At 36.1% G+C, this 72,089-nt stretch overlaps 6 protein-coding genes across 8 annotated transcripts in view; 3 read left to right on the top strand and 3 right to left on the bottom strand.

Moving 5' to 3' along the window:
* Positions 1-33,996: 33,996 nt before the first annotated feature.
* LOC127090972 (uncharacterized) lies at positions 33,997-36,288 on the top strand. The gene has a single exon (XM_051029457.1). It carries the CDS (start codon positions 34,333-34,335, stop codon positions 35,914-35,916), a length of 1,584 nt encoding a protein of 527 aa, XP_050885414.1. The 5' UTR covers positions 33,997-34,332; the 3' UTR covers positions 35,917-36,288.
* Positions 36,289-43,747: 7,459 nt separating this feature from the next.
* Positions 43,748-47,040, bottom strand: LOC127093020 (uncharacterized). Of its 2 annotated transcripts, XM_051031917.1 has the most exons (11): positions 46,707-47,040; positions 46,454-46,608; positions 46,076-46,343; positions 45,614-45,989; positions 45,439-45,532; positions 45,187-45,303; positions 44,947-45,104; positions 44,741-44,861; positions 44,487-44,657; positions 44,320-44,379; positions 43,748-44,226 (listed from the first exon to the last, which is right to left on the bottom strand). In XM_051031917.1, exons 6-11 carry the CDS (start codon positions 45,196-45,198, stop codon positions 44,068-44,070), a joined length of 681 nt encoding a protein of 226 aa, XP_050887874.1. In that variant the 5' UTR covers positions 45,199-45,303; positions 45,439-45,532; positions 45,614-45,989; positions 46,076-46,343; positions 46,454-46,608; positions 46,707-47,040; the 3' UTR covers positions 43,748-44,067. The 2 variants fall into 2 exon arrangements, with proteins under 2 accessions (XP_050887874.1, XP_050887873.1); XM_051031916.1 differs by lacking the exons at positions 45,439-45,532; positions 45,614-45,989; positions 46,076-46,343; positions 46,454-46,608; positions 46,707-47,040 and having other exon boundaries at positions 45,187-45,430.
* Positions 45,336-46,594, bottom strand: LOC127096510 (uncharacterized). Its single transcript, XM_051035070.1, has 5 exons — positions 46,454-46,594; positions 46,076-46,343; positions 45,899-45,989; positions 45,614-45,741; positions 45,336-45,532 (listed from the first exon to the last, which is right to left on the bottom strand). Exons 1-5 carry the CDS (start codon positions 46,592-46,594, stop codon positions 45,336-45,338), a joined length of 825 nt encoding a protein of 274 aa, XP_050891027.1.
* A 5,049-nt stretch (positions 47,041-52,089) lies between the features above and the next one.
* On the top strand, positions 52,090-57,080 carry LOC127093363 (nuclear/nucleolar GTPase 2). Its single transcript, XM_051032283.1, has 11 exons — positions 52,090-52,394; positions 52,500-52,633; positions 52,732-52,861; positions 53,183-53,337; positions 53,767-53,868; positions 53,976-54,080; positions 54,292-54,420; positions 54,579-54,719; positions 55,498-55,598; positions 55,926-55,983; positions 56,327-57,080. The coding sequence occupies exons 1-11, from the start codon at positions 52,163-52,165 to the stop codon at positions 56,729-56,731; spliced, it is 1,692 nt and encodes a 563-aa protein (XP_050888240.1). The 5' UTR covers positions 52,090-52,162; the 3' UTR covers positions 56,732-57,080.
* Positions 57,081-57,461: 381 nt separating this feature from the next.
* LOC127093361 (probable plastid-lipid-associated protein 12, chloroplastic) lies at positions 57,462-60,822 on the top strand. Of its 2 annotated transcripts, XM_051032281.1 has the most exons (11): positions 57,462-57,807; positions 57,895-57,948; positions 58,128-58,202; positions 58,656-58,775; positions 59,216-59,407; positions 59,485-59,568; positions 59,658-59,750; positions 59,901-59,954; positions 60,046-60,125; positions 60,248-60,355; positions 60,463-60,822. In XM_051032281.1, exons 1-11 carry the CDS (start codon positions 57,601-57,603, stop codon positions 60,542-60,544), a joined length of 1,149 nt encoding a protein of 382 aa, XP_050888238.1. In that variant the 5' UTR covers positions 57,462-57,600; the 3' UTR covers positions 60,545-60,822. The 2 variants fall into 2 exon arrangements, with proteins under 2 accessions (XP_050888238.1, XP_050888239.1); XM_051032282.1 differs by lacking the exon at positions 58,656-58,775.
* Positions 60,823-71,203: 10,381 nt separating this feature from the next.
* Positions 71,204-72,089, bottom strand: part of LOC127093360 (uncharacterized) — an 8,699-nt gene continuing 7,813 nt past the window's right edge. The window contains exons 17-18 of the mRNA XM_051032280.1: positions 71,672-71,786; positions 71,204-71,587 (exon numbers count right to left, since the gene is read on the bottom strand). Of these exons, the coding sequence (XP_050888237.1) occupies positions 71,459-71,587; positions 71,672-71,786 (244 nt within the window). The 3' untranslated portion in view covers positions 71,204-71,458. The remainder of the gene's footprint in view (positions 71,588-71,671; positions 71,787-72,089) is intronic.

The raw sequence follows: 72,089 nt of genomic DNA, 5'->3' as shown, positions 1-72,089 counted from the left end.
CATATTTTTACCCTTTCATAAAAACTCACTTTTCCAAGTTTCTAATCAACTTTTCACTTTACTCTCCCCAACTTTAGATTCCAAAACCAAATTTATTCAAAAATGCTCCCTACTTAGAAATAAGCAAAAGGCAAAATTTGCAAACAACTCGATTTGGGGTTTCAATTGGCACGGAAGAAATTAGGACTCATTTATTCCACGATTTTCAATTGATTTTTCAATGATCAATAAAATGAATCCTAAAATAAGCTCAAAGGGGTTTAACTAAGGATTATTCCTCACAAGGTTAGTTGATTCAAACTTTTTGGTCAAGTGGTTTTTCTCACAAACAATGCCTCTATCATTTTCAAATTTTTCACACAAAAATAGATTGATGCATGATTTAGCATGATAAGAATGAGTTAAAATAATCCTTGGTTTCCCGCTTTTTAGTGTACAATGGAAAGCTTCCTCACAATCGGTTAAGTCCTATTTTGATTCAAAGGTGACATACATTTCAATGAGTTTATGATATGAAATTTGCACACACCATCAATTACTCATGTTAAGTCTAGAAAGCGATAAAGTGTACCTTGAAATGCCGACACTAATTCTTATCATCACCACTCGAAGTGTCCTATGCTTCTTTCTTTGCGATCATTTCTCGGTTGCTTTAAGCTTGACTTAAGATTAAGAACAATTAAACAAAAATGTTGATAAACCAGTTTGATTGTAACACACTTAATTCTCAAATAGTATTCATGCAATTATCAAAACAACTTAACACAAAACAGAGTTTTGGTGAACTAGAGCCACCCAAAAGTACATCAAAATTTTTCAAAAACAAAAATAATACAAGGAAACTCAAAATGACAACAACTCCTCAAATTCATCAACTCCTCAATCCTCCTCCTCTTGGCCACCACCTACATCACCAAGGACGTCCTCCATCTCATCATTAGGGTTTGCACCACCTCCTGCACCCCCCATAAAATTTGGCCTGCCCTCAGGCCTATTAGCATAAGCCACATATTCCGCCTGAGAAGGAAATGTGCGGGCTTCTGATGTAAGAAACGTGTTCTGGAACTGTTGTTGCATAGCATCGAAGATAAATGATTGAAACCTAATAGAGGCCTCAAAGCTCTCGCAACAGTAATTGGCAAACGCCATCTGGTCAAAGACTGGAGTAGTGTGGGGTTGGGGTCGGGGTCTGGCTCGGGGTCTGGATGACGAAGTCCCAGCTCCGTCAGTTCTATCCATTTGGCTTTGACAGAACCTATTCAGATAGGCATCGTTGATCACATTGGTGATAGAGAAGTGTACTTCCTCTGGAATGGTAACATTCGCCTGACGGCAAAGTCCCATGATCAGCCCTGGGTATGCAAGCACACCTGCTTTACCACCGAATTTGGTTCCACTTAAAACCATCTTCCTCATTTCTCCCGCGATGATGGATGCTACATCCACAGACTTCCCGATCATAATGTAGTAAAGCAAACACCCTACATCCAGAGGAATCGTGGTGGTGTGGCTCCTTGGCCGAATATTACTCAACAGCAGCACAAGAAAAGCCCTAGCTCCCAGATTTAAATTTTCTCTTTTCCAATATTTTGGATGTCCTTGATCATTAAGGTCAAAGGATTTTCCTTTAAGGCTCAGGGTAGCATTTACCGCTTCTAGATCCCACCTATTAACCAATTCCATGGTACGATACTCGCACCGTTCGTTCTCTCCAAGGGTTAGAGGATTACCAAGAAATGAGTTAATGGCATCCCTTCCAAAAGAAACAAGCCTGCCTCTTACCCTTGTTCGGTAGATGAAAGCTACCCCCTCTTCTTGATGCATGGAATTTGCATAGAACTCCCGAACGATATCATAGTTGATTGCCGCTTCTGGTTCACACAGTTTCATCCACCTTCGTCTCTCAAAAGTTGAAACCAAACTCTGATAAGTCCCACCGGTGCTAAACGGATGAACCTCTCTGGCAAGATTATTCTCTTGATTAAACTCTCGAATCGTTCTTCGTGTTCGTCGCTTGTGAACCTTCTCAAAGAACGAGGATGAGCGGGAGCCGTGGTTTTGGTTCTTTTCGACATCTGCATTCAACATCAGAGCAACCACAAAACAAATATGGAGAGGGTTAGCAATCAATCAACATAAAAACATGGCCCTGGAATTTCCCAATTCGCGGCGCGAACTCTGTGAACCAGGAAATCTCCAAGAGCTTCCTAGGGTTTCAAAAATGGGAGGTAAGCTACTTCTAACAGTCAAGGTCTCCAAATCTATCATATTCCTCATCTAAATAAGACATGCATCATGATTTCAAGAGTCAATCTTCAATTTTTCCAATCCCTAACCAAACCTAAATGTGAACCCAAAAGGAAATGGAGAAGAGGAATTGAAAAGCAACATACCTTACTAAATCACTTGTTCTTTGTTAGCAAATGAAGATTAGGGATTTGGGGAAGGAAAATTTTCAGTTTTTGGGAGGTTTTTGGGAGCGGGAGCAAAAGCGAGGCAAACTTGGTGTTTTGAAAATGAGTTGAAGTGAAAATGAAAATAACCTAACAGAACTTAAGTGGTTCTGTCACGCACTGTTCGCGGGGCGAACCGTGTTCGCAGCGTGACCTGAGACTTTGCATTCAGTTCGCGGGGCGAACTATGGTCGCGGGGCGAACTACAAAAAACAGAACCCAATTTCACAAAATTTAACACAGCAGAAAACCAACACAGCGGAAAAAATAAAATGCAGACTTACAATGTTGGGTTGCCTCCCAACAAACGCTTTGTTTAACGTCGTTTATAGCTCGACGGTCCACTTATTAGCCTGGTCCAGATAGAGACACAACACACACATCACGATTTTCATCACCACTATGGTAGAATTTGAGTCTTTGACCATTTACAGTCCAGCCCTCTTGTGACTTTGGATCCTCGATCACAATGGCTCCATAATTGCGCACCTCTTTGACAACGAACGGTCCTGACCACTTTGACTTCAACTTTCCAGGGAATAACTTCAACCTTGAGTTGAAAAGCAATACCATTTGTCCAACATGAAACTCCTTATGACGAACCTTTCCATCATGGTATGCCTTTACCTTTTCCTTATACAGCTTATTCGAATGGTAAGCATTATTCCTTAATTCCTCCAATTCATGGAGTTGTCCTTTTCTTCTTTCTCCAGCTAGAGTGGAGTCGAAATTCAAGAATTTAAGAGCCCATAATGCCCTATGCTCCATTTCCACTGGAAGATGACAAGTCTTCCCATACACCATTTGAAACGGAGTTAGCCCAATAGGTGCTTTGTAGGCGGTACGATACGCCCACAAAGCTTCATCCAGTTTTAAAGACCAATCTTTTCTTGAATTCGAGACTGTTTTCTCAAGAATCCGCTTGACTTCCCGGTTCGAAACCTCCGTTTGACCATTCTCTTGTGGGTGGTAGGGAGTGGTCACCTTGTGCTTTACACCATAATGTTGCAAAACTTTTTCTAAAGGTGTATTGCAAAAGTGTGAGCCTCCATCACTTATCAACACCCTAGGCACACCAAAACGTGAAAATATGTTTTTCTTTAAAAATTTAATCACTGTTTTGGCATTGGCCTTAGGTGAGGCAATTGCTTCTACCCACTTCGAGACATAGTCAACAGCCACTAGTATGTACTCATTTGAGAAAGAAGAGGGGAATGGGCCAACGAAATCAATACCCTAACAATCGAAAACTTGTACTTCTAGCATGTTGGTTAGAGGCATTTCATCCCGTTTTCCTATTCCTCCACTCCGTTGGCATGTATCGCAACTCTTCGCATGTTCATGCGCATCTTTAAATAAAGATGGCCAATAAAAGCCCGATTGGAGCACTTTAGTGGCTGTTCTCAAACCACTATAGTGACCTCCATACGGAGAGTTATGACAGTGCCAAAGAATGTCTCTTGACTCCTCAATTGTTACACACCTTCTCAAAATATTGTCTGCACCCACTTTAAACAGATAAGGATCATCCCAAACATAATATTTTGCATCCGCCAAGAATTTCCTTCTTTGATTGCAAGTGATGTCTTCCGGTGTTAAACCGGTTGCTTTGTAGTTAGCAAAATCAACAAACCAAGGCCTCACTTGAATCGCATACAATTTTTCATCTGGAAATTCTTCTCTCACCTCCTCTTCTTTGTTTGTAATGTCTACTATCACAAAATCTACCGGAAACAAGAATTTGTCCACCTTCACTAACATGTCTTGAGCAACTCCATATGGTGAAGTAGTAGACTTATCAGCTAATTGTAAAGTCATCCTTGTAGATTTGATCTCAACATTTCCAAATCTTTTGACAATGGATAGGGGAATTAAATTGATGCTAGATCCCAAGTCAATCAAGCCATTACCCATGTAGGTGTCTCCAATGGTTACCGGTAAAACGACTCGGCCTGGATCGGATTCCTTCCTTGGGAAAGTCTTTTGAATGATGGCACTACAACGTGCATCGAGAAAGATTGTCTCGTCTTCCACATATCTTTTTTTCTTTGTGAGAATATCCTTCATGAACTTTGCATACCGCGACATTTGCTCTAATGCATCGGCAAATGGAATATTGATTTTAAGTTGTTTGAATGTATCCATAAACCATGCATAGTGTCTAGCATTATCCTTCTTTGATGATGCGTGCGGATATGGTAGATGTTGAACTGGAATGACATTCACCTCTTTGTCTCCTTTTTTCTTCTTTCTTGGTTCGATTTCCTTATTCATTTCCGCTTCACACTTTTGTTCCTCCACCAATTGTTGGTTCTGCTGTTTTCGCGGCGCGAAGGGTGATCGCGGCGCGAACTGAGCAGTTTCTGCCACTTTCTCCTTTCCATAAACCACATCTTCATTTTCCCGTACAACATCCATATCATTCTCTACTGTAATTTCCTCACTTTTCCACTTTTCAACTCTCTGCCGCTTCTAGTAAATATTGCTTTACAATGCTTCTTTGGATTGGTTTGAGTGTTAGCGGAGAAAGAGGATCCCGCAGTTTGTTCCGACAATTGTTTTGCAAGTTGACCTATTTGGTTTTCCAAATTCTTGATTGCTGCCTCGTTGCTCTTCTGATTTGTCATAGAGGCTTGCATGAATTGTTGGAGAGTGTCTTCTAGCTTTGAATTTCCTCCTTGCGACTGATGTCCTTGAGAATTTGGATGTTGATAAGGACTTTGCTGCTGAAAATTTTGATTGTTGAACCTTGATGGTTGATAGTCTTGATTGTTTCTTGGTTGGTAACCTTGACTATTAGGAGGTTGTCTTTGATAGCTCTGATTTTGATTGTTCACATAACTCACTTCTTCTAGTGGGGGACAAAAACCAGTAGGGTGATCCCCTTGACATAATTCGCAACATGCTACTTGATGTCGAACTTGAGACCCTTGAATCTCTTTCATTTGCTGTGGAAGCTTGGCCATTTGTTGAGTGAGCAACTCCACTTGTTGAGAGAGTAGCTTGTTTTAGGCAAGAATGGCGTCATTGGTATTCAACTCAAGAACTCCCGATTTACGTTGTGAAGGGCTACGATCATGTTGACTCTGGCGATCATTGAGTGCCATCCGTTCAATAATGACTTTAGCTTCTTCCGCATTCTTTGACATAAGCGAGCCACCCGCGGTAGCATCCAGAAGTGTCTTGTGAGTTGATTGGAGCCCGTTTAGAAAAATATGGATTTGAGTGAGCTCATCAAAACCATGACCCTTGCATTTCTCAACATTGACTTGAATCTTTCCCAAGCTTCATTTAGAGACTCGTTGCTTCCTTGAGTGAATACCGCAATAGCCGTTTTGGCTTCCATGAATCGGGATTGAGGGAAATATCTTTCTAAGAACTTTTCTTCTAGCAAATTCCAATCCGTCATCACTCTTGGTGCTTGATCAAGGTACCACTCTTTTGCCTTTCCCACTAAGGAGTGTGGGAACATCCTCTTGAATAATGCTTCTTCACCCGCTTCGTCTATTCCCGTAGAACCCGCAATCTCATAGAATTTGATGAGATGGGTATATGGATCTTCATGGTCCATTCCGGTGAATGGATTTGCATAGAGAAGTTGGAGGATTCTGGTCTTCATCTCCGTATTCCTTCCTCCACGGGCAAATTGAGCATTCCTTCTTGGACTATTAGCGGACATTTCGGTACGATTGTCATCCGCCATGTTTCCGTTACAAGCTTCTACAACCACTTATTCGATTTGAATAAGTGAGGAAGTAAATGCTTCTTCTCTCCGGTTCCTCCCTTCGGCTAGTTTCCTTCTTCTTCGTGTTTTGCTATTGAGCTTCCGAAGTGTTCTTTCAATTTCGGGATCGAATTGAAATTGCTCCTCGGTAGCTTTTCCTCGCATGCACTAGAGTCTACAAAACTAACACACCAAGTGAAACAAAAAAAAGGATAGTAATACAAGTAACAAAACTTAAAACAATGAATTATTGCAATGCTTGTAATATCGAACATCAATCCCCGGCAACGACGCCAATTTATTGAAAAGTATATCTTCGGCAAATATTTTTATATCGTATCCACAGAGATTGGTTGTTATTATTGTCGTTCTATAATCCAAATTGTTATAAGTTTAGGAAGTAACAAAGTTGTTTTGTTTGGAAAATTATCTTGTGAGTAAATGTCACTTAAAACAGTAAAATGGTTTTTGAAATTCTAGTTATCAGACTTTCGATGTCACACGGGTTGTTATGACATCCAATTCTGCGCAGACAAGAATTATGCAGAACTTAAAAAGTAAGTGTAGTAAATAACACAAGGAATTGTTTACCCAGTTCGGTCCAACATGACCTACGTCTGGGGGCTACCAAGCCAGGGAGGAAATCCACTATTAGTAGTATTAATTCAGACCTTAAACCAACTGTTTAACCCTATCACTTAATACCTACCCAATGCAATTTCAATCTTACACTAAGATTAGAGTTCCTACTCACTCCCCCTCAATCACCTCAGTGATTACAACCTTTAATTAAGATTAAAGACAATTGTGAAGTCACACTTCAAACAACTCTTGATTGTGCTTAACAGCTTTAATCAAGATACACAACACTCACGCTTAAAAGCTTAGAGTGACACAACACTTACAACTCAATGAACACCCTATACCAATGCAATCATCTCAGTGATAATAGCTTGGCTCACAAGATACACCTAATACAAGACACACACAAATACAGCAGTGAAGTATGATGGACACACAAAATCTTCACGCCTAAAATCCCCGAGTTCTGAAAGAAGGATTGCCATCCTTTTATATTGCAGCACTTGGGCCTTGTACTTGTATTTCCTGAATTTAAGGTCAAGCGAGTTAACCCAAATTCCACAACTAGGTTACTAACAAATAGGCTATTTGTTAGGTTCATTTATTGTAGCTTAGTTGTTGGTTTCCTGGATTTTAGCTCAGCTGTTGACTTCCTGAAGAATAGCCTGAGAAAAATGCTGAAACAGAAAAACTGAACAACCTACAATTTAGCATATGTTGCCTGGAGTGAATGTCACAACATTTAGTTTTACATCCAAAGCATAGACCATATGCTAAGTCTGTTATCTTCCTGAAAACAGACTGTACAAATTTGTTGTACTGTACAGGACCAATCTGTCCATACTTCAGTAACAGCGTACATTCATAAATGTCAAAGCATCCAATTTGACATTTACACAATGAGCCTTACGTCAGGTCTGTTATCCTCTTGATAAGCAGGCTGAGAAATATACTGAACTGTAGCAGACAACTAACCTGCCTATTATTCAGTATATGCTGTCAATGATGAATGTCATAACTTCCAGTTTGACATTCAGACAGTAGGTTTTGTGTCAGGTCTATTATCCCCTTGATAAACAGACTGGAAACAAATACTGAGTTATTAAAGAACACCAGCTGTTCTATTCCTCAGTAACTGCTGACAGGGATGAATGTCATAACATATAGTTTGACATTCAGTAGATCCTGTATTAGCTAAATCTGCAGCATACAACTCAAGTATGTCATGACATCAGTCAAGACATCAGAGTACAATTAGATGTTCTAACATACAATGCAGTCAGCATGTCATAACATCAGTCAAGATATTAGAATCCATCTAGTGTTTTACCATACAATGCAGCCAATCAAACATCTACAGTTTTAATCAAATGTAAAAGCTTGGCAAGATTGGAGTTCACTATTCTAAATGCTTATGATTCCTTATGATAACTATATAGATTCAAGATTATTGATGATGTTCAAGTATCCTCTCAAAGTCATTTATGTCTAAATGATATTGTGATAATCACTATATTGATCCTTAGACGATCTCTCCACCTAACTATCAATATAGCAATCTTTAATGTTTGATACCAAAGAAGAGTAATGAATAAATCTATCTCTACAACTTATTCACTACTTGAAAATCTGTTTTATGTCAAGACTCAAATAATCTCTTTCAACAACTACTCAAATCTGGTTTTCAACTTAGGGCAAAAACAGTATTCAATACATCAACAATCTTTATCATATATAAAAATCAAATGGAATACATAAACAAATGAGAATAGCTACTACCTCCAATCTTGACAAAAGGGAGTTTAGCTTCTCATCATCATTTTACAAAGCAGAATGCAATGGAAGAAAAGCTCTGTTTTCTCTTACAAAATATCTCAATGTATCAATGTATGAATAATAATCATGAATGATCTGAATAATGTGTTTTTCTCTCCTAAAAGAGTTGACATTTCCTTAATTGATCATTTCCATCAAAAGCAGAAAAGCTATTCCAAGACAGACACCAAAATGGCAAGACAGCTGGTCATGAAGGACAACACTTTTGGCCCAAAATCAGCTTGCTGGATTCGCAGCCTTCGCAGCGCGAAGGAGGTTCGCGGCGCGAACTGAAGCTTATGCAGCTTCCTTGCTTTGCAAGCTTCATCCAAAATCTTCCAATTTGTGATGTTGCTTTCCAAAAGCTCTTTCATCTAAAAATTCTACAAAACTAACAAATATGTGAAATAACTATTCAAAACAAAATAAATTAAATCTAATTGCATTTATACCAATTAATAAGAATAAAAGTGTGTAATTACATCAAAGTTTGGTAAAAGGGACCAATAAAATGATATAAAAAGTAGTGCTAATTGGTCCCTAACACCCCCTAAGTTTGTTCAATACAGACATCTCCTTTGATAATAACAGCACCTGTAATAACAGCACCTGTAATAATCAGAGTCACCCTCTGACATCTGCTCCAACATCGCTTGTGCACCACATAACATCACCTGTGCACCACATCAGACATCTCCTCCAACATCTGTAAACAGAACATCATTCTGTCTTACATCAACCACATCTCCTCAATAATAGTTGTTCCTCTATTCAGCTACACCAGCACATACATCTCCACACAGCTCCACATATTTAACTGCTCCATCAGCACATACATCTCCACACAGCTCCACATATTTAACTGCTCCACATAATCACTTCTCCCCCTTTTTAGTCAAAATTGACCAAAGGTGACCAATTAGACAAAATAAATGTCAATCAGCCTAGCAGAGAATGTCACAACAAATGTCATAACATATAACATGTTAAAACATAATTGTTAGGAGATACAAACCATAATTATACACAGCTGTGATAGCTGAGATAATTAGAAATCCATGGAACACATTAAGAGCCCAAATATTACATAAAGGTATCAGTAAGGACTGCCACAAATTACACACATTTCAATAGAAAAAAACAAATTCTTCAGCATCAAAATAGCAGGGGGGCCAGTCTTCATAGCAGTACACACAACATCCAAACCAACCCAGTCTTCATCACAACACACACAATATTCATTTCAGGGGGAACCATTACCACTTAATCTGAGGAAGAAGCATCATCTTCACCTTCAGAATCAGAGCTGCCACTAGATTGAGCATTGGACCTCTCACTTGAGGTATTGGCATCTAAATCCTTGGTCTCACCAGCCTTCTCTATTTCTTCCTTCTTTAAGTTACTAATAAGAACCTCCAAAGCCTATTTCCTTGCCTTGGCAACCCTAATACCAGTGTCCAGCTCCTTACAAGTTTCCTTTAATTGATCAATCAAGCTACCTTGAGAGGCAGGCTCCTTTCTTACAGATGTCATGACAACATCATTGACATGACTTCCTTCAAATAACTTGTAGTGAATGGATAGTGAAGTCTTTCTTCTGCTGGGAATATCACTTGTGTTGAGAATGCCTGGTTGTTGGCTTAAGATAATCCCACAGGTGATAGATGGAAAGGCAATGGGAAGTTTCACTGCATTAGTAGATGCATGTCTAACAATTTGATCAACATAAATCTTCCAAAGTCAAAGTTTGTCATGGTTCCAATAGCATAAATGATTCTTCCAAGACCAATAGAGACGGTTGAGATATGATTAGTAGGCACCCAGTTGGCTGAACCAATCTTATGTAAGATGGCATATTTGACAGTTAGCTTGCCAGCTGATAGGTGCTTCTTACTAGGCCACTCCTTAACTTGGACAGTTGTAATAGTCCTACAGACTTCATTGTCTGTAGCCTCTAATCCACACCTCCTTCAGTTCCTCTCCCTAGGAACTTGTTGATTATGGTTGGGGAGAACCTCACACATCTGCCTCTTACAAAAACCTTGCAGAATTCCTTGCTGCTCTTTTCAGAAATATCCTCTGGGATATTTACAACAAACTCTTTCACTAACCCTTCAAAACATTGGGGCAAGGCAACAACAGTTTTCATAAGTCCAGCAGCCTTAATCAATTCTATGACTTCCTTCACCTCTACAGCCTCCTTTCCCAGCTCCCTTTCAACAGCAGCCCTCCTTTGAATGACAAACTTCCATTTTGCAGCACCATCTTCTAGATGAAAAGAGATATTGTCTAAGTGCACAACTGCCACTTTGGCTGGGGACTTTTTAACAGCCTGCCTTTTAGCAGGAGAAATGTCTGGGACATCATCTTCGACATCCTCTTCATAGTCAAAACTCTCTCTTACCTTCCTCTTCTTAACCTTAACTTTACTCCATGATTGGGAGGGTCCTACATCAGCAACCTTTTTCCCTCTTCTTGCTGTCCTCATTTCAGCCACAATCTTCCCTTTTCTGGTCCTCAGTTTCTTTGCTACACTTGGTTTCAAAAGATGCACCAAGGTGTCATCTTCTTCCTCAGAACTTTCTTCCTCCAGATCAATAACATTCTCAGCAGTTTCATGAGACACATCTGCTGGTTTCTTACTAGGCAAGGTTTTACCTAAAGAGCATAATCCCTCAGCAGCCACTTCTTTCTCTGATCTAGATGAATCATCATCTTTTTCAGTTTGGGTTTCCACCTCAGGTGAGGGGTCCCTTCTAGACAGAGGGGTAGAAACACCCTTGACTGCACGCCCTTCATTCAGAATCCTAGTAACTAGGTTCCTAATGGTACGATCAGTAAAGTGCATGTCATCCTTATGGGGAGGTTTATTAGGAATGTTACCTTGATTACTTCCAGCTATGGAAGAAGGGCTAGGGACGTCGCCTGGAATAACAAAAAGGGGAATAACCTCTAGAATATCTTCATCCAAAAACTCCATGGAGGGAGTCATTCCTTTGTGAGTGGGTTTTGATCCTGATGAAGAGGGATGTTGTGACATTTTGTTGGGCTTTTGGAAAAAATCTCTTTGCCCTAGCAGATGTTTTCTGAGAAGTTGGATAAAGATGGAATTGGTAGTGTTGAGGTAGCGTGTGGAAATGGCATAAATACTAGTTCCAATATTAGGTAATGATTTATCATTAATGTGGCTCTTTCTTTTAAGTGGGCAGACAATATTTTTATTATCTTTTCCACTCCACTTTAATTGCTATAACTTCACAAGAATCCAAATCCCCAATTTCCCTCTTAAATATTCAAACTGATTATCATCCAAAACCCTTGCAAATTTGTCAGCTAATTGCATTTCATGCTTTAGTGCTGTGATTTTGTCTTCCACAGATTCTCTAATGAAGTGATGACAAGAATCAAAGTGCTTAGTCCAGATGTGCTGAATAGGATTTTTGGACATAGTTGTAGCACTCAGGTTGTCATAGTACAATGTCATGACATCGTGTGTGACATTATATTCAGTCAGCATTAGATTCAACCAACCTTGTTGAGAGCAGCTACTTCCAGCTGCTATATATTCAGCTTGATATATAACACAAACACCATTTTCATCTTTCAAAGGAACAAGTGTCCTTTCACTCTCCCTTCCAATCTTCTTCACATTGTTCTTGGCACATTTGCTTTGAGATAAACACATAGACCCTTCCATCTGCTTGACTTGTAGCTCAAGTCCAACAAGGTTCTTTCCAACTTCAGACTGCGTATGACTAGCAACATGCTCAACCATCTGATCCAACCTCCTATCTATTTGAGCCACCATGACCTTTTCTCCTTTGGATGTGATGTCAAGTCTGAGTTTCTGGTGTGACATCCTTGTCTGGAATTTCTCACAGACTTGTCTTTCATTAATCTTCAATTTGGGAGTTCCTCTAGCATATATGATCATCTTCATCCCTTTTTCTTTGACTGAGGTACACTTTGAGGAATAACCAATTTGAGAGCTCCACATGTAACATTTGTCTTTGGTCCTGACTCATTTCATGATCACTTCACTTTCTTTATTAGTAATCAGACATTCAGTTTTAGTGAAGTTAACATTTAGACCTTGGTCACATAGTTGACTTATGCTTATTAGATTTGCAGTCAAGCCCTTAACAAGTAGGACATTGTCAAGTTCAGGAACTCCAGGGCAATCAAGCTTACCTATCCCCTTGATTTCACCATTGGCTCTATCACCAAAAGTCACATAGCTTATGTCATGAGGATGAAGGCCAGTTAGCAGGTCTTTGTTTCCAGTCATGTGTCTGGAGCACCCACTGTCAAAATACCAATCTTCTTTGGCTGAAACTCTGAAGGGAGTGTGAGCTATTAGACTTGTAGCATTAGTCTTAGGAACCCATTGCTTTTTGTTGACAGGCTTGTGATGTTTGGGTCTTGGTTGATAGTGAGTCTGATGATGAACATGAAGGAGAATTGCGGTCCAAAACGCAGCGGAAATTAAAATTTTCTCCTTTAGAGATCCTTACGAATGGTCATGATCAGTGATAGAATATTTACCTCTTGTGACGATTGAAACCTTTGGTGCAAATCTCTTGTGACAATCAAAACCTTTGATGCAAATCCACGGAGCGATCACGAACGTTGAACGATGACAACGTCTCTACTCAGTCCACACGAACGGATTCCTTCAATCTTAGTGCTAGCTGGTACGAATGAAGGCTTTGAGAGAGAGAGAGAGAGAGAGAGAGAGAGAGAGAGAGAGAGAGAGAGAGAGAGAGAGAGAGAGAGAGAGAGAGAGAGAGAGAGAAAACGAAAAATGCAACCGCCAAAAAATGCTTCTGCACAAGGGTTCTATTTATAGAACCACTTGTGTGGGCTTCAAGCTAAAAGGCCCACTTAAGTGTATTTTGGCCCATATCTTATAATATGCCCAAAATCACTTAAGCCCATGGTACCTTACCATATTTCATATTCTACTCAAGTACACCGCACCTTACGATGTTCTATAATTCACTTAAGGGCACCGTACCTTACGGTATTCCTTAGTTACTCTATCTCTCATCAATCCGTCCTTTGTGTGTGACCCTATAGGTTTCCGTGACGTTGGCAATTATATTAAATCACGCATTTAACATAATAAACAGTGAGCGGTATCTAGCAACAGATCACTGCTACCCAAGACACGAAAATGTCATGTGATCTGACAAAACCTTCTGTGATAATACTTATGTGTATAATTACCCTTTTGCCCTTATGTCTATATTGAACACAAGGCATAGACCGTGTCATCCTTGTCCAGTTCAATATTGGGCCCATAGACATTTATCCTGTTATGCAGGATGGGCAAATTCCATCTAGGTCACTCATGTCCCTCAGCATGCTTCGTGGAGTACCTATCAATTGTCTTTATGGTTATCCAGTTATGGACAACGTTGGATCAGCAATAAAGCACCCGACTCTAAATCTAGGGTCCATAGTGGTTTCAGGTCGAAAAGTGGTATACACCATTATCACCATGAGAATAACTTATGACACTTTGCATAACTTTCTATATAGTATTCTCATAGCGGGTCAATCTGGTATAAATATTACTCCCAATATTCATACCTATGTTTAAGACTTGATAACTCTTTATCCATGATCCATGAGATGTGATCATCAGTCTACAAACATAATAGTCTTAATGCTTTAATGTTATCCCACTTCACAATAAAGCTCGACTACGGATACTTTAAGAATAGTGTCCTTATGTTTAATGTGATCTCATGATTAAGTCATACTTGATACATTAAACAGACTAGCTATTCTAGGGACTTTATTAAACAAACGTAATAAAGAAAAAGCTTTTTATTATTAATAAATAATTCGATACAAGTACCAAAAGTATTGGCCTCTAGGGCTTACACCAACAGAACAGGGCTAGGATAACCATACAGCTTATAGCAAAAGGGCTTCAGGTGGCCAAATTTTCCACAGTAATGGCATCTCCATCTTTGGTGTTTCCCTTTCTGCTGTTTTCCCTTCTGATGTTGTGACTATGATGTGACATCTCAGGTTTGCTTTTAATATGGCTGCACTTAGGTTTGGATTTAGGTTTGCACCCAGTGTAACTGCACTCAACCTTAGATTCATTATACCCAATGCCAAATTTGTCTCCTATTATTTGTCTAGTTAGGAGAATCTTGTCTAAGGAGTCAGATCCATTGTTTAACATTCTAACATACTTGGTCATCTCTTATAGTTTAGAATTCAAGAACATAGCTTCAGTTTTTAACTTGGAGATGGTTTCCTCATGTTCTTCCTTCTCATTCTCCAGCTGTACTATCACTTTATTCTGGCTTTCAACTTGTTGACTTTCATCTAGCTTGGCATTCAGAACCACTGCTTTTGTTTTTAATTTGGAGATGGTTTCCAAGTGTTCTACCTTCTCATTCTCAAGTTGAGTTATTACCTTCTTCTGGCTTTCAACTTGTTAACACACCTCTGCACTTTTGTGACACAACTTTCTGTAGGTAGTGGTCAACTCTTCAAAGGTTACTTCCTCATCACTTGAGTCTTCATCATAACCCCATCTTTCAGTCAAGGCAGTCACCAGATTTGCAGACTCTTATGTTTCACTCTCATCAAACCAAGTGGCAACAAGACTCATCTTCAGCTTCTTAAGGTAGGTTCCACATTCAGTTCTAATGTGTCCATACCCATCACATTCATAGCACTGTACTTCTTTTCCTTCTTTGGGCTTATCATCGGACCTTGTTCTTCTTCCAGCATTGTTGGATTTACTGATGTCAGATGATATGTTCTTGACATTAGCCTTAGACCTTACATCCATCTTTTTCAACAGTCTGTTGAACTGTCTTCCCAACATTGCTACATCATTTGCCAGATCCTCATCAACATCCTGACTATTTTCCTCCTCTGTGTTTGACATGAAGGCTATGCTTTTGGTTTTCCTTTCAGATCCATCATTCATTCCCATCTCAAATGTTTGAAGAGAACCAATTAACTCATCAACTCTCATGTTGGAGATGTCTTGAGACTCTTCTATGGTTGTCACCTTCATAACAAATCTCTTAGGGAGTGACCTGAGTATCTTTCTTACTAATTTTTCATCTGACATCTTCTCTCCCAGGGCTCATGAGGCATTAGCAATTTCAAGGATACTCATATGAAATTCATGAATATTTTCATCTTCTTTCATCCTTAAATTTTCAAACTTGGAGGTAAGCAGTTGTAGTCTAGACATCTTTACTTTAGAGGTGCCTTCATGAGTGGTCTTGAGAATGTCCCAAGCATCTTTAGCCACTTCACAGTTGTTTACCAACCTGAAAATATTCTTGTCTACTCCATTGAATATTGCATTCAATGCTTTAGAATTTCCAAGGGCTAGATCATCCTCCTCATTTGACCATTGTTCTTCAGGTTTCTTATCAGTTGTGGCTTCTCCTTCCTTAGTAATTACAGGATGTACCCAGCCTGTTAACACAGCCTTCCAAGCCTTATTATCCAGAGATTTTAGGAAGGCTACCATTCTAGGTTTCCAATAGTCATAGTTAGATCCATCCAAAATTGGTGGTCTGTGAACAGATCCTCCATCTCTCTCCATAGTACCAGAAAGTATTGTCCCTAGATCTCACCCAGAACCAGAGCAGGATGCCTGCTCTGATACCAATTGAAATTCTGGTATCATATATGAGATGTCGAAGGTAATGTCACGACACTGATATCTGAGTAAAACAAGCAGGATAAAGATAAAGAATGGTAATGCAAAAGACACAAGCAATTGTTAACCCAGTTCAGTGCAACTCACCTACGTCTGGGGGCTACCAAGCCAGGAAGGAAATCCACTAAATAGAATCAGTTCAAAGACTCTCAGTACACTTCAACAAGTTATAGTTTTTCTTACCTAATTTTTACCCGTGCAATTTCTACCTAAGCACTCTTAGATATGAGAACCCACTCACTCCCCCTCAATCACACCAGTGATTTTAAACAACAATTACTTATGAAAAGAAGACACTTTTCAATAACACACACTTGATCTTACTTATCAGTTTCAATCAAGTAGATACACACTTGATCTTGCTTAACAGCTTTGATCAAGTAGACACACACTTGATCTTGCTTGACAACTTTGATCAAGTAGACACACACTCTTGCTTACAAGCTTAGAGTGATAAATTACAACCCACAAATCAAACCAATTCAATCATCTATGGATGAATTGAATGGCTTACAAGTCTCACGACTAAACAAGACACAAACCCTTGCTCTCTCTCAATATTTTGCTCTGTATTGGTTGTGTATCAAATCAGGTTTTCCATGTCTTATTTATAGAAGCATTCAGCTGGGCTTGGACATCTTGAAAACCCTAAAACTATTTTCCAATTAAATCTTCTCATAACAGCTGGTAAGATCTCTTTGGAAAATAAGTAAATCAGGTTGTAATCAATGATTGAATGCGCCTGCAAATCAGATCTTCAATCATACATAGATTGCCATTAAATGCACAATCACATAACACATAACATTCACCCTGAATGTTCTGTGTACAGGATGTCATGAGATCGGGTCTGACATCTTGGAACAATCCTGCATAATTCCATTTATAATTTCTAGCAGGTACATAATATCAGATGTCATGACATTGTGTATGACATCCTGAAACAATCCTGCATAATTATGTTTTTAAACTCCAGCAGGTACGAAGATATCTTATGTTAAGACATCACATGCAACATCTTGTGAACACTCTTTGTTTTACCAAAATTGTTGCCAACACTTAGAACCAACATAATTACTGGCACAATATTAGCCAACCATTCAACATACCTTGCAGTTTGTATAAACTTGCTTTTGAGGAGCCTTTCTATCTCTCCTTTTATCTTTGCTGTGATATCTGGTGTGAAACGCTTAGGCGTCTGCTTTACTGGCTTTCTTCCAGCTTTTATTGGCAGTTTTAGCTCTACCAAATCCCTACTTAAACTAGGCATTTCGTTATAATCCCAAGCAAAACAATCCTTAAATTCTTTAAGTAAAGATATTACCTCAGATTTTAACTCTTTGTCGATATTAGCGCTGATGTATGTTGGCCTTTTGTCGCTATTTTCGCCAAGGTCGACTTCTTCTAAGGGGTCGTGTGGTCGCATTTTTTCTTGTGCCTTTGGATCTTTTTCAAATCCTAAAGGTTCATCGTCATAAATGCAGTCCAAACATTGCATGTTGACGTTTCCTTTTGCCACAACTGGCTTATCTAGAGGTTCTGGCTCAATAGCCAAATTACCTTCTTTCTTTAAAACATAGGCTTCGACAACCATGTTTTCTTTAGCCTCTAGGGCCGATTTTATTTTGTTCTCGGCAACGTGTGCCAAAATCCTCTTTAGAGCTTCTAGCTCAGTCATCATCGGTGACATCCCCCAGCCTGTCGGTCGGATATCTGCATATGGTGGATCCTCTAAACGTTCCACATCCCAAATGAAGCCATGAGTCTCGTGCAAAGTTAGAGAAACAAAAGCTTCACTCAGATTAGCATACACGTCCTCAGCTGGTAAATAAGGAGAAATGTTAGCCAACTTTCTCTCGAATTCCTTTTTGCCGACATTGTTCACGTCAGCCATGAAGTAACCTTGATCAGCTTCAATATTTTCGACCACTCCATCTTCTCTCCAAATCACCAATCTCTGATATGCTGAAGATGGTACATCTCCGACACCATGGAGCCATTCTCTGCCGACTAGCAAATTGTAACTTGGCTTGACATCTATTACCATAAACAGTGTCGGCCTAGTTATTGAACCAATAGTGATGTTCACCATGATCACACCCATGGTGCTTTTTGTTTTGCCCCCGTAGTCAAACAATACCACGTTGTTGGATCTAACATCAGTATCATACTTGTCAATCTTCCTCAGAATATGGTGTGGCATGATGTTAACAGTAGCACCATAGTCTACCAACAATTTGTTGATAGTCACACCTTCCACTTTAGCCCTAATCAACAAAGGTTTTAGATGACTCTTCATAGTCATTGTGGGCCTCTCAAAAACTGCTTCTTGGCTCTCAGCAGAGCCATCATTCAGCACAAAGTAACATCTTGGCTTATGTAACGCCATTTCTTCAACGTCGACTCGTTTGCCGAATCCTTCACCTCAGTCACACAATTATACTCTTCTGGTAGAATTGACACCATGTTGACTAAGATGTCCAAACTTGCTTCAGATTCTGAATTGAAGTCATCAGTAACCTCATCATAACATTTTTCACTTGGTCGACGGACATACTCCCTGATCTGTTCTTTTGCTGCCGTGTCGACCTTCATAACAACTCTTTTTCCAGAATTCGCCCCACTAGCCATGCCTTTTCCAGCTATTCCCCTAGCAGCCTCTCTTTTAGCCTGCTTGCGACGCTGAAAATGTCTCCATTGAGTTCTAGACATGGGGTTCTTCCCCAAATAATTTTCAAAGACATGAGTCCTTTTCTCAGACTTGAACTCACGCCTGTAGTTAATTGCTAAACCCCCTCTGGCAGCAGCAGCACCTTGTGGGGTTTCTTGTTTTCCCTAAGGCTTGATCCAGGTGCCTCCAGGAGCACTTGCCGATGGTAGAAAGATCCTAGGCCTTGCTTGAGCATTCTCCACAACTTTCCTTGGGATTCTTTCATTCTGGCGTGCTCTGTTCAGCCCACCTCTTTTGCTTTTGCCCAATTGTAGCTTCTGGAAATTTTCAGCAACAACTTTGTCGGTGACAATACCACATCTAGAGCATAAGCAGACTTGTGAACCCTTATTCTTGCAGAGATACAGGAAATCTACCAAATCTTCATCAGCCCTTGGATAGACTTCAGCTATGTCAACATCTGGGCTTTCACTAGTTTCCTCTAGCATGTCGGTCTCATCATATTCAGTGATCTCGACCATGTTGATCTCGATTGGCTCAACGAATAAAGCTTCCTCCTGGTGGAAAGGGTCAGCGTCGATCTTCATTTTGCGGCCAACAAGTTTCAGCCTGCCTTCTTGAATTGCTTTCTGAACCAGATCCCTGAAAAGATAACAATTAGAGGTATTATGACCAAGATAATTATGATACTTACAAAATCCTCTTTTCTGTCTTTGTTCTAATGGTGGTATTTTAGTACTAGGTGGCACCACCATTTGACCATCTTTAACTAACAAATCAAAAATTTCTTCACACTTTGTCACATCAAATGTATAAGTTTTTGAAGGGAATTTTGGATTGTTCTCGACAGGATTTTTTCCTTGTGCAGGAAGTAATAACCGACACTCATAAGCAGATCCTGGCTTTAACTCAGCCACGTCAATTTCTAATTCGGTCGATGAGGCATAATCAACCTCATAGATTGGATCTGTCGCGTCATAGTCGACGAACGCTACTTTTTCTTTCTTAGCCTTACTGTGTCTAACCTTTTCTAATCTTAGTCGTTCGAGATGTCGAACTCTATCAGCCAATTGTGACATACTCTTTACAAAAGTTGGGTCTATTTTCTTCCTAATGGAATATTCTAACCCCCAGCAGCCATTTGAACAAGTTAATGTTCTGGTACTTGCGTGAAGCACCTGGCCTTTAATGATCTGAATCTATTCAGATAATCGTCAATACTCTCAGCAAACCTTCTCTTAATGCTAGACAATTCTGCCAAACTGATTTTGGAGTGTCCTTCGTAAAACTGTTCATGGAACTTCTTTTCTAACCTGGCCCACGAATCAATCGAACTTGGGGCCAAAGAAGTGAACCATGTGAAGGCAGCCTTAGTCAGAGAGGAAGGAAAGTTTTTTACTCTCAAACACCCATTATGAGCCAAATCTCCTGACTCTGTTAAATATCTGGCAATATGTTCTATTATCGACTCACCAGATTCTCCCCCAAACTTAGTGTATTTAGGCACTTCCATTCCTCTAGGTGCCTCAGTTTGGAGAAAAAATTCAGCCAATGGGGAAGCATATAATGGCCTTTGCAATGTGGCACTCATACCATTCCTAGCCATAATCCTTTCGACAATAGTTGTCAAATTATTTTCTACTGCTAAGTCTTCTTGTCGATGTTGATCGACAATTTGATCAGCATCCTGATGCCGGTTAACCAACACCATCTGGTTACGTCCTGCTACTCCTGATTCAACGCCTTGATTTTGTTGGGGTCTAAGGATTTGTCCCTCATGGACTGTCTCATCTTCTGTTGCCCCTATCTCTATTTGAACAGGAATGGTTTGTCTGACCACTTGTGCCATCTGTCGAGCCGGTGCCCCCAAGAAATTACACAAGCGTGTCAATTGATTAGCCACCTTCCTATTTGTTTCAGCAGATTCATGTATCACAGGATTAAAAACTGTACCCATCTGATTAGTTAACATATTAACCAATTCATGATTACTATCATCCATTTGCTGCCTCAACACCGCTATTGAAGTGTTCGACAACGGCATGGTTCTATTTTGAGTATTATTCCTATTCTGAGCATTGCCCCCTTGCGCTAATCCTTGTAAGGAGAGATTCGTATTTTGAGCGTGGTCTGAAAACAATGTTGCACTTGATGTCGACTGATATCCTGGCATTAAGGAATACAACATTCCATAAAGAGGATATGTGGTGCCAAAGCGAGGCACATAAGGTCTGAACGTCGTTATCGTTGATCCTGAACCTCCCGGTGGAGGTAAAGGAATTGATGCTCCAACCGCACCCGTAGTCGACATCGTTGAGGTTGCACTTGTCATCAGAGGCAAAGTTGCAACCTGTGAGATTACTGTTTCTGTAGTGGATAAAGTCCCTTGTGGCACTTCATCTGTATTAGAGTTTGACATTTTCACAGTTTCTTGTGGACTACTGTATAGTTTGCCACTTCTAAGTTTCATGCAATTGCGTAACTAACCTAGCACTAGTCCCACCGGGTGTGCCATTTTATTTACTTGTGGAAATTGGTAAACAACCGCTGGTCCTCCCTAAGCCTTAAAACTAAGGGTTACTTGCAGGATCGACCGGTTGATCCTAAGACATGTGCTAGTGTAACAGAGTGGCTTATTCAATTCGACAAACTATTAACTTTGTGAGAAACAGCTTCTGACAAAGTATTGAACAATCACACGTTTTTCCACACGAAATGATGATGTTATAGCCTATGGGTGACTCGTGACCGACAACACTCTAACAATCAAAAGACATACACAACGAACACGCTTTTGGTGAATTCTATTATCGTAATAGTATCAGTGTCGACAGCGTAGACGACAACGTAAAATGATAATTCAAACGTAAATGAAATTAAAATAAAGTGTTCAACGGGAACAATTGAAAAATAAGGAAGTTGTATTGAAATAAATGTGGTGATTCACGTACATATTGTAACACCCATCTAAAATACCCCAATAATTAATTAAAACAACAAAATATGAATCAGAGTAGATATGCAATTTCAGGGTGTCACACTTGACACTTCACACCATTCACCAAAATCACTTGTCATGCTCATTTATTAATCAAAATAAAACATTGCACAATTCGCAGCGGATAGAAATCTAACAACATGCAAACCATGTAACACATTACATGTAAAATTGTTCAACAACCAAAAATGAAAACAAAGTAAAACATCCCGTCCCGATGTTACATATACCAGAGCATGACCCACTAAGGAACTACACTAGACTCCAAGCACTAACTTCTACTCAATCACTGCTCGTTACCTGAAACATAGTTGTAAGGGTGAGTTCCTCAATCGATATAATAAGCATTATAAAATATCATGTAATGCTAAGTAAATTAACACATTCATCACCCTACTCATATCACACATTCAGCAACGACAACATCAACTCATAATCATACTCAACACAAACACAAAACACACGTATAATATTGGAATACATCCGTTCATATTATACGCCATACATACATTATGAAATGAGACTCCATGCATGCGGTACCGACTATTCGTGAACACATAGTTCAACCTCACCGATCAAACCCAGATACGGCTACCAAGCTCACTAGTCCCACTCATTTGAGACCTAGTGACTCACTCACTAATTCCTCACCATGGGAATTAGCTACCACCATAAAGGCTATGTTATGCACGCTAAATCACCTAGCATGCAAACATCAACAACAATCCACAATGAACATATGCTCACACTTTAAGCCATAAACAGTCCATCCACAATTGCATACATAATAGATATATTCACAGCATTATGCATACCATCATACATCATCAGCATATTTATCACAGAATCATATCATGTCATGCCAAATAATAAATCACAGTATTAGCACACTCTACTAATACCTGTACTGCTCAAAACAACGGGAAATGATCCCTATTATATCATACATCAGCTAAATTACATCACTCAGCTGAAACGACCAAAACTGCACAACAACAGCTCAGAAAAATCAAACTTCTGCCCGTACACGTATGCCTCATGCCCATACGCGTATGGCACATTTCCTAGCCAAGCCCATACGCGTATGGCCTGTCTCATACGCGTATGATACGCGTACCACTTCTCCCATACGCGTACCAACAGAGACAAAACCACGTTAGGACATCATCTTCTTCATTCATACGCGTATGGCCTCACCCCATACGCGTACCACTTACAGGCTACGCGTAAGTACATGCGTATGGCGCGTATCAGCACCAGTCTCCTCCCCTCCAGGCCATCTCATACGCGTATGGCCTAGTGTCATACGCGTATGACCAAAAACCAAAATTCCAGATCTGCTACGGGTTTTTCTCTGCTACGAGATTTCTCAAATCCAACCTCCCACAGTCCAATTTTTACACAACATTCGTTCATATCATCTAACACAGATCATACCCATTCAATTTCACAATTTCTAACCTTATTACATCTGATTCCTACGAATTTTCTTCAATTATAAACCCATATCTCATTCATTCATAAGTTCACAATTTGCAGCATTCATCATCCTGATTAGAGTCAATTCAATGGCTTATTACTACCCATTACATGTTAACCCATAATGCCCATTAAACGATGATAACCCCCCCTTACCTGAGTTAATCCGGCAAATCCTTTAACTTCAAGCTTTTCCCTTCTTCAACCCTTTTTCTCTTGCTCTTCCTTTTTGCCCTTTTTCCACTTTTTAGTCGCTTCTCCGTTTTCACGTGTAAAAACCTTTTTACTAAAATGGGACTCTTTACCGATTCCAAAAATCGTCCAATTCCAACTTTATTATTCCAATAATAATAATCCAATAATATTCCAATTATTTAATTAAATTAATAAATATACTAATAATAATATATATGAAGGGTTTATTTTTTATTTTGAAAAATAATACCCTCTCATTCATATTATCATCATAATATACTATTAAACTTAAATTAAATAATTATCATATTTTATCGGGGTGTTACAACTCTCCCCACTAAAAGAGTTTTCGTCCTCGAAAACATACCTCAAGCGAATAACTCTGGATAAGACTCCTTCATCTGACTCTCAAGTTCCCAAGTCACATTGCCACCTGCTGGTCCTCCCCAAGCTACCTTTACCAAAGCAATCTCTTTACCCCGCAACTGCTTCAACTCTCGATCCTCGATCCTCGATCCTCATAGGTGATGTTTCAACAGTCAGGTTATCTCTTACCTGTATTGTTGGAGAATAGCCATCAAGGCGCAGCGGAATTTAAAAATTTCTCCATTTAGTGATCCTTACGAATGGGCATGATCAGTGATAGAATCGTTACCTCTTGTGGCGATTCAAACCTTTGGTGCAGATCTCTGATAATGATCAAAACCTTTGATACAGATCCACGGGGCGATCACGAACGTTGAACGATGACAACGTCTCTACTCAGTCCACACGAACGGATTCCTTCAATCGCAGTGCTAGCTGTTATGAATGAAGGCTTTGAGTGAGAGAAAGAGGGAAACAAAATTCCAAGTCTCTACTTGAATTTCTGTCTGAGTGAATTAGAGTGACAATGCTTCTACCCAAGGGGTTCTATTTATAGAACCACTTGTGTGGGCTTCAAGCCAAAAAAGCCCACTTAAGTGCATTTTGGCTCATATCTCATAATATGCCAAAATCACTTAAGTATTTGGTACCTTACCATATTTCGTCTCCCACTTAAGTGCACCGTACCTTACGGTGTTCCTTAATTATTCTATCTCTCATCAATCCGTCCTTTGTGTGTGACCCTATAGGTTTTCGCGACGTTGGCAATTATATTAAATCACACATTTAACATAATAAACAGTGAGAGGTATCTAGCAACACATCACTGCTACCCAAGTCACGAAAATGTCATGTGATCTGACAAAACCTCCTGTGATAATAATTATGTGTATAATTACCCCTTTGCCCTTATGACTATATTGAACACAAGGTATAGACCGTGTCACCCTTGTCCAGTTCAATATTGGGCCCATAGACATTTATCCTGTTACGCAGGATTGGCAAATTCCATCTAGGACACTCATGTCCCTCAGCATGCTTCGTGGAGTACCCATCAACTGTCTTTATGGTCATCCAGTTACGGATAACGTTGGATCAGTAATAAAGCACTCAACTCTACATCTAGGATCCATAGTGGTTTCAGGTCGAAGAGTGGTATACACTATTATCACCATGAGAATAACTTATGACACTTTGCATAACTTTCTATATAGTATTCTCATAGCGGGTCAATCCGGTATAAATATTACTCCTAATATTCATACCTATGTTTAAGACTTGATAACTCTTTATCCATGATCCATGAGATGTGATCATCAGTCTACAAACATAATAGTCTTAATGCTTTAATGTTATCCCACTTCACATTAAAGCTCGACTACGGATACTTTAAGAATAGTGTCCTTATGTTTAATGTGTTCTCATGATTAAGTCACACTTAATACATTAAACGGACTATCTATTCTAGGGACTTTATTAATCAACCATAATAAAGAAAATGCCTTTTATTATTAATAAATAATTCGATACAAGTACCAAAAGTATTGGTCTCTAGGGCTTACACCAACATGTACATCATCTACTTGGACCACATGCGACGGATCAGGAATGTACCTCCTCAACTGAGACACATGAAAAACCTCATGCAAATTCGCAAGTGACGGCGGTAAAGCGATACGATAGGCTACCTCCCCTATCCTCTCCAAAATCTGATAAGGACCAATAAATCGAGGCGTCAACTTCTTCGACTTCAAAGCTCGACCAACCCCAGTTATCGGAGTAACACGAAGAAACACATGATCTCCCTCTTGAAACTCAAGTGACTTCCTCCTCTTTTCGTGATAACTCTTCTGACGACTCTGAGCAATCCTCATCTTCTCCTGAATCATCTTAATCTTTTCCGTAGTTTGTTGAACAATCTCCGGTCCAACCACAACACTTTCACCGGACTCATACCAACATAAAGGTGTCCGACATCTCCTACCATACAAAGCTTCAAACGGTGTCATACCAATGCTCGAATGAAAACTATTGTTGTAGGTAAACTCAGTCAAAGGTAAATAACAATCCCAAGCACCTCCCTTTTCCAAAACACAAGCCCTCAAAAGATCCTCCAGTGACTGAATCGTCCTCTCAGTCTGACCATCAGTCTGCGGATGATATGTAGAACTCAATCTCAGCTTAGTTCCCAAAGCCCTCTGCAAACCTTCCCAGAACTCCGATGTAAATCTAGGATCTCTGTCCGAAACAATACTCGACGGAATACCATGCAAACTTACAATTTTCTCAATATACAACTCATTTAATCTCTCTAACGGATAATCCATTCTGATCGGAATGAAATGAGCCGATTTTGTCAATCTGTCAACAATCACCCAAATAGCTTCAAAATTCTTAATTGTCCTCGGTAAACCAGAAACAAAATCCATACTGATACTATCCCACTTCCACTCTGGAATAGCCAACGGTTGCATTAGCCCAGACGGCTTCTGATGCTCAATCTTTGACTTCTGACAAGTCAAACAAGAATAAACAAAACTCGCAATTTCTCTTTCATTCCCGGCCACCAAAATAACTTTTTCAAATCATGATACATCTTCGTAGCCCCAGGATGAATACTCAGGCCACTACGATGTCCTTCCTCAAGAATACTCTTCTTAAGTTCGGTAACATCCGGAATACACACCCGATTACCAAATTTCAAAACACCATTCTCATCAACTCTGAATTCACCACCTTGACTCACTAGAGTCAACTTATCAACCAAAAGCACATCGGATTTCTGACCCTCTCTAATCTCATCCAGAATACCACTCGTTAACTTCAACATTCCCAATTTAACACTATTGTGAGTACTCTCACACACCAAACTCAAGTCTCTAAACTGCTCAATTAAATCCAATTCCTTAACCATTAACATAGACATATGCAATGATTTCCGACTCAATGCATCAGCCACTACGTTTGCTTTACCCGGATGGTAATTCAAACCAAAGTCATAATCCTTCAGAAACTCTAACCATCTCCTCTGTCTCATATTCAGCTCTTTCTGATCAAACAAATACTTTAAACTTTTATGGTCACTGAAAACCTCAAATCTTGACCCGTACAAGTAATGCCTCCATAACTTCAGAACAAATACCACAGCTGCTAACTCTAAATCGTGTGTCGGATAGTTCCTCTCATGAACCTTCAGTTGTCTCGAAGCATAAGCTACAACCTGCTTATTCTGCATCAAAACACCACCCAAACCCAACAAAGAAGCATCACAGTAAACCTCAAATGGTTCCGACGGACTTGGTAATATCAGAATAGGAGCAGTAGTTAACCTTCTCTTTAACTCTTGGAAACCTTCTTCACATTTTGAGTCCCAAACAAACGCTTGCCCCTTTCTAGTCAACATCGTCAACGGTAACGCCAACTTAGAAAATCCCTCAATGAATTTCCTATAATAACCTGCAAGTCCAAGAAAACTCCTTATCTCAGAAACTGACTTCGGAGCTTCCCACTTAGATACCGCTTCTATCTTAGAAGGATCAACAACAATACCACCTCTTGAAACCACATGACCAAGAAAACTAACCTCTTCTAACCAAAATTCACACTTGGACAGTTTAGCAAATAACTTCTTTTCTCGTAGAACTCTTAAAACCACTCTCAAATGTTCAGCATGCTCTTCTTCAGATTTCGAATACACCAAAATATCGTCCATAAACACCACAACAAACTTGTCTAGGTACGGATGGAAAATCCTATTCATATACTCCATAAATACCCCAGGCGCATTAGTCACACCAAAAGGCATTACAGAATAGTCATAATGTCCATACCTTGTTCTGAAAGCAGTCTTTTGAATATCCTCAGTTTTCACACGTATCTGATGATACCCCGATCTCAAATCTATTTTGCTGAACACACTCGCACCAACCAACTGATCCATCAAATCATCAATCCTCGGTAAAGGATACCGATTCTTGATCGTCACTTTATTCAGTTGCCTGTAGTCCACACACAACCTCATAGTACCTTTTTTCTTCTTAACCAATAACACTGGTGCGCCCCACGGTGACACACTCGGACGAATAAATTTCTTATCCAACAGATCTTCCATCTGACTCTTCAATTCAGTTAACTCAACAGCAGACATACGGTACAGAGCCATCGATATCGACCTAGTACCAGGTACCAAATCAATCGAGAACTCAACTTCACGCTCTGGCGGTAATTCATTCACTTCTTCAGGAAACACATCAGGAAAATCACACACCACGGCTAGATCGCAAATCACCAGTTTATCTTTAGCCTCCAAAGTCGCTAACAGCATAAACAACTCTGCCCCATATGCTACTGCCTCATTCACCTGCCTTGCTGATAGAAACAAACTCTTTCCTTCCTCAATCTCAGGAAAGATCACAGTCTTATCAAAACAGTTGATATAAACTCGGTTAAACACCAACCAGTTCATACCCAAGATAACATCAATCTGCACTAGTGGAAGGCACACGAGGTCCATCCCAAAGTCTCTACCAAAAATACTCAAAGGACAATTTAAACAAACTAAAGTAGTAGTCACTGAACCCTTCGCAGGAGTATCAATCACCATACTCCCATGCATCTCAGATATCTCTAATTTAAGTTTCACAGCACAATCCAAAGATATAAAGGAATGAGTCGCACCTGTGTCAATAATAGCTACAAGAGGAAAGCCATTAATATAACACGTACCTCGGATCAAACGATCATCTGCAGAAGTCTCAGAACCCGATAAAGCAAAGACCTTGCCTCCCGACTGGTTCTCTTTCCTCGGCTTAGTACACTGTGGACTGATATGACCCACCTCTCCACAGTTGAAACAAGTCATAGTCTTCAACCAGCACTCTGCAGCCAAGTGACCACCTTTGCCACACTTGAAACACTTCTTCTCAGTACTGGTACACTCATGGATACGATGTCCAGCCTGACCACATCTGTAACACTTAGCAGGGGCACTGGAGTCTCCCCCACTAGGTCTCTTCATCCCACTCTGTCTCTGGAAACCTTTGCTAGCTGCATACGGTTTCCCACGATCATTCTGATTCTTGCCTTTCCTATCAACCCTCTGCTGATAGCTCTCCGCTCTGGCCTTGGTATCCTGTTCAAAAATCCGGCAACAGTCAACCAAGTCAGAAAACACTCTAATCCGCTGATACCCAATAGCCTGCTTGATCTCGGGACGTAACCCGTTCTCAAACTTCACACATTTTGAAAATTCCCCAGTAGCCTCATCATAGGGAGTGTAATACTTCGACAGCTCTGTGAACTTAGCAGCATACTCAGTAACAGACCGGTTGCCCTGCTTCAATTCTAAGAACTCTATCTCTTTCTTTCCTCTGACATCCTCCGGAAAGTACTTCCTCAGGAATCTCTCTCTGAACACCGCCCAAGTGATCTCAGCACTCCCAGCAGCTTCCAACTCAGTGCGGACAGCAACCCACCAATCATCTGCTTCCTCTGACAGCATATGCGTACCGAACCTGACCTTCTGGTTATCGGCACACTCAGACACTCGGAAGATCCTCTCGATCTCCTTCAACCACTTCTGAGCACCATCTGGATCGTATGCTCCCTTGAACATTGGAGGATTGTTCTTCTGGAACTCACTCAATTGACGAGCAGCTCCCAATCCCACAACATTCGGATTCCCTCCAAGTACTCCAGCTAGCATACCCAGAGCCTCAGCAATCGCAGCATCGTCTCTACCTCTTCCAGCCATCTCTATTCTGAGTTAATCCAACAAGCTAAAACAATAAGTACTGATAGGGTTACACAACACCTATCACATACAGGGAAACAGAATAATTACGACTCGACTCGACCGACTATGCTCTGATACCACTAATGTAACACCCATCTAAAATACCCCAATAATTAATTAAAACAACAAAATATGAATCAGAGTAGATATGCAATTTCAGGGTGTCACACTTGACACTTTACACCATTCACCAAAATCACTTGTCATGCTCATTTATTAATCAAAATAAAACATTGCACAATTCGCAGCGGATAGAAATCTAACAACATGTAAACCATGTAACACATTACATGTAAAATTGTTCAACAACCAAAAATGAAAACAAAGTAAAACATCCCGTCCCGATGTTACATATACCAGAGCATGACCCACTAAGGAACTACACTAGACTCCAAGCACTAACTTCTACTCAATCACTGCTCGTTACCTGAAACATAGTTGTAAGGGTGAGTTCCTCAATCGATATAATAAGCATTATAAAATATCATGTAATGCTAAGTAAATTAACACATTCATCACCCTACTCATATCACACATTCAGCAACGACAACATCAACTCATAATCATACTCAACACAAACACAAAACACATGTATAATATTGGAATACATCCGTTCATATTATACGCCATACATACATTATGAAATGAGACTCCATGCATGCGGTACCGACTATTCGTGAACACATAGTTCAACCTCACCGATCAAACCCAGATACGGCTACCAAGCTCACTAGTCCCACTCATTTGAGACCTAGTGACTCACTCACTAATTCCTCACCATGGGAATTAGCTACCACCATAAAGGCTATGCTATGCACGCTAAATCACCTAGCATGCAAACATCAACAACAATCCACAATGAACATATGCTCACACTCTAAGCTATAAACAGTCCATCCACAATTGCATACATAATAGATATATTCACAGCATTATGCATACCATCATACATCATCAGCATATTTATCACAGAATCATATCATGTCATGCCAAATAATAAATCACAGTATTAGCACACTCTACTAATACCTGTACTGCTCAAAACAACGGGAAATGATCCCTACTATATCATACATCAGCTAAATTACATCACTCAGCTGAAACGACTAAAACTGCACAACAACAGCTCAGAAAAATCAAACTTCTGCCCATACATATATGCCTCATGCCCATACGCGTATGGCACATTTCCTAGCCAAGCCCATACGTGTATGATACGCGTACCACTTCTCCCATACGCGTACCAACAGAGACAAAACCACGTTAGGACATCATCTTCTTCATTCATACGCGTATGGCCTCACCCCATACGCGTACCACTCACAGGCTACGCGTAAGTACACGCGTATGGAGCATATCAGCACCAGTCTCCTCCCCTCCAGGCCATCTCATACGCGTATGGCCTAGTGTCATACGCGTATGACCAGAAACCAAAATTCCAGATCTGCTACGGGTTTTTCTCTGCTATGAGATTTCTCAAATCCAACCTCCCACAGTCCAATTTTTACACAACATTCGTTCATATTATCTAACACAGATCATACCCATTCAATTTCACAATTTCTAACCTTATTACATCTGATTCCTACGAATTTTCTTCAATTATAAACCCATATCTCATTCATCCATAAGTTCACAATTTGCAGCATTCATCATCCTGATTAGAGTCAATTCAATGGCTTATTACTATCCATTACATGTTAACCCATAATGCCCATTAAACGATGATAAACCCCCCTTACCTGAGTTAATCCGGCAAATCCTTTAACTTCAAGCTTTTCCCTTCTTCAACCCTTTTTCTCTTGCTCTTCCTTTTTGCCCTTTTTCCACTTTTTAGTCGCTTCTCCGTTTTCACGTGTAAAAACCTTTTTACTAAAATGGGACTCTTTACCGATTCCAAAAATCGTTCCAATTCCAACTTTATTATTCCAATAATAATAATCCAATAATATTCCAATTATTTAATTAAATTAATAAATATACTAATAATGATATATATGAAGGGTTTATCTTTTATTTTGAAAAATAATACCCTCTCATTCATATTATCATCATAATATACTATTAAACTTAAATTAAATAATTATCATATTTTATCTGGGTGTTACACATATCACTCTTAAAAAACTCTTGCTTCCTCGCGTTGGGAATGTGAAGTTTTTTTTACAAGTGATTTTGGTACAAAGTGAACACCCCGAATCCTCTATGGGATCCCCTATTTATACTAAACTAAAGAAACTGTCTACAAGCAAAACTACTCAAAAATAATAGACGTCGTGTCACACGATCTAACAACTGCTCCATATTTTGGCGCTTATTCTCCCTGTAACTGCAAGTCATTTTGAATTTCAGACTTATCCCGCTCAAGCATTTATGTCGACACCATCTCCTATGTGTTTGACACAACTAAGAATTTCTTAACTCCCAATTTTCAGTTCAGTCGACATAATGGATTTCGACCAAACATGACTCTTCTGTCGGTTTCATCTCCTGGTAACTTGTGGCTTTCCCCGTTCTTGCTTATCTTGGCCTCAGCTTTCTTTCAGACCTCCCCTTGATGGGATATAATCCTTAAATCCATAAGGCCCCTTCATTGATTACGCCTTCAACATGCCCTATCAATTTCTTGTGGTAACAACCTCCACTTAATAATTACAAGTCATTTAATTTTTGCAAAGTTTATCTTTCGTCTTTTCTTACTTTATCGTTTATCCTTTTTGTTTCAGTACTTTATCGTTCCTATTTTACATTTTTACCTTTATTACCTCCCTGACTCATCAAGAGTCTCGTTTACACCCTTTCAACCTGTCAAAAATATTGTTTACCAGAACATCATACACCCAAAACACTAAAGTCTAGGACTCCGTAGCCGGTCCTGCAAGTAACCCTCATATAGGAAGGTTAGAGATTGTTGCGCAAAACAACAAGAAGACACTTGCTTGAGTTCACTTGAGATGAGACTTGAGTTTATATTTCATTTGGTTGTCATTATCGGATAATTAAGTCCATTAAACCTTAATACTTAAGTTTGCATCTTTAACCGCTTAATCACTTATGCTCGACCTTTCCTTATCAATTGTCATTCATTATCAATTGTAATCATTTAGATAATATTTGTCATCATCAAAAGTAAAATAGTTGTCATTGTCAAAAACATATCACCTAAAAAACAAAGTTCCACAAAGCGTATTAGAGCTCTCTATGTGGCTCTAAATCTCAAGGCATATGTGATCTTTTTTAGAGTATTCAAGTATTGTGGGGATTGAGGCCACACTACTGACAATGAAGTGATGTGGTGGTTAGAATCTCAATTGCGTGATTATACTCACGACCGTTCTCTTTTGTCAGTTGATAGTGAAACATGAATGGATCGAAATGACTACCAGACCACCCGAGCGTTTGAAAATGACGACCAACCGTCATGGGTGGATCAAGAGACATTAGATATGATTTTTGCTTTCGTTGGTAAAAGAGTCTAAACAAAGTTGAGCTCCTCCTTTGACTTATGGGTGTTTTCCCATAAGAAGACAAGAGATTGTGCAACAAGTATAAATGATGCATTCTTCAATTTGTAAATTCGTTTTCAAACAATCTCAAAATGGGAAGTTAACTTCGGAGATTTCAAATCATAGAATTTTTTTTTGTCAAATCTAACAAATCTATCTCCATCGTTTCTCACTCGTCTAGACCAATCATATTTATCCATTTCAAAATAAAATATGACGCGTTAAACTCTATTAAAATTAAATAATAGCATTGATTAACCTTTTTAATCCATTTTATTATACAACAACAAAGATATTGTTTACTAAATATTCCTATTTTAAAATTAAATATCTACGTAATTTGGATAATAAAATAATTTTTGAAAACAAGATTAACAATTACAAATTTAATCAACTAAATTTGTACTAAACGTGTAAATTTTATTCATACTTTATTAAAGAATAAACAATTATTATTAATATTATAATAAAGTAAAATATATAGAGTATTTTTTTTTTCTTACAAAGATAAAAAATGGGAAGGTCCAATTAATTAATGTTAAAATAAAATAAATAAATGAGAAATCGCGAATCGACCTTTTAGGTACGAGTGACGTGTGTCGATAGCGCATCTGAAATCCAAGCCGTCAATTGGTTAGATAAAAATCGGGCCGCCCATTTTATTCTCAACCCGTTATATAAGTCTCTTCGGTTCGCAGGAGCACATCAAGAAACAGATCTTCAAACGCTAACCACTCTTTTCAGAATAGTAAATCACAAAAATAATAATCAAAATCGGGGTTTCTCAATCTCCCCTTTCGTGAAATCTCGATTCTTCATCACGATTTCACCCTTTCCTTAATTTCTTGAAAATTTTAATCGATTCTTAATTTCACTAAACATCGATTTAGGGTTTTGAATCGGAATAACCGCTGCCGCCGATCAAGAATTTCTGATCGGAGATAACTTTTTTTTGTTTGTTTTTCGTGATTATTCGTTGGAATTTCAAGAAATTGTTAGTTTGTTTGTAGTTAGGGTTTGTTTGTTTGTTTGGTTACGATGAACGATCAATCGAAGATGATGATGAATTTGAGCCAGATGAACCAGTCTCAGATGATGAAGATGAATCCGCCTCAGATAATTAACCAGTCGCAGTCTCAGTCTCAGACGATGAAGATGAATCCGCCTCAGATTGTTAATCAGTCTCAGTCTCAGTTTCAAGGAATGAATCAGCAAATGATGAACCAGAATCTGCCTCCGATGATGAACCGTGGAGGATACAAGGTTTGGTCTCAGCAGCTTCCTTTGGATCCTAACATGAAATTTCAGAACCCTAATTTGAAACCTAATTTCGCTAAACCGGGGCGAAGTAATAATAATAGTAACAACTGGAAGGGAAAGAAGGTTAGCGGTGACAAGAGGAAAGATATTAGGAGAATGGAAAAACCCAATCAGACCAACAACAGTGTCGGTTACCAACCACCTACTCTTCAGGAATTGCAGTCTCAGAATCGTTTGAAAGCTCGTAAGTTCTATCCTAAGAAGAAGTTTAATGCTAGATTTGCTCCTTTTGCGCCGAGGAATACCACTTCGTTTATTATTCGTGCCAAGAAATCTGGTGGTATTGCATCGCTTGTGTCGCCTTGTCCTGTGACCCCGGCGGTGCTTCCTACACCTATATTGTCTCCGTCGAGGGAGATGTTGGGAGATATGGCGAAGGAAGAGTGGGGTGTTGATGGATATGGGTCGATGAAGGGTTTGATTAGGCTTCGTGATGTTCATGATGACGAAGATGAAGATGGTGGTGATGGGTCGAGTGAGAGTGATGTGGAGGAACATGTGGAGGTCGAGAGGAGGCTGGACCATGATTTGAGCCGGTTTGAGATGATATACCCGAATTATGGAGGTGGGGATTATAATAATGTCTTAGAGAATAGGGTTGATGATCAAGATTCTCATATTGCACAGTTGGAGGAAGAGAATTTGACTTTGAGGGAGCGTCTTTTCCTAATGGAGAGGGAGTTGGGTGATCTGCGAAGGAGGATGCTGTTTCTGGAGAGGCAGAGCCAGAACCAGATAGTGGAAGATGTCAATGAGGAAGTAGTGGAGAATGTGTCTGATAATGAAAGTGAGGGGGGATCTGATGTACCTGTAATGGGAATTGAGAACAATGTTGAGATGGTTGATTCAATGCTGGAAAGTGAGAGAAATGAAAACATTGAGGTCAATGCTGCCGTTAAGTTAGAGAATGATGGAGTATCAGAAGCTGAAGGTGTAGAGGATGTCTTTATGGGAGAGTCTGTTCCAAGCGAGGTGGTTTCAAATCAGGACGAGTTCAAAGGTAATGAAATGGGAGGTGGCTTTGTGTTTGACGAAGTTAAGGGAGAGAAGGATGAGCTTAAGGGTGAATTAGCCACTCAACAATGTGTACCAAATGAGTCTTTTGCCAAAGAAAACGATGGCGTGGATCAAAAAGAGAGTGGCGAGAATGAAATGATAGATAGAAGTGATGAATTGAATACTCTAGAAGCAACAAATGAAAGTGCAAATTGCTTAGTGAGTGAGAAGAATGTATGCAAGAATCAGATAGTTGGGACAAGTTCAGGGACTGCCGGAGATGATGATTTATCTGTTGCTCAGTAGCTGAAGCCGATCCTCAAGTAGGGTTTTTAGGGGAAGGCTGGTGGGCGAATGATACTGGTTTTTAATGCATACATTGTTGGTATTTGCAGACCCGTAGATTAGTAGTTTACTTTTATTGTGTCTATTTTTGTTCCTAATTGTATGGTCTGGTAAAATGAAAGATTAGGTGAAAGGGTATTCTTCAGAGGACATCTTTTGGTTTGGTTTGAGAGATGTGACTGTTGATGAGTTTGGTTCTTTTTGTCTTTCTTTACTTATTCCTGAGGGGCGAAGTTTGGTTGGGTAGGTCTATGTAGAAAATAGTAGGAGAGATCCTAAGTTTGCAGGTTCCTTTGTGCAGGAATTAAAATGTATGTCAAAATATTTTACTCAGTGGCGCCCTCTCAATGAATTTTTCTCATAAAAAACTCTCTTAGATATTTATGAATGACCATGCAACTATGAATAACTGTTTTATGTCGATTTGATTGGGTGATTGAATTGTACATAGGTTGTGCTAGTTCTACAATGATGATGACAGAAGCTGTTTTTTAGTCCGTGGTGAATTTTGTCACACGGCAGAATAAAGTACTTTCCAATGTGTACTTTCGAATAACTGGTTTTCTCTTTTGTTATCGGAGGTTTATGATTTGTGTGTTTGAAGAGAAACCATGGGGTTCTTTATCATTTGGGTAGGTTTCATTCGTTTGATCATTTTGTCTCAATTCTGTTGCAGTTCTGTTCTATCTACTCGAGTTCATTTATAACCATTGATTTCTCTGTTTTACCTATACTATTTGAACTACTAGGTCATGGGTGAAAACTGCAGCATTGTATAAGTATGTGGTTTTTACATAATCGTTAGTCGTTTAAATAATAAAATGTAGTAATTACCCCGGTATTAGAGTTTTGTAGTCTTCATCAGAAAAGATGGGGCGAACTGATTGCATATGTGGGATACACAAGGTTTCATTATTTTTTCTCACTAGTGGGGTACCCGTGCGAAGCACGGGTACCGTCGGGATTTATATTATATGATTGTCACTATTACTTTTCAAATTTATATATATTTATTAAGTTCATTAATATTTATATAATTAAAAATATATTGCATAAACAATTTTTTTATAAAATATGCGAGCGAACATTTTTTTGTTGTCAAATTAATGAATCATTTAATATGTGAGAAACATTTGTGTGAAAATGTTGGATAAAATAAAAGAGCAGATTTATATAGCTATTCTGGACAAATAGCATAGTAAACTTTAGTTCGAAAAGTATTCTGGATCTTAAAACTAAAATAAATTAAAATTTGAAACATTCTTAAATAAAAAAAACAATAGAAATTTCAACCATAGTCCAATTATTCAAAGTAAAAAAATTGCTATCAAAAGTTAACAAACAACTGTGTCTTTGGTCGAATGAGGATCAATGCCTGCATGACAAACAAATACAATTCATGAGTTTAAGTGAATGTCTCATAAGATGAAAAGTAAAATAACATTAGTAGCATAAAGCATTAGAAGGATGTTCATACAAAAGAACCATTTGACTCATATACAGTAAGCATGATAATTTATTTAATTTCATATAGTCGAGGTAAGCAAAAAAAGTTATTGAATAAAGTAGAAAGTAATTAAATTGTTGTCAAAATATAATAAGATAAAAAGCTTACCGGTTAACCAAGTGCTTCGAAGACCTCCTTGTACACAATATTTGTAGTAGTCGAACACGGTGAATTGTCCTTGTCATGGATTAGGATTTTTAGCCCACTTTTGCTCTTAACTCGTGAAATAGCAACATACAACTGACCATGACTAAATACTGGAGTAGGCAAGTACAATCCAACACTATCAAGTGATTGACCTTGAGATTTATTAATTGTCATTGCATAGGAGACAATTATTGGAAATTGTCTCCGAATCAACTTAAATGGCCAAGGTGAATCAGACGGTGACATAGACATTCTTGGAATGTAAAAAATGTTACCTATGTTCTTTCCAGACATGATCTTTGCCTCTATGACATGATTTGCTAACCTTGTAACAATTAATCTTGTTCCATTGCACAGTCCATCAACCTGATCCAAATTTCTCATTAGCATAATAGGTGTACCGACCTTCAATTTGATCTTATGATTTGGAATTCCTGATGTTCTTAATTTACTAAGAAATTCAGGAGTTAAAACTTCATAAGATTCATTATAAGTTGTGTTTGTTCTATCAATTGAATCGAAACTCAAATACTCTTTCTCTTCCCCTGAAATATCCGTTCATAAAACAAAACATAAAACATTATTAAAAATAATTGCTATAGTGTATTGTTTTATGTTTAGAAAAGATAAAAGCTAACTAACATTTACCTGGTATCAGATCCAATATGTAATGATTGATTCTATCCACAACTTCAATGGTTGAGGCAAGAATGACTTTTCCTTGTAAGAACGTAACATCTTGAAATTTTTCCAACAAATTCGGATATGTGTAATCAACGATAGCCCTTATTGGATCTTCAAAATTTGAAATTAATAATTCTTTTGGAATTTCTATATCAACCAATCCATCATTTGGTTCAGAAATCTTACCATCACCAACTTGCAATATCCATTTTGAGAATTTTGCTAGTTCATCAGAACTTGTATTATCCCTTCCATGTCGAAGTCTCATATTCTTTGTGAGCTTTAGAACCTGACAATATTCCCAAACATAGGATGAGCTAATAGATGCATGGACAATATCAGAACGACTTGCTCTAGGAACAACTGAAAGAATCTGTCAGAAATCTCCTCCGAAAACAACAACCTTTCCACCAAAAATTGCATTTTGGAAACCCTTTTTGCTCATGACATCTTTTAGGGTTTTATCCAATGTCTCAAAGCAGTGCCTATGAGACATAGGTGCTTCATCCCATATTATGACATCGGTGGCTTCAAGTAGCTGTGAATGATCAGTGTCTTTGTTGATATTGCAAGTTGAGTTGTCAAGTGTTGGCACGGGTATTTTGAACTTTGAATGTGCGGTTCTTCCACCTGGCAATAATAATGATGCTATCCCACTTGAAGCAACAGTAAGAACAATTTTTTTCTGTGAACGAAGGGCACTTGATAGTGTTATCCACATGAAAGTTTTGCCGGTTCCTCCGTAACCATGTAAAAAAAACACACCTCCTCTCAAATAATACAACCCACCGGTACTTGGAGGAACCCAAATTAGGCGGCCAATAGTATGACCCCTTTTTCGTGGTCTCCACCGTCTATATCTTCTATCATATACAAACTTCGTCAGAAATTGAGAGTAAGTTAAATTTTGTGCCTCAAAGTATATTTTGTTTGCTTCCATCCACGCCGTAAACATTGATTCTTTCACACTTGGTTTGTTAAGCACCTCATCAATCAATTCATAATCAGTATAGTAAACAGAATTATCTCCCTCAAGATGGAAGTACAACCTCTCAACTGCTGGTGACCTACCATGAATAGGAAATGAAAAAAGCCTCCAACACGCTTCACTTGGTGAGACATATCTACAATCAAGATATTGCTTGATTTCATCAACATTTCTTATGACCGAAGTTCCATCAGATTCAGTTTGGACAACCGCATCAGTAATTCTATCATAACCTTTGTTAATATACTTGAATAAGTACTTAATAGAAGTACTCTGATTACACCACTCCATATTGACGTGTGCTTGATATTTTTTCAACAAATATGGATTATAAGGAACTACATACCTGTTATCAAGTTGAACTTGTTTTTTCATAACCGTATTACCGGTTTCTCTTCTTCGATACATAGGATATCCATCTTGATCAACAATGGCCTGGGGCTGAAACTTTTTGGGAAAGTATTTTGAGCACTTTCCATCTTTCATGCAGGGTGAAGACCTGTTTGCTATACCACATGGACCATGGATCATATGTGTCTTTACCAAATCATATAGTGGCTTATCATCTTGCTCTGTTGGTATCTCTGCTGAAATGATCTTGTCTATATCATCTGGAGTTGGATACTTGCTGGAGGGATGCAAGAATAGAAGGATATGGGAATGTGGTAAACCCCGCTTTTGAAATTCAATTGTGTATATATCTGCAATAAAATGAGTTTATCATTAAATATTCGGATAATACGTATATCATTAGATAAAATAATTAGAATTAAAACTTACATGCAACAACTCTCCCTAACACATGCTTTTTTGTTAGATCACACAACAACTCATCAAACTTAATCTTGAAGACTCTAAAAATGATATTCGGACGATCTTGAGAATTCAAGTTATTTTTGGCAACCAATCTCTGAATTTCAGGCCAGTTAGGATTGCAAGTAAATGTGATAAAAAGATCCGGAAAACCAAAGTGACTACAAATAGCCATGCCATCAAAATAAAGTTGTTCCATGAACCTTCGACTTCCAACATAAGTCGACGGTAAAACGACTCTTTTACCTTTGTTGGAACCTTGAGTGTTGGCATTCTGTTCTCCATCATTCAAATTGCCATATTTAGAAACAGGCAACCTTTTTTGATGTTTTCTTATATAATTTAATCTTTGAGACTCCATCATTGTAAATCCATCAACCAAGAATTGTTGAAACAACCTTCTTGACAGTAATAGTGTTTGTGCTTCATTATTCCTAGATTGAATCCTAAAAGCAAGCCATTCTCTAATTGTAAGCTTATTCCTCTTCATTGGTTTTTTTGAATTAGTTTCCCTAAGAAGAACGCCAACTCTAAATCCATCTTCACCGTAAGGAAACAACAGTGGATACTGGTATGACAAATAACTTGGATGAAACTCACTTATTCTTTTCAGTTGTCCACTCTGTCTCTCAAGAAGAATATCTCTTTTATGACCTGTATCAACATCACCAACGATAAGTGCGGCGACCTCTGAAACAGTTGGATGGTTGTAGATCCTGCCGTCTATTGATCTGTCAGAGATTAATTTCAACTTAAGATCAGGTAAACTGCAATTTTTCAATCTATCTGCTGCCATCCTAAAAGACTTAGCATGTGTGTTGAACTTATCCAACATAAGCTTCAATCTTTTAACAGTATCTGGAATAATATAGGGGTTGTTCCTGCATATTGATTTTCTAAAGGTTAGTCTATTCAAAATCTATTAATAGTATATTGTGATGGCATATTTTTTAGAATTATGGAATTTTTAATCATGAAGTAAACCGTATGAAGAATATAAACTCACCCTATTGCTTCAATTCTATTCTGAACCTCATTGTCGGTGTCGAAAATGTATAGTTGAGCAAACTTTGGAGATTCTCCAGGTAAAGGAAGCATGCTCCCAATCCGATGGCAGACTTGTCCATGTATTCTTAGATTAGGTGGTCCCCTTCCATCTTGAAATCTGTTGTCGACCTTCATACCCGATGATGTAAAAGCAAATATCATGTTGTACAATCGACAATATTGCTGATAATTTATACTTTCGCTTTTGCTATTATCAAACAATAAACGCCGAAGTAATAATGGTGGTGTTTTCAAAAGTGGCAAAACAACTTTTCCGTTTCCGCAACATAGTTGGAACTTAGGAACTGAACAATTCTTTCCTTTCTTCGTTTTTTCTTGAAACCACATAAGTGTTCCACAATGTGTGCACTCAACCGTAGGATCACCAATATCAGAATAATCTATTTAAAAGAAACGTTTTTGAATATTATAATGCATTTATTAAATTTGCTAAGTCTGTTAAATGAAAAGTTATAAGTAAAACAAATGTTAGAGTTAAACATACCAATATTGCAAGAATCAATTGATGAGGAATTGTATTGAAAGGCTTCGTCATCATCAAGACTGAAACTGGAATCATAATTTCCATCTGCAACATTAAATTCGCAAGAGCTGTCACTGATAGAATCATCAGTGGATGTATCATCAACAGAGTTATGCATAGCAATGTTAAAATTTGGAACATAATTGAAAGTAGATGCATCATGTACAGGAGAATTGGGTGTGGATGAAGAAGAGGGATCATGATTCTCATTGGCAAAATAATTTAAAAGTTTCACACTCATGGATTGAATAGCACCCACATTCAGTTGTTTTTTGGATTTGTAAGCAGAAGTACTTGGTTGCGCACTCATGTTCAAGTTTCTTGCATTAGAATGTGGAGAAGTTATATTGGAAGGTGGTGTTACTAAATGAGTAAATGATGGAGTATTGATCATGAAACAACTTGGAGAATTCTTGTCAAAGTTCTCATCATGAGATTGTGAGATTCTTCTTTGCAGAATTTGTTTTCTCCTTTCCCGTGCAAAAGCCGCAGCCTGTTTTGTAGAGACACTTTCAAAATTCTTCATTGAAATACCACTGCCTGTTGCAATTCCAGGAGAATGTGAAAACATATTTCTTTCCTTAAGAACAATTGAAGTTATATTAGACAGTGGTGTTCTGATGATTGGCCTCGATGGAGCGTAGTACATCTGAGAAGCTTCATAGTGGTTATAAAAGTTATCTATGTTTCAGAGTTTTTTCGATCTTCTATCTTTAAGAATTTGCTTCCTTTTACGTCGTGCCAAAGCTGCAATTTCTTTATTGGAGTTAGCAGGTGGTTCCATTTCGTTGGAGAATTGTAGTGAATGTAGATGATGATATCAGATTATCTTAAGAAGAATAGAAACCATGTTAGAATATAACAAAAGTTGGAAATCTTTATGTTTGGGTGGTAGCCATTCTAACAGGAACAAAGCTTCTACCTATAACATGTCGCAAGAACAATTAGAGTAAAAGTCATGAACCTAAAAGCTAATAGTCATGCAAGTTTTAATGTTCTTTTTTTAAAAAATTAGTCTTATAAATTAAATCATATAGTAGTATATTCATACAGTAAAAGAAAATGGTTTAAAATATCATTTGGTATTGGTTTAATAATTAGTTTTTGTTACATTAATAATTGGTAAGCCTGTTCAATATATTATGTGGTATTGGTTTTCTAATTATATACTACCTCCGTTTTTTATTATAAGTCGCTTTGGGAAAATATTTTGTACCACAATATAAGTCGTTTTATAATATCAATGAGTCATTAATGTTATTTTTCCTATTATACCCTTAAATATTTATTATTCTCTCTTCTTTCAATTATATCAATTTATCTTTCCAATATCATTAATGAAGGACAACTTTGTAAAATCCTTCCTAATTTCTCTTTTTTATACCATAATTATTACATTTCTTAATACGTGTGAAAAGTCAAAAACGACTTATAATAAAAAAAGCATAGGTAGAGTTATGATTAATGGTACATAGGTAGACTAAAAGACACACTTAAAAAGTAAAAAAAGCATGCATAACTCATTATAATCTTAGCATTGTAAAACGCAGAAGCATTGGAAAACATGAAAAGTTTTTGTGTGCATTAGAAGTAATATTGACACATGCAAAACCTTATAGTGACACTTATTTTATATTCTCATCATTCAATACTACAACATAGCTACACTACCCATAAGACACATTGTAATATCACATCAAACTTTCACTTTTTAAAACAATGGGCTAATCTACTTTAAATATCCAATAGAAGATTTAAAGACTAAGCAAGTAAGATAAAAAATATATACTCCCTCTGACCTTATAAAAAAATTTAATTACTTATAAAAAAAATTATTTTAAAATTTGCTAAAGTATAAAGAATATTTAAAAATATGTAAAGTTATACTAAAAAATTTAATTACTTATAAAAAAAATTATTTTAAAATTTGCTAAAGTATAAAGAATATTTAAAAATATGTAAAGTTATACTAAAAAATTTGCTAAAGTTCAAACGGATGAAAATGACATTTTTTAATATCCTGGCCATAGAAAAAATAATAATTTATTACTTTGTAGTTTTATAGACTATTAAATGTTGCTACAACAAAATACTGTTACAAGAGTGCTTCAATTATAAAACTTGATCCTAAAATGTGTCTCACATAAGAGATATATTATTTCCATGATGAGAATCAGGATTTAATCCAAACAACTATAACATTATTTCTGATATATTTGTTTGAAGAACCAAAAACATCATAATTGAAACGCATAAGATAGACAAAAAATCAACTTCCAAATAGTTTGGATTGTCTTGAAACATTTGTCGATTTAAAACTAAAATATAACAAAATCAAAACTATGAAATTCCATGAAATATTACAAATAACTCAATCATCATCTATCGACCATCTTCCTTTTTTACAGGTTTCATCGTCTTCGTAGAGGAAAGTTGAACACTTTCAACATCTTCTGACGCTTCAGGATTTATACGTTTATAGGGGGTCATCACAGAATTCGCAGCATTGGGGTCGAAATCAGCAGATACAGATAAAGGTTCCTGAAAATCATGTGTGTCTTCAATTAGATATTGAAAGCAGGAATATATGACAACTAATTCGATATAAGATATAAAATATAAAATATAACTTACCGATAAACTCTTCATATCATCTTGTGAGAAAGACAATGAAATTGGAATTTTCGATACATCCTGCAGAGAGATAATGGAATTATTAGGGTATTTTTGTTAACTCAAATCAGAATTAAGATACAAATCAATGAGATTGGAACATTTGCCAATAATATGTTAATACATACCTCATGAGACTTGAAGGTGTCCTTAACTTTCTTACGTGAATCTTCATCGTCTTTAAAGCTAATAACCGAAAGACGATTAAATTTCGGTTGAAAAACAGCTCTAATTGCCAACTCCTTCTTCAACATAGCATCAAGACCAAAAGGGAATTCTAACGGATTGTCTTCACCAGCCTAAATTTCAGCAAAAAATATACATATTAACAAAATATATTATTAGCAATTTCTTGTACAACATTTGAAGACACTCATATTACCTCCACTAATTCATTTTTCATCTGTAGAGCAGATTTTCCAATTAACTTGAAACAGTCACTATCCCAAAAGACGAAACGAGACTTGAATTTACCATCAACTCCCAACACTTCAAGTTTGTACCTATATATAAATCTCATTTAAATAGATTGAACCCAATTTATAACTCCCATTGAAACAGTTTCATAACACAACGATGAATGAATACCTTGGCACGGGTTCAGAACTTATGTGATTTGCATAGCACTTAAGTTTGCCATCTTTTACAGCGACGCTCTTAGTACATTCAGCATAACCATCGTAATACCAACCGGAATTACCAACTTCAAACTTCTCCAACTTCGCTATGGTGACACATGTTGTTTCCTGTAAAATGAATTTTCACTTATATTATATAAATAACATAAAGATTAAGAACAAATTAAAGTTTCATGTGCAGCCTGCATACTTGTTTAAGCATCGCGATCTCAGCCAAACTAATGACTTCGACCTTCCATATAAATTTATCAAAATCGGAATACTGTGAGGTTTGAGTTGTTTCAACTTGCAAACTTGATGAAGAAAGCTTTGGCAGTTCAGCATTTAGGTTGCAAGTCATTATATAAAAGAATCAATATAGAGTAAAATTCTATCACCATGTACGACATTATACGAAAAAATCATAAGGGAAATCTGATACGCCAAGATGTTTGTGAAATACCTATCCTTCAGCTTCTTAATTTCAACATTACTAATATCATTAATGATCAGCTTTGTGCCACTCCAAGCATTGGATACATTTAAAGGAAAACCTCCTTCAACACCAACTAAATATCAGCATAATGAAGCAAATACATTGGGTATTTAAATTATCAACAGAACACGATAACGTTTACCTTGCGCAGCCTTTATCCTTGCGTTTTGTAATAGAACAACAATGTTCACATCTTCCCCATGGTTCTTGTAGTATTCATAAAATTGCAATGCAAAATTACCCCATAGTGTACACTGCACGGCAATTTTGCTACCAATAAAAAAAGCAAAGATGTTGTGGTTCAATTACACCACAACAAACAAAAGCAAAACACTTTATGATTTTTAACAGAATGGAAACCAACAAAAAGGAAACGAATACAATGTAAATAGTTTTTTTGAGTATACGAACTCAAATGTTTTCATACCTCATGTCAGTGATCATAAACACAAACTTACTTTTGTTGTTATCTGAGTTTATCTGAGTCTGCAGAATTTCAGTAACTCCTCCAACTACGTCTTCAAAAGTTTGATTAACAATGTAAGCATACATACAAGATAATTCAAATAAAATAGGTGAATAATATATATAAATATCAACGTACCAACCAATACATTAGGCTGAAATTTTCCATCAGCAATGGACGCCAAACCAAGAATGTTGAAATAATCTATAGGAATCTCCGGGAGTTCCGTTTTCTTAACATAAGTTGAACCACAAAATACCAACTTGTATCCGTGAGTAGTAGACTTAAAGGAGAAATCGTTGTTTGAGACTTTAAAGTTCTGCATGATATATGAAGCTCCTACGGCAAGATCGCCCACATATTTCGACACCAGATGGGATGGTACAATTGCTTGTATCATATCCAGCTTTTAATCATAAAAAATAAAAATGTGCCAAATTTGTTTCAGATAATCATTAACTATATAGAAATAAGTACGAAAATTAAAACATAAACAACTAACAGTGAAAATAATACCTTAGAATCAACCAAAATTAGTTCAAGGTGTTCTTTGTTTGACGAACTTCTCACAGTCCAGAGATGTCTACAACGAACAACAATCTTCCACAAATCTTTAGAATCGTTAATGTCCATCACGGATTCAATCGGTCGCGCCATCTTTGATGTAAATTCTGAAAAAATTTGAAACCTAATTAGTAGGTTACAATACGTTCAAAAAATAGAAGAAACATGATTATCAATGAAATTGTGGAAAGGTTATGGAGTTTACCGAATGGAAAAGTTGAAAGAGGAAGAAGAAAGAATTTGTGAATGAGTGACGAAAATAGGTTTTCAATTTGTGAATGAATTGAAAGGGGAAACAGAAAGATATCATGAATGAGTTAAAAGGGGAAGAAGAATGAATTTGTAAAGCCATGGTGTAGATAGGGTTTTCTAATTCCCAAAACAATTATAAATGAAACTCAATTTTTCAAATTGAATTATAAATGAAACTCAATTTTCCAAATTGAATTGGAATTCAAAGAGGCATAAAATGAATTGGTGTCTGCGTATCCCAAAGCGTTCCTCGTGTATCCCATTTTGTATTTTGTATAAACCATATATGTGAGAATAAACTAAGAAATGACACCTCAACAAAATTAATTGCCAAATCTCTAATAGTTCAGGAATTTTGAAAAAGTCAGTAATGCCCTTTTGTTTTAGTTAAAAATAGATTTGATCAAAAGGGTAAATTAGAGAGTAATTAGGGATTGTTTTTATTAGTTAGATATTAGATATTAGATTCTAATGTAACTTGACGTCATCATGCCATGCGTCGGAGATCAGACACTCTTTAAGTAATTTAAATAAATAAAATATTTTTTTTAAAATTAAATATTTCAATTTCAGAAGTATTGAATTTTTTTTAAAGAAAACTTACTTTTTTTTAGCTCTTTATGCAATTTTTAAATAAAGAAAATATTTTTTTAAAAGACAAATACTACAATGCATTGAATACACATTTTTTTTATAAAACTTACTTCTTTTTTTTTAAGCTTTTGAATTTTTTTTATAAAACTCACCTTTTTTAAAGCTTTTAAAAGGTCAAATATTTCAATTCGGATGCATTGAATACCCTTTTTTTAAAGAAAATTTACTTTTTTTAAGCTTTATAAAATAAGTTTTTTACATTAAAATTTAAATTTTTTTACATTAAAATTCAAAACTTATGCCAATAAGATATTTAGATGAATCTGAACATTTGTAATTTTGAATATAACAATTAGCTTAATATATTATATTAAAAAATTGGAATGCATTGTGAATTAATAATACATAATAGTAAATATAGAGGAATTTTGATATGGGTTAAAGTATAGCCGTCAAAATTTTGACCCGTTCATATGAGTCAAAATTGATCTGTTCATATAGTCGATTCGTCAAGTTCGAAAAATTATAGGATTTAGGTTTTTAAATATAGTTTATATTTTTCAAAAATTTATTAGATCGAATCTAAAAATTCGCTATCTATTATAATTAATCGTTAGATCCGCATAACTATGAAATTTAAAAAAATTATATTAATATTTATTTTGTCTTATTTTAAAATCACATTAATTTTTTTCTTTTCATTATATTTTTTATCTATTCTATTCAATCTTTCTTTTTAAAATTTTATATATTAATATAATCAACACTCTTTTCTTTTATTCTATTAGTTTCTCTTAGATTAAATATTTAAATATTATTTTATATAATATAATATGTATTGTATTTAAAAACACATTATAGTATTTATAAAATATAATATAGTGCATTTAAAATAATATATTTTTAATTTTATTTATAGTAAACATTACCGATTTTTATTTTAATTTTTTTATTAATATAAAAACATTTAAGATCAGGTTCGGGTAGTAATTTTCGAACCCATATTACAACATGACTTTTTTGCTCAGCCCTAAAAAGTTCGAGGTTCGCTAGGACCGACCCATTTAGGATCAGGTATTCCATTTTGACAACTCTACTTAACTCTAATATATGGAAGTTGATGTTGTTTAAATGCTCTGAATATCCAATAGTCTTATTGGTTGTCACTTGTTCTTATTGAAGAAATGTTATTTATCTTGAAGAGTTGTTTTGCCACAATTTTTCAAAGAGGACAATTGTTATTCCTGATAGATTGGTCCTTTAGATTAGTTGTATTTGACAAAACAACACCTTAAAGAAGTGTTCAAGTGTTCAAAATTGGTCTAGCTTGCTAAAGCTGTATGGAACTGCAAAAGGGACACATGTTGGGCGCGATGCTCCAACATGTTGGTACGACATCTGAGTCTCGTGCAACAGGTGTCAGACTGTTGTGTTTTAACAAAATCTTTTCAGAAGATTCGGTTATGTTTTATTGTTATTGGTTTAGCAATATGATTCTATAATTTGTTGCACATTTCTGAAGATCAAATCAAATTTAAAAAAGATTTAAATTTGAATTCATAACAAACTAAATCATATATTTTTGTTGGAGACATTCAAAGAGAAAATCAAATATCCAACAGATTGTGCAAAGATTATGGAAAAAAATAATTGCAGATTGATAAAGAAAAAGTTCATAGTTATTTTGCTATATAAGGAGCTAAAGCCTACATCGGAAAGGAAGCATTTCCATTAAAGATTTTAGAGTGCCAGGGTTTACAAGAGTCTTTGTTATTTTTATGCACACCTTTATGTTTCAGTAACTTGGTATAAAAGGTTTGTAGTTGAATTGTAAATTCAACAGTATTATGTACACCTCTATGTTTCAATCACTTGGAATAAAAGGTTTGTTTAATTGAGTTATAATATTCAATATTCTTTTATTTTGTTAAGATTGGAGTTGATCGCTAGAATTTAGTGATTATTTAACCCTGTCATGAGTTGTGTGATAGAGAAGAAAGTGAGTAGGTTCTCATGTTTAGGGGGGACTCTAAATAGAAAGTCATTGGATAGTGTTAGGAAGAGGCATTGAACAACGTAGGATTTGTTGTTGCTTATAAGTTTAATTATACCAAACTACTAATAGTGAATTTCCTTTCTTGGGTTATGGACTCAGCCCTTAGATGTAGGTGTAGTTTCACCGAACTAGGTAAAAAATTGACTGTGTTGTTTATTAATTTTCTGCTACATCACCTTGTACTTGCTATTGTAGTGGTTCTGGTGTATCTTGTCGAATCGATTGTCGAATCATCGAGTTCGACATCTGTCCCATGAGGAACATAATTTCAATAGAGATAAGAAAGGGGGTGGGAATATATTCCACAATTCAAACGATTTATAAACAAGAAGTATAGTTCATATCAATGTTTTAAACCAATATATATATATATATATATATATATATATATATATATATATATATATATATATATATATTATATAACATCATTATGCAATGCGTAATTCCTCTACCCCCATGTATGTGGTACCATCCTAAAACACTAAATAAAAATCCTACAACACTGGACCAAAGTCCACAATATCAAAGTTATTTTACTGAGTGATCGTCAGTCAACACTAGACTAAAGTCCTACAACACTCAATCGAAGTCCTTGGCTAGTCTTCGATATACACGACTACATGATGCTACAAATTAATGCAAAGAATCTTTATTCGAACCTCCTATACCAATTATCAACACTACCGGTTAAGACTAACATCTCAACACTGTCGATTAAGGTTAACACATCAACACGGGTTTTCTGAACCTAAACATATCACCACATTACATCGCATCAACATTGGTTTTCCTTGAACTTTCAACTCAATAACCTTAAACTTTGCCTACTCATAAGGCGGTCAATAATTCACTCATTAATAATCAACCACAATCAATTTTCTCAATAACCTGTCACTTAAAAAATGCATTAAAATCGAGGAATCAAAACCTTTACACAAAAATCGATCAAACATAAAATATCGGTTAACATAGGGTTGGCGGTGTGACTATCATGACCATGGCGATCGTCATCCCTGGGAACACTCAACCATCATTGTTGACGGCTGTAAAAAAAGGAATGACGCTCGTCGCTAAGTGTTGACGGTCTGACCGCCATACTCGTTGATGTCTGTTATCAGGCGATGGCATGTCTTCTTCCCCAAGGAGATGACGATCTGACCGTCATCTAGGATGACACCCGTCAACATTGTAGAATCACCTTTTCTGCATTTCAGCCATGGAAATAGTATCCAGATCTTGATTTTCTTCAAGTTTACATCTGATTAAACACCAAAGTTCAATATATACATATCAACAACAATTTTCCGCATCAAGAACATCAATCTAACATATACCACATCAAATTCCATGCTTTCTTCATCCAAACATAACATAAACAAATAAACATCAACAATCAATTTTAATCAGTATAGATTTACACAAATTTTACATCAGTAATAATAAAATCAACATCAACAATATGAAACATAATCAACAATCAACCTAATCATTGAGGTTTTGCACAAACCTCACACAATTCAATCAACAACATCAATAAATGAGAAAAGGGGTTCCTTACTATCTTAAGCTTAACATCATTATGAAACAATCTTCCCCTTACCTGATTAAGCTGACACCTTCACTCTTTTGGTGATGGACGTTCTTGAGAATTCCTCTTCTAGGATTTTCTTCGACTTTCTCCTTGTTTGCTCTACTGACACTAATTCTATTGTCATACTAATTTTTATTATTTATCCTCTTATTTCTAAATAATTACCACTCTTCCCATTTTCTATTATTATTATTATTACAATATTTTATTAATAAACTTATATATTATTTAATTAAAACCCTTAATAATAACACAAATTAAATTAGATGACACACAAAAAATTCAATTAAAATTCTAATGAAATTTTCGTGGTGTTACATAAAGCAACGAAAAAAATGAATATATTTGGCTTATTTTTGTTTGTGTACTCTGTATCTATATCTAAAGAAATTTCAAGCTTAAGATCTTTGACATGAACAAAATCTTCTAGAACTTTCAAAAATACTTTTCTTGAAAGCAAGAACTTTTGAAATCAATAAGAAAACATAATGAAAATCATATGATTTATACCCTATTATTGAGATTAAGTTTAGTCCAATAATAAAAATCATAATAAAACTCGCAAATAAACTCAAATTGGTTAAATACATACATGTCAATCTTTCTACCACCAAACTAGCTTCAACATCGTTAAAATTTACATAGGAGGAGTTAGAAAATCGTATTACAAAAGTCATTCTAAAATAAACTAGAATAATAGGCAAAACAAATATTAAGTAACTCAAAAGAAATATATATTTTAAACACCCATCTTGTCTCATTATCAATTTTTTCGACCGCACATCCTTTACTCGTGGTTGACTTTTGTCACATCTCGAAAAAATATGACCTAGCGAGCGCATCGCACGCTCGCAGATAACTAACAGTCACCGAACTTTACAAATTCCTTCAAAAGGATTTGGAAAATATTTATGAAACCCGTAAAGAACGACAAAGATATTTTCGATTTTTTAATAAAAAAACTGGTTATTTTAAAAAAAATAAATCACTTTTTGGATATGAAAATTATAATATTTGTGTGGTTATTTGTTTTTTCAACAGTAGTAGTAAAAGTAGATTAAAAAAGAAAAATCTAGCGAGTAGAATATAAGCCCTAATCTTATTGTGTACTTTGCGGCACCGTTGTAACACTTTCAACAAACCCTAGGTTCATTCTGTGTCTGCAATGGCGAAGAAGAAAGAGAGGAACGTTAACGTCTCAGGAAAACCCAAGCACTCTCTCGACGCCAACCGCAGCAATGACTCGAAGACCGAGTCGCGTTCCGCCGCCACAGTTCGCCGTCTCAAGATGTACAAAGTCAGACCCGTTCGTAACAGAGGAGGCAAAATCCTTAGGGAAGAGTATCAATCCAAAGACCTTCCAAGCACTCGAATCAAACCCGATCGTCAATGGTTTGGTATGTTCAATTTCACCTCATACCAGTTCAATCGATTAATTATTAATTACTAACCACAATTCTTCAATAATTCAAGTCGCTAATTTAGTGTTTTGTGATTTGCAGGGAATACTCGTGTTGTGAATCAGAAAGAACTTGAGTTTTTCAGAGATGAAATGGCTAAGCATACTTCCAGTAATTATAATGTTATTCTCAAGGGGAAGAATTTGCCTATGTCCCTTCTCAATGATCACCAGAAGGTTTGTTTCAATTGTTGCAGTGGTTTTGTGCTTTGAATTTTACATTTTAAATTTTAAATAAATATGTATATTTACTTGCATATGAATTTTGAATGCAGCAATCAAGGGTTCACCTTCTTGATAGAGAGCCTTTTTCTGATGCATTTGGACCTAAGACTAAAAGAAAACGTCCAAGCCTTTTGGCGACTGACTATGAGTCCTTAGCTAAGAAAGCCGATGGTTCTCAAGGTAGAAATCCTGATTTCTCTCTAAATTGGGTTGTTTAGTTAGCATTATCATGAGATATGCCAAGTTTATTTGTGCTTTTCCTTAAAGTTTTACACTAAGAGATAATTTTAAAAGAAAAGATGTGTTATTATTTCAGAAAGTCATCAAAGTGTATTTTTAGCCTAAGTATACATATTATGGTTTGATTACTGGGTTTTCATACAGTATTCTGTTTTTTAGCGGGAATATTTGTTTGCATGTGGTATTTTTCTTTGACCAAATGATGTTGCACATTATCTGATAACTGTTATTGATTTGTTCCTACATTACTTTCATTTGCAGATGCTTTTGAAGAGAAGTATGATGCATCTGCAGAAGCTAATGAAGCAGATGGATTTAGAGATTTAGTGCGGCATAACATGTTTGATAAAGGTCAAAGCAAACGCATATGGGGTGAACTCTACAAAGTGATAGATTCTTCCGATGTTGTTGTCCAGGTAGTCTTTCATGTTGCTCTGATTTTGTTAAACTTTTCATGTACATATATGATGGCTGGTTCTGACTTGTGTAGCATATTTGTATGTTTTAATTCTATTAATGTTATCTTGTGTGAAAAGGTTAAAAAACTATGCTTTATGATGTGCATTTCTGTTTCGAATTTGCACGCCACCTTGCTCTGCCAATGTGAAAACATTATCTGAATTTTAGTAACTTTTTTCATCGTAAAATAAGGGACAAAAGATAGAAGCTTGGTAGTTAATTTGTAATACTTTTAAGTTCTAAATCAATTTTCTTTATAGGTTTGTTTCATGTTTTTTTTAGTTGATGAATCCGTGGCATGTCAAATTTCTGACTATCAGATTCCTGGCTGATATAACTCACTTTCCTCTTCCGTCTTCATAAATATTTTATCTATAATTATACAGGTTATAGATGCAAGGGATCCACAGGGCACAAGGTGTTACCATTTAGAGAAGCATTTGAAAGAAAATTGCAAGCACAAACACTTGGTTCTTTTATTGAACAAGGTTACAAACTTTTTTTTTTTGGTTTTGTTTTAAACTGTTCTAAGTACCATACCTTTGTAATTACATCTTAATACATCATAAATCATTTCAAATCCCCATATTTTCAGTGTGATCTAATTCCCGCCTGGGCAACAAAAGGATGGCTTAGAGTTTTGTCAAAAGAATATCCAACTCTAGCATTCCATGCAAGCATTAATAAGTCCTTTGGAAAGGTATACTTGTGACTAATTCTTATTTGATTTGTTTGCCAATTTCCTGCAATGTGTTAATTCATCAATAAAAGAAGACAAGTGAAGTTGGAGATTATATGTATCCTCAGTAATTTGTTATCTTTTAGCCTCAACATATCCTTCATTACACTCCTTTTACTCATATGTATCCTCAGCTAATTGCTATCTTTTCATTGGTCTTTATCACACGTAGGGTTCACTTCTATCGGTTTTGAGACAATTTGCAAGATTAAAAAGTGATAAGCAAGCAATATCTGTTGGTTTCGTTGGATATCCAAATGTTGGGAAGTCATCGGTGATCAATACATTGCGTACAAAGAATGTAATCCTTCTTTCTCATTTAGCATTTCTTATATCCTGCTTAAGCTGTTTTCAGCGAGAAGATTAATTAAACCATAGAAGTACAAAGTAAATTTTCAACTACGGAATCATAAGCATTTTAGCTTGCTGATTGACATGTGGCCACTTATTGTGTCACAGGTTTGCAAGGTTGCTCCAATTCCAGGGGAAACAAAAGTCTGGCAGTATATAACCCTTACAAAGAGGATCTTTTTGATTGATTGTCCCGGTGTTGTCTACCACAACAAGGACACTGAAACAGATGTTGTGCTGAAGGGTGTGGTAGGTTTTCTCCTATTTTCTTTTCACTTTGGTTGCATGATAGTTTACTAAAGAATATTTTAATTTTAATCGGTCATTAAATTTTGCCAATGTTAATTGGAAGAGCACAATGACTTTGTTTGATTCATATAGGTCACCCCACCTATAGGGGAAAGGATTTATAGTACATTTATTTTAAGCTTCCAAAGACTATAAAACGAATGTGTATCTGAAGAATATTTGATGTAAGGAAATCTTTTCTATATTTCCAGAACCACTGCATTTGTTTTGAAAGAAAGTTAAACAATCATGCTGTTGGTTGTTGTAATTGTAGATAGTGCTTTTCCTTTTATTATTTAGAGATATGTTTTATATCAATCTACCTGGTATGATAATGCTTAGATATCCCAAGTTTTTTTGGGTTGTGATAACTTATTGACACCCCTAAGAATATATTGTGATTATTATTGCTTCTCACTCATTTTGATTTGTCAGAATGGGACATGCCTATTATTGATTTAATGTTGTATTGAGTAATATCATTTGTCAGTGTCAGCACATACTTGTTTGATTGCCAAATGAATAATTTATACTCACGCTTACTAACAATAGAACTAAGGAGCTCTTGTGGAATTCAGTTTGCATGTGATAGAGCTTTATACCCTGTTAGCCTCCCTAGAGTTTATATGTAGAATGAGGCTTATAAGAAATATTTGGGGTCCTAACAACTTGTCTGTTAGATATATTATTGTTATTTATATAATATTCCTATCTTGCTGAATACTTGATTTATTTCCAGGTACGTGTAACAAATTTGAAAGATGCTGCTGACCATATAGGCGAGGTTTTGAAACGTGTGAAGAAGGAGCACTTGACAAGAGCTTATAAAATAAAAGAGTGGTATGGTTTGCTGTCTCCTAACTTGGTGAATGGCAGATTTTCATAAAGTGTTTGCCATTGGTATTCTTGTGTTTGTGGAGGACAGCCAGCTTTTTGATAGCTTGTTGCAAGATTTTGTTTCGCTCTGCCTGTAGTTTTAGCATCCTCTAAGGAATTATTAACAATCAGGTGGTGGTAGCATGATTATTCTTGATGCGACTACTACAAGCCATTTTATATTCACCTTGGATTTGCTCATCTGTTTTCTAATATAGCTTTTTTACAATGTGACAAAATAGCTTGTATACAAAAACTAGGTATTTGATAATTTCTTTTACTTGTCATCAGGGTTGATGAAAATGACTTCCTACTTCAGCTCTGCAAATCATCTGGCAAACTTCTTAAGGTATTCTATTTGAATTGATCTAAATTCATAGTTTTGTTTTAAAAATTGTGTTGTTGAGGTGGCTGATCATCAGCGCTAGTAAATATACTCTTAAGCTTTTCTCAATTTGACTTTAGACTAGATATTCCCTCTTTCATGGAACTTAAGTAACACACATGTTTCATCTTTTGATCCTCTACCTGAATTATGGAATAAAATTTACTAACTTCCCCTTTATGCGTAAACATGTTAAATCAGGTAATTTATTTTTTCATCCAATTTGTTTTATTAAGTGTTTTTTTTTGCATGGGTAAGACGAGGTGATAGTTTTTGGTGTGACTTTTATACTTGATGTCTTTCCCAGGGTGGTGAACCTGACCTGATGACTGCAGCAAAGATGATACTTCATGACTGGCAGAGGGGTAAAATTCCCTTTTTTGTTCCTCCTCCTAAGCTGAATGAAGTGTCCGAGGCAGAGGAGGAGCCTAATGTTAATGGCATTGATGTTGACGAGACAGTTGACCCTAACCAGGCATCTGCTGCCATTAAAGCTATTGCAAATGTTCTTTCATCCCAGCAGCAAAGAAATGTACCGGTTCAAGGGGATTTATATACGGAGAATGAGATGAAGGGAGAAACTACTGACCAACTTCTATACACGGCAGATGATACAGATGAAGATAGTGACTCATCTGAGCAGGATCCATCCACTGAGGTTCCACCTGAGATGCATATTCCTGACGAGGCAGTACCAACAAGTGAATCATGAGTTTTGGTTTCAGGTTTAGCTGTTAGGGGTTACGTTTTGAAGTGAAGAAGCTCCATTTCTGCCGCCCAGCTCCATTTTCAGGACTTGACGTGTCTCACTTACGATTGTCAAATGCATCAATTTTGCTCTTGGGAATCCTGTGCTGGTTACATAAATGAAGCTTCAGTTATGGTTATCAATCGATCTTTGGATGCAGATTAGATTTTGATTTATTGAGCATAGTTGTATTGATATAGTTTTTAGTGACGGATACTTTGTTCTATTTATTTGTAATTTTTACCATTCTAAGTTATTTGCTATCCATATCATGACACTTCAGAGAAATTTGAATTTACAATTTCTAAAGCAATAGGCTGATATGCTTGTTTTAAATCCTTAAATTTTAAGCTAAACATTTTTTTCTAAGCACCCTAATTTTTAGTGCTGGACTTCGGATGGTTCAGATGCTGTAAATTTATTTTAAGATTGGAGTTTGATTTTTTAAAAGACTAAAAAATGTTTGAATCAATTGTCTTTGGTGAGAATAGAAAGAAATAGAAGAGAGACTAAAATTGGTTGGGTCCCACATTAAAATGTGTAAAAAAATGCCATTTTGCTTGTTTAAATACACAAATTTAATTCTTACTTAGAACGACATCTGTTGAACAATGTGAAGATATGTTAAAGTATTATAATCGAGTAGAATGAATGTAAGGTTTTAACATAATCTGAATAAACAAGTAAAAACATAAAAATATCCATATGGAATTTGCAATGTAAGGTGATCTTTGTTTCTGGTTCGCCACGTATTCAACTTCATCTTGGCGCCAGCCACAAACAAGTCACCTAACAGAAAAACAGAACTCTCTCTCTCTCTCTCTCTCTCTCCAATGGCTCTCACTCTCCGAGTTGTAAATGCAAATATAGGGTTTGACTCATCTACTCGTTCACCTTTTGTTTCACCTCGTAAACGCTTCGTGATTCGGTGCTCTCAAGTTCAGCAATTATCCATTACACAAGAATCTGAGAACTCACTCATCGAAGCACTTGTTGGCATCCAAGGACGAGGACGTTCTTCTTCTCCCAATCAACTCAACGTCTCATTCTCTTTCTCTTACTATCAATCTCTTATCGTGTAATCTCAATTTTTTCCTCAATTTATCACCGTTTCATTTCCCTTTCAGGCTATTCAACGTGCTATTCAAGTTCTCGAGACTTTAGGGGGTGTGTCTGATCCTGTACGTCTTCAATTTCATTTATCTCTCTTTTAACTATGAACCACGGACACAAGAAACACCACACTACACTCTATAGTCTACCAAAAAATGAATAAATTAGAGGTGTGAATTTTTTAGAAGTGTAGGTGTTGCATAATTATTATCCTTTTCATGAGATGAAATTCTATTCTGTTCTGCAGACAAATTCAAGTTTGATTGAGGGTCGCTGGCAGCTCATTTTTACTACAAGACCTGGAACTGCATCCCCCATTCAGGTTCTTATTGTATTTACTCAAACGCTTTTTCAAACACATTATTCATCCAAAATTTCAATGTTTGTGCATGAACTATCTTATGAAAAGCTTCGACCTCACAATGATACTATTAAACTTGGCGTCCGGATAATGTTGTTCAACTTGATTGCCCTTCTACATAATCTCTTCCTAGGTCTTATATTTTTATCGTTTTTTTTGGAATGACTACCATAATGCCATCTCTTGAATAACACGGGATAGTTCGACAGTCTTCATGATAGTAAATCTTTAATGGCAAGCTGCATATATTATGTTCCTTAATGCAATCCATTCTGTAAGTTTAGGCATGTTGAACTGAAATTTCAATCTGATAATATCTACCTACCAGAACAAGTGTCGTCAAACTGTTCAACACATACCCCATAAATTGCATACTGATATGACTCAATATGGTATTCTATATTGCTCTTTCAGAGAACGTTTGTCGGGGTTGATTTTTTTAGTGTATTTCAAGAGGTTTATCTTCGAACGAATGATCCACGCGTATGCAATATTGTATCATTTTCTGATGCCATTGGTGAGCTCAAAGTGGAGGTAATACTAAATAAGTTCAACCGAATTTATCATAAATTTAATACACATTTCTGCATTCAATTCAACTTCTTTTTTTATAGTATTAGGTGAGAGAGACTGAAACTTTAGCATAAGAGGATTTGTCAATAGTCAATATTGTGAATTGAATTATGCCACATAGATTCTATGACTGGCTTTCTTTTATTTCTTCACATATGTATAGTATAATAGTTGAATTCCTTTTTTGTTTGTGTTTGTGTTTGTACCATTGATACAAAAAAACATGATATCATATAGCTGTTCCTATATTTTGTTATTTTTATTTTTCTATCTATTGAAAGTTTGGTTTTTGCAAGAGTGGAGTGAAGTTTGATCTATATGTACGACCGAATCTAGTAGGACAAAGACTTGGTTGTTGTTCTCATTCGCGTTCTTATATTCATGCCTTTCGATCTGAACAGGCAGCAGCATCCATCAAAGATGGAAAAAGAATCCTTTTTAGGTTTGACAGAGCTGCATTTTCTTTTAAATTTCTTCCATTTAAAGTTCCATATCCAGTTCCATTTAAGCTACTTGGAGATGAAGCAAAGGGTTGGTTAGACACCACATACTTGTCGCATTCCGGAAACCTTCGCATCTCTAGAGGAAATAAGGTGATTAGGCATTTCCAATATAAACATCATCCTAATAGGCATTTCCAAGACTTATCAGCAGCATATATATAGTGCAGGGAACCACATTTGTGCTGCAGAAGCAAACTCAACCTAGACAAAAGCTATTAACCGCAATTTCGTCGGGGGTGCGTGTTGCAGAGGTAAGAGTGCTGTTTTTTCTTCTCGTTCCAATATAAACCTAACTGGAATATTTCACTGTCACTGTTCTTCATATCCTTAATTTCAACAGGCAATAGATGAACTCATTTCCTTAAGTAAGAAATCTGAAGATAAAGAACCAGAACTAGAAGAGGGTGAGTGGCAGATGATATGGAATTCACAGGTAGATTTTGAAATACAAACAGAGAGTTCCAACGGATAATTTTGTTACTCGCCAAGTTTTTTTTGGAAATACTGTTTGAAGATGGTTTAAATGTAAGCAATTATGTTGCAAGGTTTTCTTTTTCTTATTTAAACAACTTATTTTCTACAGACTGAGACAGATAGTTGGTTCGAGAATGCTGCCAATGGTCTGATGGGAAAGCAGGTATTATGTTCCTCTTGTATTTTTTTACTTTAATTGCCAATTTGCCATAAATGTCGCTTCACGAGTTTGTGCATTGCAATGATTTTTACAGATTATTGGGAAGAATGGACTAATAAAGTATGTGGTTGAGACCTTGTTTGGGCTGAAATTCTCCATGACTGGAAATTTTGTGTAAGTTCACTGATTTTCAGGGCAGGATTTTTACAAACGCAATGAGTATATGTTCCTCCAATCTCCGTTTGAAATATATATCGATGGGATTGAATGTTTGGTACATCTTGTTTTGCCCACAGAAAAAGCGGCCCAAAAATGTATGAGGTTACAATGGATGATGCAGCCATAATTGGGGGCCCATTTGGATATCCCCTTGATTTTGCCAAGAAGTTCATCTTGGAGATTTTGTAAGATGACATCTTCCAAGAAATCATGTTCTCTTAATTCATCCACTATATAGTAGATTTTGTATACTAGCATAAGATCTTCTCTTTGTTATATCCTTTCTTTGCAGATTCAGTGACGAGAAGGTCAGAATTAGCCGTGGAGACGATGAAGTTATTTTTGTACATGTTCGCACGGATGCATCACGGTGATCGAATTAGTAATGATTTATCATGGGAGTCCTCGAAGAAGATTGGACATCATTCTGTGGGTGAAGGTTTGACATCAAGTGTGTATTTAACCATTCCTGTTAACCACACATATCATTGCTATCTAAACACTATTATATATGCAAATGACATCATTCATGGTAACGACTATAGGGAAATTGAATTCTTTGAAATCCCGTTGCTTCATGAAAACCCATGAACGCCTTGGCATCGCATTGAAAGAGTTGAAAGAGTTGAAAGAATGTTTAGAGTTCTCCTTATTTCTATATTCCCTATTCGTCTCAACTAGTTGCCGTAAAGACATTCCCATCAACACAAGATTTCACAGCATACATGTGCATTTTTTGTCCCTTTGACAGTACCACTGAATCACTGCACACTGATAAGAAAAACTAATAAGGAATTCCCAACTTAGAGGCACACTGCACAAACATTTTCATGAAGTATTTACAACTTCCACATGCATTCAGCAATGGTTCATAATCATGCATAGAAACTAAAACAAAGGCAAACAATCACACTCATCATTAATGATTTCCAACCTCTCATACTTGCACTTCATTTTCGAATGACATTTGGATCCATAGATTCAACCAACATTTGTCTAAGCATGTCGTACTCGTATAGACCATTTCTTCAACTTCATCTAATTACTGATATTAGTAATCTATTTATAATTTTTGTTTTTGATCAATTATATATTTTGTTTCTATTTAATGTAGACTTCATAGCTTTAGTAATATTAAGTCAACTGAAATGATTTTAATTGAAGCAAATATAAGAAATAATATTTACTTATAAAAAGAAAAAGTGTTCACGTCAACATTCACTTGTAGATCTAATAACTAAAAAATGACCGATACAATCAGTATTTCTTAAAAGTTCAAATAAAACTTGCACATACAAGATAAGGTAACTCAGTTGGTATCACTATAAACATATCAAATACAGAAAGTGCGAGTTTAAAAAAAATATTCGATAGGTACAAAACACAACGGACTTTTTAATAAATTTGATATAAAATCGCATTGGATTTTTTTAGTGATAACTACCCTTTTTTATTTATTGGCTTTTTTGGAGTAAACTTTTTAAAAAAAAACAATCAAAATTGGGAGATGTAAATCATGGTAGAGATATTAGTCGTGAATAATCTTAATTTTTCTCTTAAACCTTATTACTAAAATTAGTTTGGGCATCGGCATATAAGACACATACGATGATTGTCAAATTACCCCCCTCATTTATACCCACATTTTAAATCAAATTATTCAAAACATCATAACATGGTTTAATGTCTAACTATTTTGGTCGAGAAATGATTGTCTGCAAAGAATCTTACTTTTCTCTCACGATGACTCCCTCAATTGTGCATTTAGTTTAATGATTTAAGATGAAAGTTTAATTTTTTTTAGAAGATGCAATAGTTACTTAAGGCTAGTTTCCCGTATATGGACGACACTAGGATATGTCTCTAGGTGTCAATGATGTGATTCTTACGTCACTTGAAAGGAATCCTCAAATGTCAATTGAAAAAAAAACGTGTGAGTTATTTAATGCTATCAATGATGATTTCACTCTTGGCCGCTAAGTTGACTTCAATCCATCGCACATTCAGAAACGTACAGAGTCTTTCATGACGGGAAACCTAGGAGACCCTTGATTTTCCCTAATTCCCGAGTCTTTCATGACGGGAAACCTAGGAGACCCTTGATTTTCCCTAATTCCCGCCTCTATTAAAGGGATTCAACCCAAACCTTTTCGCACATTTCTTTGCCAGAGCTTTAAAAAGCCTCTTTGCCTTCTCCAACAACTCCTACAACTTCTCACGATCAAGCCCCTCCCTTTTACAGGCACAAGTTCGATATTCTTCCTTTTTATCTTTTCCTTTCATGGACATAATTAAGGATTTACACGAGAATGAAAACCTAATAGATCCCTCCACTCGTGATGAACGCATAGCCTTATGGAACCATTGTTATAGAAATGCTAGGCGTCTCGATGGGGTGGTTGATTGCAAATTAGTGAAACTAGGCATATTTGGAAGTTGCAAAAGTTCCATTAGTATGATCATGATATCACCGACGATAGTGATAATAATTCCGTTTTCCCTTCTGTTTTCTCAAGAAACAAGAAGATAATGGCCGCGTCTAACCCTAAGAAGTCAGGGAAATCAAATACTACTGTACCATTGAGAGCCAAGTAGCCTCCCTCTGATAGGAGGTTAACTTCTCCTCTTTATGTGACGAGGAGGAGGTCATCTTGGAGGGGTGTTCCTTGGCAGATATGACAAATATGGCTTCTTTAGACGATTCACCCACTCTCTCTTTTTACTTCTACCTTTCCACCGTTCGTGACATTGGGATTCTCTTCCCCTTCTCCCCCTTTGAGGTGGAGGTTTTAAATATTTTCAACGTCACTCCTTCATAGATCAGACCCAACAATCGATCCTTCAAGAGTATTAAACTCGTAAAATAAAACAGTGGCACGACACCAATACAACATTTTCCTCATGAGTAATTTTCCCTCACAGGGAACTAAGGAAACTTTGGTGAAAGAAAATATTTTAAAGAGATAGAAGAGAGGGATAAAATGTTAAGAAATAAGAAAACTCTGAATTCTGGTGTGATTTCGAATGAGGAGAGACCTCCTTTATATAGAAGAAAATGAGGCTAAAAAAAGGAAACAACCTATGGGTCATCAATGCCATAATCCATAATGCTAATCAATCATTCACGCAACAAATAGAATGTTTTGATATTTAGTCGTTCCCAATCATTTAGAGCTTTGTCCCAATAGATTTTGAGCATTTTAAAGAAAATTAATAAAATATGGGATTAGGTCTAATCAATTATTTAGAAAAGTAATCGATTAGCCATGCCTAATAGATCATTTAGTTGTAAAATAGCTCTAAATTGATCTGAGAGTTCCCTGATCAATTGGTGTGTGTGTGTGTGTGTGTGTGTGTGTGTGTGTGTGTGTGTGTGTGTGTGTGTGAGAGAGAGAGAGAGAGAGAGAGAGAGAGAGAGATCTTGGTATCTTAGAAGTTACTCTCCTACTTTCGCAAGACTCTGGTCACTCAAACAAACACGACCAGACAAGCTTTCACATTTTCTCTCTTTCATAATTTTAAAGCTTCAAGTTCCTTTTTCAGATACACCAATCATATATGCACTTCACTGGAACCTTGAAACTTATACTTGATGAGGCTTGAGATATCTTCAAGTTAATCACCATCATTTAATAGTTGGAAGATGCCACCACCGTCTTCGACATGCATTAATGTTGTCATCATCAAAACACCAAGAAAGTCAACAACATCAGAATCATTAACTCCATACCAGAAAGGACATAGATCCAGAATTAAAACTCACATGGACAAATCTAATGGCATCAACACTTTTGTGATTTCCATTAATAAGCTATCAAAGGCTGGGTCAAAATATGTTGAGGATTCTACCTGATATCATTTTATTGTCAGTGCATCGTAGTATGCTACTATCACAAAACCATAAATATCTTTCTTTGTTAACAAAGTGAGATAATTTCATCCTACTATCACAAAACCATAAATATCTTTCTTTGTTAACAAAGTGAGATAATTTCATCTCAGCCACTAGAAGAACATTGGAAGGCAGTCGAGCATATCGTAAGACACCATAAAGGTACTTTGCAGCATGGTCTTCGTATTTAACCTGTTTCACCCATTCAAACCTTCACTCTCATAAGAACTTGTGATGTTGATTGGGCCTTAAAATCATATTATAGAAGATTAACCTTAGAAGCATCACTACTACAAATAACACTTTTTATGATGAAGCTTACACCTCGAACAATAAACAACTGAGGGTATAAGTCTTGGGAGCGCCATGTTTTATTTTAGAAAAATAATCCTTTTCCTCAATTTTTATAAAAACCGACATATATAGTTGCTTAGGGTTTGTGATTCGATTCACAACTCCTGCAATTTTATGTTTTATTTAAAATTAAAAATCCGCATTTATTTTTTATAGATTTTACGTCGGATATTATACCTCGGTTTTTAAATAAACTGAGATAAAAACTCTCTAATTTTTTATTCCTTTTGTAACATAAAAAGGCGCCTTTGTTTATTATAGATTTTATGTTGAATATGTTACCTCGGTTTTTAGTAAAACCGAGATAAATACTCTCTAAGTTTGTTATTCTCTCATAGTTAATGTTAAGTCTAGCTCATTCACTTTTTGAGCTCTAGTGAACGAAAGAAGACCATTCTTCTCCAAGGAGGAAGGAAGCCCGAACCAACACTTTTCTTTACAAGTCTATCATCATATTTCCAGTATGTACAAGTTCTCCATTATTGGTGTTGTTGTTGTTGTTGTTGTTACTATTTTGAGATTGTCTTGTTGTTTACTGTTATTTTGGACGTGTACTATTTTTATTTTATTTTCATAAGCTTTATGTGATTATGGATCGTAGTTGGATGAAAGCCAATAAATTAAGTAAAGAGTATGAGAATCGAATGATACAATTTCTTGATTTCGATGGAAAAAAACTTCCTAAAAATAATGGGATTTTTTGGTGTCCTTGTAAAAAGTGCCTTAATACGAAAAAACATCCAAGGGATGTTATATTCAATCATTGTGCTTGTGACATAATTATTCAAAATTACTCTAAATGGGTATGGCATGATGAAGTGACAAAAAAGGGACATATATCACATACAGTTGAAGATGATGAATTTATGAATGATACTCTAGAAGACATGATTCATGATATTTGAGTAGATGCTTTCAAGAAAGCTAATGTGGTAGATACTTTGCAAAGAGGCGTGGAAGATTCGTTGTATCCAGGATATAAAAGTTTTACAAGAATTTCAGATGTGTTAAGACTATTTAATCTTGCTTCTCGAAGGTAGCACGTTGTCAAACCCTAATTATGAGGCCAAGATCCAACGGGTTCAGACTATGTTAAAATACATGCATGTCGTAATGATTGCATCTTATATATAAAAGAGTTTGAAAACTTGAAGGAGTGCCCGAGGTGTGGGGAGTCACGCTACAAGCAGAAGGACAATGGTGTTGATGACGATGATAATGCAACTAGCAAGGGTGTTCCTTCCAAGGTGATGTGGTACCTACTGATTATTCCAAGGTTTAAGAGATTATTTTCTAATGTTTATGATGCAAAGAATACTAGATGACATGCAAGTGAAATAATGTGTGATGGAAAAATTCGCCATGTAGCTGATTCATTACAATGGAAGAAAAGTCATTCCTTGTTTCCAGATTTTGCTCTTGAAACGAATAACCTTAGGCTTGAACTTTCTACCGACGGAATTAACCATTTTGATAATTTGAATACTAACCATACGTCATGGCTTGTTCTTCTAATAATTTACAACTTATCTCCATGGTTGTGTAAGAAGCACAAGTATATAATGCTATCAATAATGATTTCAAGTTCAAGAAACCCAGGGTACGACATAGATGTTTATTTAACGCTATTGATTGAAGATTTAAGAAATTTGTGGGAGGAAAGTGTTGATGTTGATGATTTGTATACAGGTGATAACTTTAAGTTACGTTCCATGTTGTTTTTCACAACCAATGACTTTTCTGCATACGGTTGTATGGGTAAATCGTAAAGGGACATAAATCATGTCTTATGTGTGAAGTTGATACATGCTACCACCAATCGGAAAAAGGAAAGCAATTATCCTGGGCATCGAAAACTTCTAAGACCTAATCATCTATATTGTAGATTGCGGAAAGCTTTTAATGGAGAGCATGAGTTTGATATCATTCCGAAGCCCTTAACCGGGAGGGAAGTTTATAAAAGACAACAAAACATTAGTGCAGTCTTTGGAAAGAAACAAAAAAATCCGGGTAGAAAATATTTGAAAAAAGAGGTCGGTGTTCTTTGATCTTACATATTGGTCAAGTCTTGATGTAAGACATTGTCTTGATGTGATGCATGTGGAGAAAAATGTACGTGATAGTTTGATTGGAAAACTTCTCAACATTAAAGGCAAGACAAAAGATATTAAGAAATCCCACATATATATATGGTTGTGATGGATATACGACAAGAGTTAGCCCCAAAAGAAATAGAAAATATAACCTATTTGTCCCTAGCGTGTCACACTCTGTCTGAAAAAGAAAAACAAAGTTTTTGCGAATTCTTGCAGGGTATTAAAGTTCCCTAATGGTACTCATCAAATGTGAAGAATCTTGTGTCAATGAATGATCTCAAGTTAGCTGGCTTAAAATCTCATAATTGTCGTGTTTTAATGCAACAACTTATACTAGTGCTTATTCGTGACATTTTACCAAGAAATGTAAGGTTGTCCATAACCAGGTGGTACTTATTCTTCAATGTTGTATGTAGTAAAGTTATTGATCCTGGAAACTTAGACGACTTGGAACACGAAGCTGTAATTATCTTGTGTCAATTAGAGATGTTTTTCCTTCCATCATAGATCCTGGAAATTTAGACGACTTGGAAATTCATTCCTTATATTATAGATTTAAAGTTGTTGTTGATTATCCTAATTGATTTAAAATGGTGTTCAAATTATAGGTGCTTAATGATTAGTGACAAATCCTATTGTACAATCTGCAAAAAAATTCATTTTAGTTATTGTTTTTGTTGCTTAATCATTCGTTTTAGTTTTGTTGTAAAATTATAAAGTGTGTGTCATTTTTAGTTTGTATTTGGTGTTACCAATGAGTATTTGTGGTACAATGTTTCAGATTGAGAATTTGGCACAATATACGATATTTCTGTTTCAGAAATTTGCAAAATATGGTTCTATATTCTGTAATATGATTTTGTAATACAGGTGCATACGATAGTAGGGGTGTACATGGGTTGGGTAAACCCATAAAATCTGGCCAACCCCACCCAAATCGGTCCAAAAAAGTGGGTTTAAATGGGTAAGTGGGTCAATATGGTTTTCGAAAATGAAAATCATTCAAAATATATGGGTTTCGAGTAAACCCAAACCCAATCCATTCAATCTAAATTTTTTATCATTAACTACTATATATTTTTATATTTTAAGGTCTCTTAATAACTTGATATATGAACTAATGTTTATATATTTATCATTGGAATTTGGTTAAAGATATTAATGTTAAAGTTAATACTTCTTTTTGAATTGTAGAAGATAATTTGAACAATGTTCTTGAAGATATAAGAAGAAGAAAAAGAAAAGAGAAAAAAAAAACACTTCCAAACCCAATTCAACCCAAAAATTTATGGTTTTACCCAAACCGACTCAATGATGTTGTGGGTAGTTATTTTATCTCACCCAAACTATTATTCTCTATGTGGGTTGGGTTTTGGTTTTAGTCAAACTCAATCTAAACTTACCCATGTACACCCCTATACGATAGTATTAAAAAACCTCATACCCTCGATTTTTGGATAAGATCGAGGTGATAACATAGGGATATTACCTCAGTTCTACACAACACTGATAGTTAATATTGGACGCGCCATCTATTTTTGAAAATAATCAAAAACGCAGATGTTGGGGATCGAGCATATGTGCAGATAACTTTATCCCTCAGTTTTTTAGTAACCGAGGGGTAAAATGGTAGTTTTTCATTACGTCCTTCGTTACCTCGCATTTATAATCGAGATTAAATGCATTTCACATTCGACTTTAGATGTATTTTTTATAGTAGTGCATGTATCTATGTAGGCCCAAATATTGTATCATGGTGGTCCAAAAGACATAATTTAGTTGCTTGTTCTAGCGCAGAAGCATAATACAAGAGCCTTGCCACTCTATCTATTGAAATTTTATGGCTTTGATCACTTGTCTCAAAGCTACAAGTTGAGTTTCACACTTCTTAAATCCTATGTGATAAATTAAGCACAACCACTTTGGCACATAATCCAACTCTCTATAGCAGAATAAAACACATGGAGCTTGACATATTGTTTGTCGGGGGGAAAAGTAATGAACAAAATTTTAGTAGTGTTTCATGTTTCGGCTTAAGACTAAAGGGCATATGTGTTCACAAAACCTCTACTTATAGCTTGTTTCATCAATCTCATAGACAAATTGATAGTCTATGAAAAATTCATAGTCAAACAAGAACCTCCAGTTTCTAAGGGGGTATATTAGAGATATTATCAGTTAAGGCATGATAGTTGACGCTTATGTCAGATCTCAGGTTGTTAGTTTCTATCAATTTATGTTATAACAACGTGTAGTTAGTTTCTGCCATAACAACTTCTTGAATTCAATTTATGTTATAATAACATGTCGGATCTTTGAGAGTTGGTTTATGTTATAACAATTCCTTATATACAGGAGTTGTCCCTTAATTTTATAGAGTTAGTTTATCCTAATTATAATTCTATAAATAGAGGTGAATCCATTGTACTCATCCTGATATATTTTGAATTTTCAATATGAGATTTTCTTACTACAAATAGAGGATATTCAAATTCATAGTCTCTTAAAACTTGAGATATGTTGAATATAGAAGATTGTAGAGTGTGTAAAATATCCTACCATTTAATTAAATAATATAAAGGGAAAATATTCACATTATAAAATGCATGAATGACTAGCATTGAGTCAGATTCGAGTCCAAAATTTCTCTAATTTTTCATATTAGCATATTCAATAACAAACATGATTCCATACAATTAATCTTGAAAGGAGGTGCAAACTTCAATCTTTCCTGAGAAAACTCCTAAGAATGTTTCTAAATTATTCCTAAATATGCCATCACAAGTTGATATTCCAATATTTTCAATTGAAATTTCATATATGTTGCGCTTAATCCTATTATAACTAGAAAAACATCAATTAAGTTGTATAATTTTAGGTACGGGATAAAATCAACATTTGATATCAAAACAATTAATAAGTATAAACTCGTGAATTGAAGAGTATATGTACCCCTTTAAAGAAGTAGATGTCACATAGACCAATTGTTTAACATGAAAAATATCTCTATCAAAATCAATTTTACCATTTTGAAATCGGATATCATTTCTTATGTCAATTTTTCTAAAAAGAATTATTATGATAAGAGTCATTATCAGATTCTCAATTTGAGAGCTTCAACTTCTGCCAGCAAGTTTCAATAAACTTTCGTAACTAGTTCTATCAATATTCATGCCAAACAATCGCTTCATCAAATGCATGAAAAGTAAGGTGTACCTGCATCTAAGAAATAAATAGTGTAGTAAAAGCACCATGATTTCATAAAGAGCACCTCAAAATCATATGTATTCCCCGTCGAGTTAGACTGCCTTTTGTTGTAATAACATTATCCATTAGCATTCAAGTCACTAATGTCTAAGCCGATGACATGTAGGAATGCCAAATGAATTTTGTTCAAGAAGGTTCAATGTGACCCCTCCTAATACATTTGTAAGTATTTCTTAAAGATAGACCATCATTTGTAGATCATATCTAAATGAATTTATGAAAAGTAGTGTTATCAAATGATAAATTAATCATTAAAATGTTAATAATTTGAAGAACCAAAATGGATAAGCCATGAGAAATGTTCCGATTGATATCTTGGATAATTGAATTGACATCATCGGTTTGCATAAATTGAATAACCATTTTAGGTATAAATCTTTAATTTTGTATCCCGATCAATTGATCGTCCATAAACCAATGTTCTTTCCATTACCAACTTGTTATCGACTAAGTTCCTTCAAAAAAGAAAAAAAAATAATGACAAGTCATACTAAATAAGAAATATGATGCATGATTAATTTTTTTTTGTATGGAGTATTTACTAATAAGCATAAAAGACCATTGATTATTATTGATAGTGAACAATTTAAATTAAAGAGATAAACAATCACTTTTGTTTATTATCTTAATATCTTTCAAATCAATACATCTTTTAAATAAAGGTGAACAAATAATCTTTCAAGATGTAATTAATTTTTTTATTGTCTATGCTATTTGTCCATATATATGATTCAAGAATATAGTTTGTGATTGATTGTTCATTCATAAAAGCTAAAAATATACATAAGTGGTTCTTCCAAGTAGTTAATTTGACCAATACTCTATCTTTATCTGAATTTTAGACTTACTTTTAAATATAGATGAGTTTTTATCTTTATCTGAATTTTAGACTTACCTTTAAATATAGATGATAAATATAGATGAGTTTTACATTTACCTTTGAATAAGGGTGGCAAACGAACATGTCTGTTCCGTTTAAGTCTATCTCGTAAAGCTCGCAAAAAAACAGGACGAGCGAATTTAGTTGAGTGCGCAGGCATAAAACATTCCCCACCCTACAAATAAATGAGTGTGGGGCAAGGCTAGCCCACAAACATTGCACCTTTTAAACCTAAAAACTACATATTTTCATGATAATGTCCAGATGATGCGAACCTAAAGCCTTAATTCGTCATGAAAAAAGTGTTGACAAAATAGACATTTATCAAGTCTATAGATAAAAATAAAATGTAAATATTTTCCATCCCCATATGTATTTTTTCTTTCATTAATTTTTGTTGACAATGGAACATAAACGTTTTCTACACATTCTTCTATCATATTAAACCACTTTATCTCCTATCGCTTTTTTTCCAAGTCATTTTGGTTTACATTTTACTGTCATTTTCCTTTAATTTTTTGTCTACTCTATAGTTTTCCTAATATATTTAGTAATTTCATTTTCTTCTCATTTTTACAAATAATAATCTGTTGAAACACTTCAAGTATGACCTGTAAAGAACAATAAAGGTGAGATGCATCACATTTCATCTCAACCGTACAATTACTTTCCATTACTATAATTCTATGGCAATATAAAGAACAAACAATTAATGAAATATGAAAATATATGTTCACCCAGAACAAAAATTACAGACAAGGAACTTATTTCTTGCTCCTCAAACCGTCCGGGGAAGATACTATCGTGTTTCCACCTCATCCTGTATTTTAAGACCATTGCCCTCGTGCTGTACTTTAAGGCCATTGCCCTCGTGTTGACTGATGGGACTGTCTCCCACAGGTGATTCTTCCACATTAGTAGGTTTACCCTATTCAAGTAAATAAATACAGGCTTTCAGCCACAATAATATTGATAAAACATTGAATCTTCCCCATTGGCTGTTGAAACTAACCTTGTTACCCCATCCAAGTCCAAATGGACGAGAAAGTAAACTTATCCTCCTGGTAGGGAGATCCGTCGTAGACTCTTGATTGTTTCTAGATCCTGGAGATTCTGGCTGTGAAGATCTATAAAGCAACAAGGCATAAAGTCAAGCTCACCCAAAGAGGGTTCTTGCATTTCAGCATGAACAATATAGAGCAGTTATTTTTCATTTCATTTCCGATACTTATCGAGCAACTTTTGGCATTTTCTTAATTAGAAATTGATGCTGTTTTTTTACGGTTTAACCACTATTGTGGTGCTTGCTAGATGTTGAATGTTAGTAGTGATTTTAACTTGGAAGAGATAAAAAATCTCAAGCTAATACCCAAAAGAAATAGTTGTAGGTCACATCACATGCATTAAAGAATTAAATACTTCAAACACTG

The sequence above is a fragment of the Lathyrus oleraceus genome, chromosome 6 (genome assembly GCF_024323335.1).
Source record: "Lathyrus oleraceus cultivar Zhongwan6 chromosome 6, CAAS_Psat_ZW6_1.0, whole genome shotgun sequence".
Taxonomy (NCBI): Eukaryota; Viridiplantae; Streptophyta; class Magnoliopsida; order Fabales; family Fabaceae; genus Lathyrus; species Lathyrus oleraceus.
The sequence above is the reverse complement of the archived record's forward strand: the minus strand, read 5'-3'. Positions and strand labels throughout refer to the sequence as shown.

Bases quoted from the DNA above. Each gene is read 5' to 3' on its own strand.
- LOC127090972 (XM_051029457.1), top strand. From the start codon at position 34,333: ATGAACGATCAATCGAAGATGATGATGAATTTGAGCCAGATGAACCAG.
- LOC127093020 (XM_051031916.1), bottom strand. From the start codon at position 45,336: ATGACTTGCAACCTAAATGCTGAACTGCCAAAGCTTTCTTCATCAAGT. The intron at 44,380-44,486 runs GTATGTATTAAC...ATCTCTCTGCAG, and splicing joins ACACCTTCAAGTCTCATGAG to GATGTATCGAAAATTCCAAT. The intron at 44,227-44,319 runs GTAAGTTATATT...CATGATTTTCAG, and splicing joins ATGATATGAAGAGTTTATCG to GAACCTTTATCTGTATCTGC.
- LOC127096510 (XM_051035070.1), bottom strand. From the start codon at position 46,594: ATGGCGCGACCGATTGAATCCGTGATGGACATTAACGATTCTAAAGAT. The intron at 45,990-46,075 runs GTACGTTGATAT...AAACTTTTGAAG, and splicing joins TCAGCCTAATGTATTGGTTG to ACGTAGTTGGAGGAGTTACT. The intron at 45,742-45,898 runs GTATGAAAACAT...TTTTATTGGTAG, and splicing joins TTTATGATCACTGACATGAG to CAAAATTGCCGTGCAGTGTA.
- LOC127093363 (XM_051032283.1), top strand. From the start codon at position 52,163: ATGGCGAAGAAGAAAGAGAGGAACGTTAACGTCTCAGGAAAACCCAAG. The intron at 52,395-52,499 runs GTATGTTCAATT...TGTGATTTGCAG, and splicing joins ACCCGATCGTCAATGGTTTG to GGAATACTCGTGTTGTGAAT. The intron at 54,081-54,291 runs GTATACTTGTGA...TATCACACGTAG, and splicing joins TTAATAAGTCCTTTGGAAAG to GGTTCACTTCTATCGGTTTT.
- LOC127093361 (XM_051032281.1), top strand. From the start codon at position 57,601: ATGGCTCTCACTCTCCGAGTTGTAAATGCAAATATAGGGTTTGACTCA. The intron at 57,808-57,894 runs GTCTCATTCTCT...TTTCCCTTTCAG, and splicing joins CTTCTCCCAATCAACTCAAC to GCTATTCAACGTGCTATTCA. The intron at 59,751-59,900 runs GTAGATTTTGAA...TATTTTCTACAG, and splicing joins AGATGATATGGAATTCACAG to ACTGAGACAGATAGTTGGTT.